Source organism: Amborella trichopoda, chromosome 5, assembly GCF_054954075.1.
Source record: "Amborella trichopoda isolate Santa Cruz 75 chromosome 5, AtrichopodaSantaCruz75HAP2 v2.0, whole genome shotgun sequence".
NCBI lineage: Eukaryota > Viridiplantae > Streptophyta > Magnoliopsida > Amborellales > Amborellaceae > Amborella > Amborella trichopoda.
In genome coordinates, this window is record NC_142340.1 from 39,415,167 (window position 1) to 39,470,479 (window position 55,313).

Sequence of the window (55,313 nt, forward strand, 5' to 3'; positions counted from 1 at the left end):
AAGAGGAAGAGAAAAAAGAACTGCAATAGGCTTGCCTGTTGTCAGTCACCCCCACTCAAATCTCTTTGTGCTTCCCCTCATTGCTCACTCTAGGTCTATTTGGGGACTAAGGTTTTAGTACACATTCAACAGAGAAGGGTTGAAAAGGTTACAATTTTTTGATGGGTTCTAAACATTGAAAAGGTAACAAATTTTGAATCTTCTTTCTCCTTCCCAAATGGGGACCAAGGTTTTAGTACACATTCAACAGAGAAGGGTTTGGGTATGTAAGGTTGCCAATGTGCCGGGTCGGAAGTCATACTGACTAAAAGTATTTTGGGTATATGGCCCAGCCCAAAAATGTGTTCATAGTTGCGCTGAATCCGACTCGAATGATAGCATTACGGCATGAGAAAGACTCAGCAGACCCGGATATGAATCGGGCCAGGTTGGACTCCAACTCGGCCTAGCCAAAATAAAGCTTATTTCTCATACTTTGGGAAAGGGACGTCCTAACTTTATGTAATATTCAAGGGGGCAACAGTTAGTAAAAGAAATAACTTATTTCCTTTTCCACATGCGTTGCCAAGAAAACTCTATCAGCATGATAGAGATCAATTGTAGTTTTGTACAAGAGGGGTTAAGAGAGTTGGGTAGGGTCCAGGTAGGCCTCGAGCCGGATTTGACCTATTTAGATCTGGACCTATGTCAAAAAAACATAATATTTTTTAAATAAATTGTGTATTTCTGGTCAAATGTGGTGCAAATTGATTATACATCTCTAAGTGCGACTTAGTTCAAGTGGAAAGAAACAAAAAAAACATGATTAGAAGTAATGAGAAAATATACGAAGACTTATGGATATAACTCTTAATAGAGTAGAATGATGATCAAGATTCTTATAGCCGATCCCATTTAATTGGAAAAAAGTTTTGATGATGATGAAATTATATTCATACAATATTTAGGTTTTTATGGAAAATAATGGGTTAGGACATGTTAGCTCAACTGTGGACTTGGCCAGACTATTAAGGACTGGACCTAGATCTGACCCACAGGTAGTTGGACCCGAACATAAAACCGAGTCGGACCTAGCTAGAATAAAAGCCGTAATTGTAACCTCTTTCAAAAAAGTTTGAAACTGTGGATGCTCATAAATCCACAGCACATCTCAGGTGAGAGAGGCCTAACAGACTCCATTGTCGAGGCACTCGTAATTTTGAGGGGCGTTCGTTATTGAAGTCAGGGGCAATTTTGAAATTTCACGAAAAAATTGAGCATGTTTATGGGAACGCGTAAACTTATAAATTTTGTTCCGAGACTCTAGGGGCAATTTAAAAAAAGGCGCAGTTTGTATAGAGCCTAGGATCTAAGCAATCAAAATAGAGCCTACCTTCAAATAGTATCGATAAATGTGGTTTCAACCTTAAAAATATATTTTCATCTTAATTTATAAAGTTTAAAACTTAAAAAATGATATAGGTTAACATATCTATGAAAATTTGAAAAATCTTAAAAATAAATAGTAAAAAAATGTATTACAAAATATATTATTTTTAAACTTGAAATCTTTTTCTCATGTTCATGCATCTCGATGTTGAGATGATTAGTTTAAGGATATTTTAATCGAAAACAATCTCATCTAGTGAAAATTTTGAGGCAGGCTTGGATGTGATTGTTTAGAACCTCGGTTGTATAGAAACTTTTCCCTTTTAAAAGAACCCAAAAGCCTAGTGTTCCATAATAATTGTCGGAAATGTCTTTTGAAAATGACAAATATACCCGTACAAATCAGTATATTCTCATGCCGCAGCCCAGGACGATGTTCCCTCTGCTCAAACCGTTGCCCTCATCAAGTCCGATTTTTTTTAATTTTTTTTTATTTTTTTCATTGACAGTTTTGAAACACTCTCTCTCTCTCTGTCAAGTTTGAATCCCTCTCACCAGATGTTTGAATATCTCTCTGCCTTCATTTGGTGCGCCTTTCTCTCTCTAAGATTCTAAATTTTGGGGTTTTCTCCCTCAAAAAACCCTAAATCTGTGGGTGCTACTGCTCTTACTTCCCGCCCAAGCTTTCCTTCTTTCTCTAACGGTAGCAGGGAATTTTTCCTTTTTTTCCTTCTTTTTCCCCTATAATTCCTCTCACTTGACAGCTCTACATTCTCTCTCTCTCTGTATCGGAAGCAGGAAGTTTTTCTTCTCCCCCCCACACTACTCTTTCTCTATATAACTCTCTCTCTCTCTCTCTAGACTGTAACTGAAGCAAGAAATTATTCTTTAAGCAATATATTCCTCTTGCTCTGTTATGGGGCCTAGAAAGTATTCTTTATGCCCTAATTTTCTCATCTCTCTCTCTCTTTGCCTGTTCTTACTTTCACACACAGTATACGGGAGCTAGAAAGTATTCTTCTTGCCCTAAATTTCCCATCTCTCTCTCTGTCTTTGCTTGTTCTTACTCTCTCACACAGTATGCAGAGCAAAGGCAAGCTTCTTGAAGGGGAGGGGGTCGAGGTATGTACACAACTTTCTTACTCATCATTTTCTTCAAATTTTGCATGGGTTACAGCAACCCAATGTCCAGTCTCTCGGCTTCTATTTTAATCTTTTCTATAATAGAAGGCTTATTATTGGGTTTTCTTAGATGTTTAACCCAGCCGTTTTTCGAATTTCATTGGCTTTCTGAGAATAACATGAATTTTAAGACCTCCTGTGCTTTTCTCCCACAAAACATTTGGACGTTTTCCACTTTTCTCTCCTTGCTGGTCTTTATACATGTATTGCGTTCATTTGGGGTTTTCTCTCTGGAAACACAAGAGTGGTTTAAGCGTGGAGGAAATTGGGGTCTTACTCTATTTGTCTTTAAAGAACATTTTGTGCGATTGTTTCTGGGTTTTACCCTTACGGCACCCTGTAAATGTATTTTTGCACTTTGGAATCTCTCTCTCGACTCGCGGATGTTGAAATGCAAATGAAATGTGGTCTTTCAATTTCCCTTCAAGAACCATTGTGTGCTGCTTATATTGAATCTCTTCTCACTTCACACTTTGCCGTATTTCTTACCCTAAAGTGGCAATGGTGTTGAAACATCAAGGTTGTGGGTTTATTTCAGGTGAGGCAATTGGAGGAAGGGCTTCGAGGTTCCTGGTATCCTGGGGCAATTCTCTCTGTTCTTGGGTCGAAGCGATTTGTTCGATACAACGAACTCCTTAGCAAAGATGGCTCAACAAAGCTTGTAGAATCCATCCCATTGAAACCAAGTCCCCGATCTCTAACCTTCAAGACTGGAGCTCTGATCCATTACAGGGGTCGAATTAGGCCTTTGTCACCTTATTCTTCCACTCCACCTCCTGAAAAGCTCAGTTTTGGCATCTGTGTTGATGCCATGTATCAAGATGCATGGTGGGAAGGTGTAGTTTTTGATCGATTAGATGGGCCAGGTAAAACATCTGTGTTTTTTCCAGATGAAGGGGATGAATTATTGTTTGATATCAAGGATTTGAGACTAGCCCATGATTGGGATGCGTCCACAGGAGAGTGGAGACCTCGTGGTCGATGGCTTTTGATTGAATCATTAGAGAGGTACGGTCAACAAGAGGTCTTGGTCTCAATAAAGAATATTTGGTACAGTTTGAGAATTAGTCATGAGTTTTTGAGAGTTATTTCGGAGTGGACTTCTGGGGACCTAGGGTGTTGGTCTAAGCTTGTTGATGAGGTGGTTAGAGAGATAATGCCTGGGGTTCAAGCTTGTTCCATTGTGGGTTTTGAGCATCCAGTCCAAGATAACTTGGCAAAAAGGAAGGGGAGGAGGCCCAAGAAGAGAAAAAAGCTTGGTTCTGATGGTTCCAAAGCTGGAGAGATTCAGTTTGGTTATAATGGTGGAGATACTGATTGGGGTTTTAACAATAGAGATTGTGATTCTAGTTTTAATGGTGCAGAGATGGAATCAGGCTTAGTTAGCTCTGTCACTTTGGAGAAAAGTGCTTCATTTGTGGTGCTTCCTGAACCCATTTCTCAAATTCTTTGTGGTGATGAAATTTTAAGTTCACAACCTAGTGCATCATTGGCTGAGATGGCAGCTTGGGAGGAGCAACCTGAGATTCAAAATAGGGATTTGTGTGAGAATTTATTGGGATCAAAAGCCCATAAGAGAGCAATCGATAAGAAAAATACTAGTTTTGGCGGGATTTGTCAGAAAAGGAGAAATGGTGGTACCTATAGGAGATGTCGTAAGAGTAAGTATGAATGGGGAGTGGTAGTCACCAGGAGTAGGTACTGCTCCCACGCAATAAAGGATTACTTTATTGAATATGAGAAGGAAAGTAAGGTGGGACGGGCCAAGTGTGATATCATACTGGCGAGAGAACAAGCGAGAATGCATCTTCAGGCCATGGGTTGGAGGACTGAACGAAGGCTATTCAAAACCAGGGCTGATCTTCGATATATTTCACCTCATGGAAAAGCATACTACTCTTTCTACACTGCTTGCTTGGCCTTTTCAAAGGAAGGAGAAGGAACACTGAGTGGCAATAACAATGATAGTGAGGGGAGTTTTGGGCCCTTGGACGGGCAACTGGGGAACTTTCATATGGGAAAGGGCAAATTGAAATCGAAACGAGGTTGCAGAAAGAGAAAAAATGGGATCTCTTCTATTGATACTCCTTTAGGGAAGGTTGGGTCTCATGGATTATTCAAAAATGTAAGAGCTGGACGGGGCCACGAAAGGAAAGAAGGTGATCGAGTTCCATTGGCTATCCAAGTTGTTGAAAATGCTGAGCCAGATCATTTGGCTAAAATGGGGGTTAGAAGAAGAAAGAAAAAACATGATAAGGATGGCTCCTCTACTTGGATGGGAGTGAAAAAGAGAAAAAAGGGACATAATGATGGTTGCCGGATGTCTGTACTTCCTTCCAAGAGAACCCCACAAGGTCTATCATTATGTTCTGGCAAGCAAAGTGTACGATCAGTTTTGTCTTGGATGATAGAGAATGAATCCATAGGGTTAAGGCAGAGGGTTTATTACTTGAATGAAAAGAATGGTCGCGTTATGGCCGAAGGGCAGATAAGTAGAGAAGGGATTAGGTGCAAATGTTGTAAGGTGGTGTATAGTCTCTCTGGTTTTGGGGCTCATGCGGGGAGCCGAAAACCTAGACCCTCGGCCCACATATTCTTACGAGATGGTAGGTCCCTTTTACAATGTCAAAATGAGATTTTAACCAACAAGAACATCAATGGATTGGGTTCACAATCAAAGGTTTGGAGGAAGGCCAGTTCTCGTCGCAATAGTGACACGATATGCACTATCTGCCATTATGGGGGAGATTTGATTCTGTGTGATCACTGCCCATCATCATTTCACTTGAATTGTGTAGATCTGAAGGTACAAGCACTTAAAACAGCACCACCAAGCACACCTTTTACATTATAGGAAAGTCTGCTAGTCTCAAATGTAGTGCGGAAATCTGTAGCCCATTTTGATAATTGTCATGTGTTGAAATGATTTGAAGTGATGGCTACAATGGAATATGGTTTTCATAGGTCATTTGATTATTTTATAACTTTGACTACACTTTGTTTATATTTTTTTGCTTGGTCATATGAATTCCCATATATTCCTCTCACAGAATGATAATTTTATTGGTGGGATATGTATTTTTTGTAGAAGACTAATGCAATAGGTTATACATGGGTATTGACTGGGAATGTGATTAATATGCAAACAATGACTAAGTTGTGAAGCTTAAGAACATATTCTGGTGTTGATAGTATTGGGAATTGATGGGCTGTCCATACATTTGCCTGATATCACCATATATTTAAGTAGCTTTGGAAAATATTTCTGATGGAAAAATAGTTTTTGGAGTTATGGAATGCTAGGGAGCTAATGACATTGCTATGTTAATTTTGATATTTGATTTGCAGTTTAGTTTGTGTTTGAAGATTTGTGTTTTTACTGCTACTATGTGATTATGTAGTGGCTAGTGCAAAGGAAAAACATTTTGCACGTGCTTGAAAAAAATGTTTCCTTCAGAAGAATGCATGTGGTAAGATCTCAAAATCTACTAATGTGGTAGCACCTTTTGAAGGTGTTGAGACACAATTTTTGTGGTTCTTTATACCTTCAATGAATGAATACTATCAAAAATGAAAAACGATCTATTGCACCAACTACCAAGAGCTGTATAGGCAATGTTTGAAAATTCAGCCGCCCAGCCGCCTAGGTGATCACCTAGGTGGCCAAATTGCTAAAATGGCTAGGCAAAACATAGGCGGGGAACGGAACCTAGGTGGCTTGCGTCTAGGCGCATGCCTAGGCATGCCAGGCGCCGCCTAGGCACTACAATCAAGGCAGCTGCCTCAATGCAAGCTGTTAAGGGCAGAAAAATGCCCTCAGCTAGGGTCAAAAGTAGTAATTCCTCGCCCCTAAAAGGGGGGAAAAGGGTTTTGGGGGGTATTCTAAACCCCCACAACCTAATTTGTAGGTTGTGGCTCTTAGAGAGATTAAAACTCCCAAAAAACCTCGCATATGTGATTTATTGAAAGATCGATAAATTTTTTATTTCTCCCCAAAACAATGGCAATAGTTCATGGGTGTTTTTGGAGCTTCTAGTAGTCAATTTTGAGGACTTTTGCGATCCAATAGATGAGGTTTGCTGCGACATCGATTTTTTATTTTGATTTTTTAAAGCATTATCATATTTGAATAAGGGTTTTGATTTGTTTTTGCTGTAACATAGTATGTTGTGAATCATGTTTTTTCTTTTACTTTTTTTCTTTTATGATATATTTACATGTTTGTAGTTGAAAGATTAACTTTTTTTGTGATTAATTGAACTTTTCTTCATTTGGATGATGAAATTGGGTCTATATCGAATACTTTTATGAATAGGTGATTCCTTTTTTGTAAGATGTATGTTTTGATATTCTATGAGTTTTGTTTTACTTTATTTTATAAATTAATAATTATGTTAGATCTTAATTCTTATGTGAAGTTATATCGCAATTCTTATATGTGAAGTTATATCTTAATTTGTTTTGTTGAGGGTACCTGGTCCTGGGCGGACTCCTGGCTGTCTAGCCAAAACTCCTAGGCACCGGCCTGTGCTTTTTTGAACATTGAGCATGGGATACTGCACAAGTCACAATGCTATGCCTCTATTCCTGTGATCGGCCTCTTATAATGAATGATTACTGTCGAAAACAAAATAGTCTATTGCACCAACTACCAAGAGATGTATAGTCAATGGTTAATATCATAGGTTTTAGGGATAAACAAGTGGTTCATAGCATGGTATACTGCTCAAGTGACAAATGCAATGGCTCTGTTCCTGAGCGGTAAAGGTGGAAATTTTATTATTATAGAGACAAGTGAAGTGCTAAAAGTGAACAGGAAATGATGATGAGACTTACCAATACACACACGCGCGCACACACACACACACACAAAAAAAAAGAAAGAAGAAAGAAAGAAAAAACAGATGATGCGGTACCTATCAAAATAAGCACATTATTAGGAAGAGACAACATGGGTTTCAAGATCCATCCCTCCCCTGGTTAGACCATTTGCCACCACATTCTCTTCCCTATTTACAATTGCTTCTTATATGAAACCACTGATCATGCAGAGCAAGCTAGCCAAGTTTCATAACAGTCTCCATTCAACTGATGTGCAATGTTTATTATCCTAACAGGTTTTTTTTTTTTTTTTTAATATGTTGACTTTGTATGTATAGAAGTAAGATGTACATATGTGCAAAAAATGGCTACCCGCAACTTGGGAGTGCTATACAAAAACTGCCTAGCTGGTGGTGCGCAAAAAATTATACAATCTTAGTGGACCAAGAAACACCACACCCTGCAAAAGAGGGCATGCTGCGAGGACCCAAGCCAAAATCTTAGTCAATGGCCATAGCTGCGCATTCTTTAGCCAGAGTGTCTGCTGAGTGGTTGACCGCGGGCCAAGTATGCACCCAATAGACCTGTGTAAACCTGCAAATATCGGAAATTTCGTCAAAGGCTGAAGCGAGACACCAGGGAGGGGTGGCCTCGCTTGAAGCCCAGGAGTTTACATTGGAGGAGTCACCCTCCACCACCAGGGAGGAACCCCAAGCAGGGTTGAAACATCTGAGACCTTCTAAGGTGGAATCAGCTTGACCAATTGGTTTGGCAAAGGAAAGGAGGATTGACCCTTTGTGTGTTCTGAAGTGTCCCCCGATGCCAGCCCGGCCTGGGTTGCTGAGAGAGCACCCATTGAAGTTGAATTTGATCAGGCCATGATCTGGGAGATGCCAAGGGGATATGTTGGGAGGGGGGGGCGCTGGGGCTTGCAGGTGAGGATGGACTGCCAATTGGTGAGGAAGTCTGTAGCAGAGAGGCACTTGATCTGCTGTGATTAGTGGTGCAGAAAATCACTGAGGACTTGACAGTATCAAACAAAACCGAGGGGGAGGAAAGAGTGGCTGCAGAAGATCCTACGGTTCTACTCATTCCACAAGGACTAGAGGGTGGTTTCTACCGGGGCTCTTTGTTGGAGGAGCTGTGGGACACTTTTGGGGGCCATATAAAGTTTTAGGACATTGTTATAGGGCATTAATGGAATTCAGTTTGTAACTATATAGTTATTAGAGTTTGTAAATTTGTAACTTGTGAAGACTAGTGGGTTAGACTCAGTCTGGCTTGTGATTGCTGATTCGAAATTTTGTTAAGTGTTCGAAAAAGCCAAAGGGCTGGAATCTGAGTGAGAATTATTCCGGGGTTGTAGAATCCATTGCAGCCAGAAGGCCATTAGAAAGACTGGAGCAAGAAGGTAAATCAGGAGATAATTGGAGTGAGAGGTCGATGATCTGGCTGAAACACCAAGAGTGAGAACATGTCCACAAGAGTGTAGTGTATATCTGGAATTGAGAATATTATCACATGTGATGTGGCCGATGCCATGAACCCTAAATATTGGTGGAATTGGAGGATTAAAAGTTGTGGAAATTTTATATGTGTTTTTCTCAAATACTTGCAGTCTTTAGGATTTTAATTATTACTACGCTGGTGAAATTTTGCAGTCTAATTTCTCTTTTGTTCTGGGATTTTCCGATTGCAATGTACTTCTATTTTCAACTTTAGTCACAAATAAGAAGCTATATAGAGATGGAAGCACGTGGTGTGTGTTACAACTTACAAGTTCCTTATTTTCAGGTTCTTAGTCCTTTAGAGTATTTCATACTGTAAACTGCTAGAAGTTCATTGAACAACTTGTCGTTAAAATAATACTTTTGGTGATCTAATTGCTTAAATTTGTATGACATTTATTTACATATTTATTTATTTATGTTGCTTACTCCATGTCCAAGTAAATCTGATTTGTGTTTTTCTTTTCCTTTTAAATAGCTAGTTGACATAAAATTTGTATTCAAAACATCTGATCTGAATGTTGTTATTCGGTAGGAAGTGCCTAAAGGAAAATGGTTCTGTCCATCTTGTCGTTGTAGCATATGTGGTGGGAGCGAGTATAATGATGATACCAGTCAATTTACGGAGATGACAGTTTTATTTTGTGATCAATGCCAACTTGAGTGTGAGTTTTCATATAGGTTCTTCGTTATTCCATTTGTTCTTCTTGCTATTTCTTCTTCCTTTTACAATTTGTTACTAAACATTTTATGCATAATGCATGGTCCAACTCTCTGTAGATCATGTTGGTTGTTTGGCAAAAAATGGTGAACCAAGGCTCAAACATTGTCCACAAGGAAATTGGTTTTGCAGTCGAAAATGTTCCAAGGTACTCCAACTTGTATGCTAAGTTTTTTTTTTTTTTTTTTGAGTGTACTCAGAAGTATTTTCTAAGTCGTGATGATTGCATTTTGAGGTAGCTTTTGATTTCTTCCCTTCTTTCAAATATGTAACAGCATCTGAAGGCTTTAGTTAGTCCATATTGTTGGAATGTATAATAGGAATTTATCAAAACGATGTATTTAATCCTATGATCACTATTTTATGCTTCTTTTGTCAAATTCCATTATTTCATCTCATAGCTATAATGTATGAGTATCTTGTCATTCCATTGATATCCATTTTCATCAAAGGAACTTGCAGATATATAATGTCTATTCGAATTGACTTTCTGTTCTCTTGGGATCAGAATAATTGGCACTCGCCAAGGTAGATCTGTATCACTCAAGCGTTTTAAAACTCAGCAAGTTGGCTTGGGATTCGACCGAGGGAACTTGCCTCAGGACCCTGGCTCTCCCATAGCAGTACCATGAGAGTCATCTGAGTACTGCAGTGTTTGATCTTTTGTTGCCTGTTCTGAATAGACTCAGATGAGTTGACTCACCTGACTCAGGCTCAGAACCCTAGCGAGTCCCAGCCTGAGTCAGTATTCTAAAACGCTGGTCTTAATTATTGATCTATGATGGTGCTCCTTGGCAGAAACTATATGATGGTTCGTATAAATCTCATTTCAAATTCAAATTTTCATTCCCCTTATTATATCTTGCTATGCTATAGGGGAATGTTTTAAATATGGCAGCTGGTTTTGTTTTCTAAAGGGATTCGTCAAAGATGCATTAGCTGTTAAACTTTTTATTTTCTTTTGGTCTTGTTTAGAAATGTTTGTTGAGGGAGAATGTGAATCATTGGATTGAGAAACCCGTGTGTACAAAGAGATCATTTTCTTTATCTTGGCTACAAGGAGGGTAAAGAACATTGCTAGATATTCGTCTTTGGCTAGGGCTTGATTAGACAATACCTATGTGGATTGGAAGTTGTAAATTCGTTGGTGGGATTCAATTCCTTTTGCTTTTGAGCTGAGATGGCTTGAAAATATGGCCTTAGAGAGCAAGAAGCTAACTAGTGGTGTTCTTTCTTCATCCAGCATTGAGCAATCGTCTCTTCTTCTGTTCTTCTTTCTGGCTACCTTCCCAGTGTTCATTCTGTTTTGGCTCCTTTTTTTCTCCTTCATGATTTCGTATGGAAATTTCATGGGTCCTTGCTAATGTGAGTCTTTAAGTGTACATCCCTATCCCTAGGGAAGATCAATTGGAAAAACTTATATTAGCCAAGAGTTCTCAGGGCTTTGGGTATTCTTGGCCATCTTAATGTCTGCATATTTTGATAAGTTATTTCTCTAAGCATTGCAGTGTTGTATTAGTTCACCATAATTCTTCTTTGACTTGATGATACCATTCCTCAAACAAAATAGATTTTCTTCTGTTCATTTTGTAAATTTATCTTCGTTGGTCTAATGAATCATCAAATACAGGCCTTTTTGCCTGCAATCATAACTGACACACAAGTTGGGCTTATACTTGTATGTGATAAATCTTTTTCTTTTTGATAACTGTTAACCTTTATATAGAAGAGAAAAGAGAGATGTACAGGCAGATATCCAGGGATCCGTAGGGACCCCTGGCAAAAATGGGTCAAGAGACCGTATACCTTGAATGTGATAAATCTTCTTTACTAGAAAATGGTCCTATCATGGATGACTCCTGTTTTAGAAAACTGTAGATATTATTGTTCCATCAAACAGCCCTTGAAGCTAGTGCATATTGGTGAATCATGCATTCAAACAGGGCCTATATATATATTTACATTTATGTAGTATGAATAGGTATGTATATGTGTGCGCGTGCGCATAGGAAAAAATTTATATCAAGTTGCAACCTTGTATTATTGAAGTAAGGCACACCTCAAAATTCCTCCTGAAGAGTGTGTTCTGACATTGGAGAACCCTCCAATTGATCATCTCAATCTTGAAAGGTGTAGATATGAAGAAAAAAAATGAATTTCAAGCCCTAAAAGTAGTGCATCTTGTAACAACTTATCCCTAAAAGTAGTGCATCTTGTAATAAGTTATCTAGACTTTCTATTTTCAAAATTTTATAGTTTTCTTAGATCTTTCTGTACTATTTTTGAAATTTTAAATTGACAGGAGTGGTTATATTGAATTCAAGGTATTAAATTCAAAAATTTTCTTCTTATTTTATTCAATATATACTTGAATTTCACTTACATTGGCCACTATACGCTACTGTAAAGCAAAATTAAAACCCTAAATACAACCTAGGATATTTACTTTTATTGCCAAAGCAAAAAAAAACCATCCAAGAGCAATAACTAATCTTCCACTATAGTTCTGAGTACAAAATATGTTCTTGAAAATTCACAGAAAAATATAAAATATGACTAAAAAATAATTAATTCAACTGGGAAGACTTACTAGATGATGTCTGGAGTCACTTGGAAGTTTTGAGATGGAGAAGCTTTTCTGGCAATACTTTTCAATATAGGGCTTCAGAGAGATAAAAAACTCAGCTAGGGTTTGTAGAAATGCTGTAGGAACAAATTAGGATTAAACTTGAGAATGAATTTCACTCTAGGCTGCACATACCTCTTATACCTTCAAAAACCAGCAAAACCCTAGTCCTAGGGTTTCATTTGCTACCACCTATTTCCTTTTCTTTTTGGGTGATTTCACAAGCAAGAGAAGGAGAGAGGGTGGTGTCCCAAGCAAGAGAAGAAGAGAGGGTGGCGCCCCAAGCAAAAGGAGAGATGGTGGCGTGCCAAAATATGGGGGAGAGAGAGACAAACTTATATTTTGGGGTGTAAGATATTTTGGCGAGAGAGATAGAGGTTTTGTCATGATTTGAGGGAGTTCAAATTGGATTAAATAGAAAGATATCTATCTCCCACTTGGAATTGGATTTCTTCTAGGAATGCTTTATCTTATTTGCCCAGCTTGCCCATTAGGCTATTAGAAAATTTGTGGGGTGAGAGAGATTAAATATGAGTCATCCATCTTACAAATCAGCCATCATGATTTTGGGTGAAAATTGGGAACCTTATCACCTTATAATTTGACTCAAGTACTTCTATTTAAAATTGAATTGTAACCATCCTTATTATAATCTAGATCTTCCAAAATTTAAAAGAAGTCACGGATAATCTTTTCTTTTAAAACTTTCACTTGAATAGAAAACCATATCTTTTTAGTGTTAAAACTTAAACGATTCCCTTACTAACTAAAACTTTTGACTAAAAGTGGTATATAAAATAAATAAGTGGGGTGTGCCACCCTAGGGACACCATGTGGGCACCACAAGCCCACATGTCCCACTCATGGTTGCCACACACCCGTGGGGGCTAGATCCTAGGTCCCCACATGTGCCCTTCGTAGTTATGAAACTTTGAGAAAAAGTTTTTTTAAAATTCTAGAATTTTTTCAAAAAATCACAAAAACATATCTAATACCAAAAATAAAATATTTAGAATCATAGTTTCAAAAAGCGCTAGGCAAGCACCTAGAACCTGGGCGACCCAGTAGATTTTTTTTTTGGTTTTCTCTCTCTAATTCTAATGGGTTTTAAGTTTCAAATAAACCTAAAACCCACAATTTTACCCCTTTGGTATTAAAAAAATGACCCAAAAATACCCTAAAGGAGTAGCATTTTTGTCCCTGGGTGGGGCGCGGGCCCTGGGCGGACGCTTAGGCGGGTTCAAGGGGGCACCCATGGATATCCGCTTAGGTGGCCGCCCAGGCGCTGGGCAGACCGCTTTTTGAAGCACTGTTTGGAAGTGGATCGGTACCAATGAGTCAAGACCAGTGACAATACGGGCACTCCACTTGACCTAAGAACCATGATCCATTGTTGTTTACTCATCCAATCCAACAAAGACTCATGACCCACAGTCTCAATGCAAGGGCTCATGATTTAGTTGTCAAAGTTGGTCAATAAATAGTAGAACTATGTTATTGGAATTTAGATTTTAGTTCCCCCTTTTACGAGCAAGTCTAACATTTGTCAGTACAATACAAAGGGGGCTCTCTCTATGCACATGTACATGTATCCCTTTACAAGGTTGTTTCCCAATAATGTGGTTATCATGTGTAAATGCCGTGTGGAAGTATGTTCAGGCTTTGACCCTTACTCTCACAGGCTTACAACAACACACAAGAGACCACATAGCTCTCCTGGCCTGCAAACATCATCCCTAAGCATGTCTCCGACCTCAAGTAGGGATGACCCACTGTAAACCCCTCTCGGTAGTGTCACATGCCCAAGGGTAAGGATTTTAGACATAACCGGGGTCACAAATCTCCTAACCCATGGTCAATCAACACACAGTCCCATTGAAGTATATATTCCACTATAAAGCATTATTTTACAAGCTCTCTAGGCTTTTAAAGGCCAAAAACCCAACCTAAACTTTGTAAATAGGGATGAAAACAAATTTTCAAGCAATTATAAGGTTTCTAACACCGAAACTGCATATTGAGGCAAATTTTTGAGGTGCGCCTTATTCTATAGTATAAGGAGGGTGCCTTATATGACTTCACCCATATATATATATATATATATATATATATATATATATATATTATATGATTTTGTTAGGCTACTCCACATGGAATATTCCCGTAGCCTACTCAACATTAATTAGACACTTACTACACTTGATTTTTAATACAATTTTTCTTAGCAAGGGCTTTTTTGCCATTAGTGAGGTATTTGTGTATATAAAAGATTAGTCCACTGAATTTTGCTTTGGCTTCTGTTGCTATTGTTTCTTCAATGGATCGATATGGGTTTCATCACTTAAATGACATTGGATTGCAATAACATTATTTTGGGTTATCGAATATTGGCATGGAAATATTTCAGTGGACACTGTCTGGTCGTTTCTCAAATTAAGACCATTGATGCATGTCAGAAATTATAAATAGGTATTAGTAGTTTCTACATTTGATGTGTGTAGGTCAGATTTTAGAGATTGATTCATTAACATATATTAGTCATTTGAGTGGTTCTTGTGTTATATGAAGCATCTAGATTGGATTCGCTTTTTGATGAAGGAAAGGTCTACTTTTTTTATAAATCTCAAACAAGTAAAAATATCAATTATCGAGAAAAGACATAGTTGTAAATCAAGCCAACAGAGAAGAACTTTCTTCGTTCATGAAATAAAATTCGTTCCAAATAATATAAGCATCCCAATATTTGACAGTCAACATTTTATAAACATATGAACCCCTAAAATTAACTCGAGATTCAAGTAAGCATTTAAGACTCTAGTATAGCCCTAAACAATTGTAAAATTTCAGAAATACCCTATGAATAGTTAGTCGTGAACAATAATTATGAATAGTTACCAGTGAATAGGGAATAAAAATATAAAAAAATCATAGAATCTTTGAAAAAATAAAAAACCCTAAAACTTGAAGTAAAATATACACCTTTTGAAATTAACAAAAATAACAAATTAAAATAATTTTGTCCTGCATCATTCTCTCCTAGTTGGAGAAAACTCGTCCTCGAATTTTGAAGTGAGTTAAGATGAATTCAACATCAAAACCACCTTCCTCAACCTTCTTCTTCTGTGTTGGCTCAACTTCTATCCGTGGTAAAAAGAATTCCTCAAGAAGCGGATTTTGAAATGTATATTGAGGAATTGATGCAAATTTATCAAATTCGGCTATTCTTGAACTCCTATTTAAAATCAGGGAGGAAACTTTAAACCTAATTTTCTGTCCTTTAGAGGCTTTCTCAACATTTATTTTATTACTCTCTAAAACTAGGGCCACATTATGACTCGGCCACATTCTGATTCCAATTCTTTAAATCTCTTGAATGCTCCACCTCTTCGATATCCTTGAGATGTTAAAAGGACATGGTTTTGATTGGGCCTCCTGTGCCTTCTCTCCATATTCTTCTCAAGCAAGATCTTCTTCCGAAAATCTTCCTCTTGATCCTTATCATAGATCGGTTCTCCAAATTCTCTTCAACTTTGTCCAATAGTTCAGAAATAGCATCACCTGCTTTTGTATCAAAAATAGGATAACTATCACAGACAGGAGCACTACCAAAGATAGGACCTTCTACTAATTAAAAGTATATCGAATCCAATTGAAGATTGGATCCTTTTTATTGTTCTTCAAAATTATAATCCTGTTGATGCCACACACATCAAACCCATCTATGTAGCTTGACACGTCATTAGTCCGTAACCACCTAAATTTAGACTCTAGTTCGCACCCAGTATCCATAAAGACCCTCACGTTGGGTCTAATCCTGTAGATTCCTCCTTATTTAGGCCATAGTGTTGCTGGCCTCACTTGCGCAGCAGTTGTGTGACCCTCACTGTCTAGTTGTTGATTTCATTATGCAATCAGATCAGGTCGGCTTTCCTGCGGCCTAGACCTCCACGGCTAGTGATCGTAATCTCTAACCGTCTTCGAGTCGAGCTCTGATACCACTTGACGAAGGAAAGGTGGGAAATTTATTCTACATTATCCCTGATCCTCAAACAAGTAAAAATTAACAATTATAGTTAAAAAGGCATGACTGTAAATCAAGCCAAGGGAAAAACTTTTTTCTTTCATAAAATAAAATTCTTTCCAAATAACATGAGCATCCCAAAATTTGACAGCTAACCTTTTATAAGCCTGTAGAACCCTAAACTAACTTGAGACCCAAGTAAATATTTAAGATTCTAAAATATCCCTAAGCAATACTAAAATTTCAGAATTACCCCATGAACTGTAGCATGTGAACAATACCCATGAACAACAACTATAAATAGTATCCTGTGAGTAGTGAATAAAAAATATTAAAAAAAATCTAGAATCCCTAAAAAACTTAAAAACCCTAAAAATAGATCCTTAAAGTAAAATTAAAATATATATCTGTTTAAACAAAACTTAAAAGCTAAAATAATGTTATCCTGCATCAGTTTTTTGGGGAAATAGATTAGAGTTGGCTTTGAATTGTATAGAGACCAACCATTTAGGTTCAAACCTGTGACACGAGTGGAAGGCACTTGTTGTAAGCTGGAGGTTGGGGTTTAACCCAGATTGCTTATACATAAAAAGAGGGGCAACAATCTAATGCAACGGTTGTATCATAGTATAATGCAACCACATTTCTAGAAAACCATGTTTGTGGTATTTGTATGACCCAAAAATTTACACACACTCTCTCTTCATCTCAATAATTAATCCCAAAAAAAAAAAGTTTGATTTGAACTATAGATGTGGTCAAAATGAGACCCCTCCAACAACGAATCTAGACCATTCATTTGGCGAATTTCAAGATCTTAGCCTTTACAAACTTAAAATCATTTCTTTCTTTTTTGCATTGTTCATCAATTGATAATAAAGCCATCTAAAAAAATTGGAAATGAAAAAATATTTTTAAGGCCTTGATCTAAGCATCTTATCAAAATGGATGACCTATGTTAATTGGGCTAAACAAATATTTTCGAAGTTACGTTTTCAATTTTTTTTTTGGGGTGATTGTTCATTAATGAAAAGAGTGTATATTTTAAAATTTGGATCAAACAAATTGCCCAAACACGGTTTTTGAAGGTTGTTGCATTATATTATTATACAACCGTTGCAAGAAATCACTGCCCTCAAAAGAGAGGTCCAACAGTTACTTGAATTAATTATTTTTCTACAAGAACTTCGCAGGTATGCTGTGCATTTAAGTGTTGAAGTTCCATTTCTTTTCACCCAGTTTGTAATTATGATTGGATTATGGTATCTTAAATAAAATGTTTCTGTTTTTCTTTTGTTACCATTAGGACTGTTTTTTAGAAATTTTGTCTGATTAATTACAATGCAATTATGGCAATTGATGTTTCAATAATTATTTACCAGATATACGCATGTCTCCATAGGCTTATGGGGAAGAAAAATCAAACTTATGTTGAAGGCTTATGTATCACTTTTTTGAGATCAACAAAAGATGACGGTGGTCACTTTACCGCATCAGATATTGAAACCATAGCTGAGTATCACAGCAAGCTATCTGTTGCTCTTGGTATACTGCATGAATGTTTTGAGCCAATTGTTGAACCCCGCACAAAGACGGATCTTGTCTCTGATGTTCTTTTTAATAAATGGTGAGAACTACTCTTCAATTCTCTCTTTCCTTAATCGTATCTTTTGGATTAAAAAGAATGCGTTTTTTGTGCTTTTGAGAGGACTAGAAAGTTTGTGCAACAGTTTTGGACTTCTTTGATTGCTGTAATTTAAGAGCAAATGTTTCCCTAGGAAGTGTAGTGCTCCAATAATCACTAATGACTGAATTTAATTATCCATGGTGGACATTGAAAAATTTATAAAAATTGCAACATCAGGTTTTCCTTTAGTACCTAGCAGTTCTCATGGCATTGATCCAAAGTTACGGACAATTGTGATGAGCTGTGTGAAATGCTTGAATTTCAGTTGTGCCATTGGACCATAGGAAGTGAGTTATAAACTTTGAATTTTACTCAAGAGCAGCTGTCAATATTTGATGAATGAACCTTTGGCCTGGACCGGTAGCTCTTGCTAAATAATGAACTAATAGATAAAAGAATATTCCTTTTCTGGCCCGGTGTTACACAGATTGCAGTATCATGCTATCTTCAACTATCATTCTTTTCATTTTCCTTGTGTCAAGTTGGTCTTGACAATCATCAACAATCAGAACTTAGGGATATAGGCCCACCAGTACTGTTTTAAGTATCTTTGGATGAGCTAAATAATCATATGCATGTGTGTACAAGCGTTTTTACCTTTTGCTTCACTGCATGCGACGAAGATGGGAGTGCCGTCAGATTGGCCAGGAAGATTGTACCAATCTGAAAATGCAGACTGCGAACTACTGGCATGCGTGATAGAAGTATTATTGCGACTTGACGTTTTTCTGTCTGTTAAAGCGACAAACTTCCTGTTCATGCTGGCCTTTGAAGGTATAGCATATGGTACTCCCATCATATTTTCTTTGTCTTCCTAGTCTCAAGTTGCTTAACTGTTTTACATGACTAAGAATACGATAAAGGAGGACAGAACTTGTTTTTGGAGACTTCCTCTTTGAAACAAAATTTGTTTCGGCATCAATGGGATCGATAGGAACCTCCACAGGATGAAATTAAAGAATTCGTGATTGTTCTCAAGCTTCTCAAAATTTCCCTAATTTTGCAGTCAGAAGCATGAAATGTAGAAAGCGTATAAACCTTTTCAATACTTATTGACATCTATTCCTTTTCTTTAAGAAATATTCTCAATATGATGGATTACATAATATGAATGCATCTGATTTCATACTTTGTTTTACATGTGATTGTTAGATGCTTGTCTTTCTATTCAAAGGTTCTTGTCAAGTTTTGGGTTGATATGTTACAGGTCTGAACTAAGCCGGCTGGACTTTCGGGGTTTTTATACTGTTGTTTTAGAGAGGGAGGATGAGATGATATCTGTTGCCACCATCCGGTAAATGAGTAGAGACTTGTGTAATTTCTTCATTTGTGTAAGAGAAAGCACAATATAAGGGAACGGACTATGGAAAACCAAATCCGATAGGGGTCATCACTTATCACTGTCCAATGAAGTGATGAAACAGTGGAGCCACTGGGGACCCATACCCAAAATTCTGATCATGTCCTTCTAGTGGGTCCCGTTGTCTCTCCATCAGCAGCTATCATTTTCATTGGATGGTGATGACCGCAATGTCCTACTCGTAGTCCATTGCAGTACAGTAAAATGTGTAGTAGGGACCTTTTTTTCATGTAATTTATCCAATTTGTGTCTCACCTTTGGGATCAATCATGTTCTTTCAGGGTACATGGAGTGAAGGTTGCAGAAATGCCTCTTGTTGCTACTCGTGTCCAGTATCGGCGCCAGGGAATGTGCCGCCTTCTTGTTAATGAAATTGAGAAGGTAGAGCTACATATGGAACTTCTGTACTCGCAATGTGGGCTATTATGCATTGTCAATAAGTTGGCTTCTGGTTTCTGGGTGACCAAAGACATGCTTTGGACTGTCTGCTTCCATGCCATTGGTGTTTTCACTAGAATGCATCTAGTATCATCATGAGCAAGATACTTCATATTGTTCATGGCAAGTATGATATGATCTGATGGACTTGTGGAAAACCATATGCTATTGGGTTCCAACCTTCTAATGAAATGAAGGCAGGATTTGGGCCCATCTTTGGAGTCATGTCCTTTTCTGATAGGTTCCAATGAGAAAAAGTTAATTATTTTAGTGGACCATGATGATTCCTTGGAGTATGAGAATTCCCATAGACCATCGGATTATGGTTTAGTACCCCTGTTGTTTGAGTCATAACACAGTGAACAAGACACAGGGCTTTGTCCATTTCTTTTGGTTTGATTGCTATACGGGTTTCTTTGTTTGCTCATATGTTTTCTAGATGCTTGCTTCAATGGGGGTCGACGCATTGATGTCTTTGTTTGCTCATATGTTTTCGTTTCTCTAGATGCTTGCTTCAATGGGGGTCGAAGCATTGATGTTGCCAGCTGTTCCTCGGCTAAGAGAAACATGGAAAACATCATTTGGGTTCTCAGAAATGTCCCATTCTGAGAGATTGAAACTTTTGGAGTTCACTTTTCTGGATTTTCAAGACACAACCATGTGCTGGAAGTCCCTGAGGAAACCTAGAGGTGCATTTCTTTCTGTTGTGTGTTCTGCACAATGAACTTCATGTTTATTTGTTTGTTTCGTCATTGTCTTTGTGTTTGTTATATACAATTTGCAGGAAGACCCAAACTAATCAAAGAGAGGTCCATAACAATATTCAACAACTCACAATTAGAAAGAGTCTCTGAAGCTTGGGAAAAACCCATTCCGAGTCTGCCTTGTTTTGATGCTCTCATATCTTCTTCTCAAAATCAAGAATCCATCTGCCAAAAGCTCCTCAAAAAACCAAGAGGTATGCTTGATGATATTTTAGTTTTCTCTTATATTTTAAATAATCTTCACTGAAAGGTGTTTTTGTTTCTATTTTTCGTGCATTACAGGAAGACCTAGAATTCTCAGAAGGGGAACTGGAATAATTAATAACTTGCTAGGACATGAATGTAATGGTGCTTCCATGCAGAATATTTATTCGAATGGTAGTATTGCATGTGCTTTACGTAATCAAGAGATTGGGAACTGGAAGCCCTTCAGAAAACCAAGAGGTAAATTGTGTGTGTGTGTATGCTCAGGTGTGTATGTGTGTGCACCCTATTCATAACAAAGTTCACATTTAGGGCTTTTTTTTTTGGACTATTCTAATGTTTGTTATGCATACTCTGATAGCAGGAAGACCCCGAAAATTCAGAAGGGGTACAGTAAAAGTCAATAACAACTTCAATTTAGATGAGTTTGTCGTCTCAAAGGTGGGTGATCCTGAGATTCACTTACAAAGTTTAACTTGTGGAGATACTCGTGTATCTCCCTCCCATTGTCAAGCCATTTCAAGAGGAGACAATAATCAACAAATCAATGCATCACAAGATTCACAACTTTCATTGGTTGATCATATGGTTCAGGATATGGATTCAGTAACAGTCGATACACAAGTTGATGAAAGTATAATGGGTCGTATTCCAAGTTTAACTGACTCTGATGCTCACACATCTTCATGTCGTCAAACTATTTCAAGAAGAGATAATGGTCAGCAAATCAGAGAGATAGCAATCAACAAATTGATGCGTACTCATGCATCTACTTCACATGGTCAAGTTATTTCAGAAAGAGAGAGCAATCAACAAATTGATGCATTACCATCTTCATCAAGTGGTCATATTCCTCAGGAGTCAGAATCTGTTGTCGGGGTTGCCCAAATTGAGGAAAGGGAAAGAGATCACATTCTAATTTTAAGACAAAATGGTTATGATTTACCTGATTCACATTTTGAAACAATTTCAGGAGGAGAAAGCAATCAAGAAGTTGGTGCATCCCAATCTTTATTGAGCGATCACATGCTTCAGGATTCAGAGTCAGTTAAACACGGGTCAATTATTGAGGAAAGAGAGACATTGGCGAAAATACCAGAACAGTAAGCTATCTGTTCCCCTTTATATTCCTAATTGAGCATGCACCATCTCTCACCTTCTCGCTGTCTCTCTCTAATATAATATTGAAGTAAGGCGCGCCTCAAAAATCCTCTAGAAGAGTGTTCCTATGTTGGAAAACCGTCTAATTGATAATCTGGACTTTGAGATGTATGGAAATGAAGAAAAGAATGAATTTCAAGTCCTAAAAGTAGTATATCTTATAATAAGTTACTTAGGTTCTGTTTTCAAGATTCTCAACTGTTTATAAATCTGCTTGAGCATAAGTATAAATAAATTTTTTTTTCAACCCATCATAATGTTTCCTCTACCTAAACAATATATCTATAGGCAAAATTTAGAGGTGTGCCCTACTTATACAGTATAAGTAGGGTGCCTTATATATATAATACATATTAGCCCAAGTGAAATATGTTCTTTTATTAGTTTTATCTTTGTTGGGTGGCAGAGTTGTTGCAAGTCATGATAAGGACTGCTGCACCTCAGTGACAGGTCCTCTGAATTATCAGGTACATGGGTCGATTCTAGTCATGATTGAGACTCCCAAATCATCATATGCTTTTGATTCTTTAACTAGGTGATCCATTTCTGACTGCAGATACAAAGTGACTGCAATACCGAGTTGAGGTTTTGGGGATTGCGTTACAAGCGTAAACCAAAGGCCCACATTACCCAGGATTGCATTCACGACCGTACTCAAATTACATTGCCTTCTAAGAAGTGTTACACAAGGAGAAAAAAGGTTTATCAGTTAGCATCCCTTGTTGATGGAGGTTTGCATTAGCCATATTTTGTCTTCGCAGCCATTCTGCTCACGTGGTGTAAATTTTTTGTGAATAATATACTGACTCTTAGATTTCAGCCAGCAGCTTGGAAAGAAAGGCTTTCACGTGTACTATATCAAAGAGGTGAGAAAGTTCCAATCTTTCTTTTTTTTTTTGGGTATTGACAATTCGGCATCCAGTTAAATATCAATGTATTTTTTGACATATTGCATTGTAATTTCAAAAGTCCGACTATTTCTTTGCTTCTCTCCTGTGAATGTTTTGTTAATATGGATTAAAGTTGAGGCACTTCTTGTACATGGTGGCCTTGGGGCCTTTACACTAAGCCAAAGGCTCTACACTTTAACCACTAAACCAATAGACAAAACCCCTGTAATTTAACAAAAGATGTCGGTAAAATGAGCTCTACTCTGTGGGCAAACCTTCCGAAATCATAAACAAAAGCATTTGTTCGGATAAAGAAGTGGTGATTTTACCATTTGGGATATGGATATCATGGGGGTTTGAATACATGTTGGGGTCCGTGATACCTGTCTTGATCCTTTTTTGAAATAACCAGGTCCTCAACCATCTAACGTAACAATGCGGGTTTGAATACCTGTTGGGGAGTGGCTTTTTTTTTTTTCTTTAACTCAGAAAAATTTTGGTGGATTTTGAGCCAAAGAATGTTGTGAACATCAGATAATTGAGGGCCTTGTATATAATCGAATGTGAACATGTATTATAAAGGGTAAGATGCTTTATATGTACACCCCGTACTTTGGTTGTATACTGTGATTTCCATTCCCACTAATAGGGCCTTGTCATCCCCATTGAATTACTCAAAAAAAGAGAAAATACTCAAGGAGATGGGGGTATTTGAAAGTGTCTTTAAAAGATGCCAATTGAGGCCGAAAACAATAGTAATGAGGAAAACGGGATCCTATAGGAATGAATAGTTGGGTATCTTAATCTTCGGCATATCAAATTGTTCTAGGAAAAGTTATACAGGATTAAAGAAGTTGAGGTAATGAAACTACTTGGTTTGGTATTGGAGGTTTTTGAAAGCTCAAGGTGCTAGACATTGCATAAATTAAAAGCTCACATGCACCTTTGGATTCAATTTTGTCCTAAGCCTAGATGAGCCAATAAGATTCAGCCATTAATGACTAGTAGCAATTGTGATCATATGTACTTGTCTCATAGTGTACAATCCGTCGGAAAATTCTAAGAAGTGTCCATTGACTTCATTCAAACAGTGATCGGTTGGTGGGGATTTTAGGACCGAATACTGATGGTTAATCGGAAGTGTTTGGTCTTTCGACATGTACCTTGTTTAATGGTATAGTTTGTCAAGCATTTCCTAAAAAATAAAATAAAACCCCACCACCCATGGTGACTAAAGTAACTATACTCATTTTCTCTGAACCCCATTCTCTAGCCCTCGTCTACTATTTATCCCCAGTTGAAATTAAAAAAAGGGTGCAGTTTGTATAGAGCTCAAGCTGTAAACAATCAAATTACAACCTACAAATAATGTCGAGAACATGATTTCAATATTGAAAATCTTTACGATAACCTTAAAAATATATTTTTATATTTACTTATAAAGTTTAAAGCTTCAAAATTAGTATAGAACAATAGATCTATGAAAACTTTGTAAATCTTGAAAATTGAAGGTCCTGAAATACATTATAAAATACACGATTTCCAAAACTAGAATCCTATTTTTTTTTTCATATCCATGCATCTTGATGTCGAGATGATTAATTTGAAACTACTTGAATATCAAAACAACCTCTTCCAATGAAATTTTTGGGGTAGGTTCAAATTTGATTGTTTAGAGCCTCAATGCTATATAAACTTTTCCCTTAAAAAATATAGCTTCTTGCACTTAATTCTTACTGCCATTTAGAATCAAATGTTCATGGATTTAACAGACGTTCTATGTGAAACGCGGAATGGACATTTTATTATTAATTGCATACTCAACTTTAACTTGAAAATGAATAGAAGTTCAATAAGGGCAAAGTTTGATATGGGTAAAAATACATCCGTGAAAGTGCTCACATAAGAAAAAAAAACTCCCTCGTGTGGGAGATTTTTTAAACCAATTGGTCCTAACACATTTTTTCACAGCAATTAGCTTCGCGCGAAAAAATACTTCCACAGACGTGCTATCATGCATACCAAATGTGCCCTAAGAGATCTGAATTATTCCTACTTAAAAGCAATGCTGAATGAGATTGATGCAAATTAATGCAATATTATACAATCTTTATTTACTCGGCCCAAATAAGCGTATTGCAGATAAATTCAGGCGCAAGTTTTTCACCAAGAGGACTATAGGCAAAACGACTTACCTCTCTCTCTCTCTCTCTCTATATATATATATATATATATATATTCTAACCAAAAAAAAACATTATATATATATATATATATATATATATATTCTAACCAAAAAAAAACAATAAAAGGACTAATATGTATCGAGAATGCAATGATCAACTTCAACACAACGGGCGCCTCTATAGGCTCTTTGATTAAAGAACCTGACAAGGTTGGGGGGGCTTGCTTCTTCTGCCAAGAACAGAGTCTTTTCCATCTATGACCCAAACAATCAATGCTGGAGTTATGTGCGCAACCCAACCTTCTCCAAATCATATTGTACAAATTTACAGAAACCTGTGACTAAACTTCAATTGCTATCATTGAGAATCACCAGAGGTGATTAAAGCAAGTCCCTTTGCTTGATGGCAACGACTTTGCACTGAATGATGATTACCTATTTTTTCAGATGCTAGAGTAAAGTATCTCTCTATCGAGACATGAAATCCTCTTCTATAAACTAGTATTCTCCACTCTGTTAAACGCACTCCAGCATGTGAATGGTGATTATTTTGGATCCGTCACCTACAGAATGGCATAGAGTGATACACAGCGGAAAATTTGAAATGCGCATTCCCAGTTGAGAATTGCTTTGAATATACCTGAGAGAAAAAACTGGTTTCAATGCTTGAAAGAATATGTAGCAGTGACGTACATAACAGGGGAATGAATCAAGTTATTGATTTCCCAGCCCATTCACGCTCGCGCCGCTTCATCTTTGCTTGCATCCTGTTGAATTTCTGTTTACCCTTCTCAAGAAGAGGATCTTCAACCACATACATGTCAGAGTCATCTTTCCGAGCCATTGCGTCCTGCTTAAGATAAATAGACATTCCCAAATGCATCACATTCACACCCATTCCTTATTAGAGCCTTGAGAAATTAATTATAATCCCATGAATAATTTTTGATGTTCTCAGACCACTGTGGGAAAAAGAAGCCAGATACCCAGAATGGGCAAGGGATCAAACACACAAAACATACACATATGCGTGCCCACAGGAGTGCACGCACAAACACACAAAGACCAAAAAGTTAAACTAGAAAACAGTCCAGCCTTGGTGCTCAGCCTCACTGTAGCCTAGCAGGACCGAACTTCTAAGTGCATCTTTTTGATGGATTGAGGACACAAAAGCACTTTAGAATACCTGCAAACCCATTTGTCACCAGAAAATGGATTTGGAACTTACAAAATAAGATCAAATCTGATCGATCTAGTGTCCACTGAAATGCATGGTTCAGATTAGGAGTTGAGATGACAATAAAAAAATAATATCTGACTTTAAATCATTTTTTTCCCAAAAAATATTCTTGGAAGATCCAGAGTATGGATATGCAGCATTTTGGGTTCTATCCGGAAAGAATGGATATATCCAGTGGAGTGTTTTGGGTCCCCCCAACTAGTGGACAAATGAGTCGCCGTTGTTAGTTGTAGTCCCAACGGGTACAACTGCAGTTGCATGAAAACATCTTCCAACAAAAAACCCCCCATAGTCTATTGATGCCGTTGTTTGTTGTATTCCCAAGGTACAAATGCAGCTGCATGAAAACATTTTCCAACGAAAAACCCCCCACAGTCTATTGATTTTCAATTTCTAATTGTGTCTCCTCTCACGTTCTCATGGTTTCAAGATCCTATTTTCCCAACTCATGCTGCAGGTTCAGATCCCATGTTTTAATCACTAGATGAAAGGAAAGAAAGCAAAAAATGATTGTCAGCCATGACCACAAACAATTCATCAAAGATAACAGGTGGCAAGAAATTTACCTTGTTAGAAGGGTCAGGCATGCATTTTAGCTTATGAGATCTCCAATCAGATAGATCTTCGTCCTCATTACCCTCATTCTCAGGTTTGTTTGTAGCAGTACCCAACTTTGCAGAAAAGAAGGAACTTCTGAACTTCTCCAGCTTTGCCAGTGTCTAAGCATAACAATCAATGATTAATTGATTTACAGATACAATGAAGGTAAAGCATTGTATATATCCCAATTTACTTTGGAAAACCTTAGCCCAATGAATGATGGACGGTCAAGAGTGGACACATCAGAACAGGAAGTTAAATGTACTTTTTCATTTTCCATGGGAAAGTTAACCATACTATAATGGACTATGACATTGATGCATGGTATTCCAAGGCCACGTCCGCCATTCATTCCCACCAACAGATGGTTGGAAATTAACTATACCCAGGGTTGCATTGCTGTGGACGCCACCATATTTAATCACCAACCAACAGTCAATGGGAATTGTCGTGGATGAGCCTTGGAGAACCATTTAGCATAGCCCAATTGACCATATATAGTATACTTTTTCCTTGTGCTTTTCGTACTTGTTCTCCATGGCCCTGAAGCCTGCGCTTTTTTTGCTTCTGCTTCTGCCTTTCCTGCTCAGCATGGCTCAGAAGCTGCAAATCAACATCTGCTTGAGCTTCGCGTTCCTTCCTGGCTTCTGATCCTATTCCTTTATGTTTCAAAGAGAGTTTACTCTTCCTATTTTGTTCCTTCAAATCATCATCACTATCATCCCTGGTTCAAGACACGGTAGAACTAGAATTTAAAGAAATTTACTTAAAAATTTCTTGCAGGCATCATTCAAAGTAGCTAAAGAAGGAGCAATAAGAGCATAGGTAGCTACAATAAGAAACCAAACAAAGCTGCACCTTCAAGAGGATCAAAATTTAAATACAGATAATCCACCAAAAAAACAAAGGCCAAAAGGAGTCTCATTATAAATGGATGGCATATACTAATGACCAGAAAAAGAAAAAGATCCAGGGCCTCCCTCCTGTGAGTCGTCAAATTTTAAGGACTGAGAAGGAATATGAATGTTATAGGAATGTTTATGATTCCAATGCATTGGGGAAGGAATATTACAAACAAGCAAATGTTACTCAAAAGGGCTGCCAGATTGGAAGACTGCTATTTATTCTCCAGCTAAAAATAAACTTCACTGAATACTCCAATGTTTCTCCCTCTGATATTATATTTAATAAATCTTGAATTCAATAATATACAATTCCATGTTTCTTTATCTAAATCATCCTTCTTTGTGAGGTTTACTCAGTAAGTTCTGCTGGAAAGCATAATCCATGTTATAAGTTGTAACATTAGCTCAGTGCTTTAAAAATTGGCTAATCAGGCTCGACTAACACGTGTCCGTCAGACTCAGCAGGGTTTTGGATTCATGAATAACATAAGTCTCAGGACAAGTTGAGCCATTTCACTGGATTTAATGTATGTTTTTATAAAGACCGGACCAAGTTGGCAGACTGATTTGGGCTTGGGTCCCAGACATGTCCGAGCCTGAGCCAGGACTTTCGATCACTGCATTAGCGAACCCCATTTCTTTCTTTGAGCAAAATGATCATTATTGAACTCACCAACTTGCTGTATTGATAGGAAATTGTACAACAAACCCCTAATAATTATCGGCATTTCTCTCCACTAAAATGACTCATTCACATGTATCAACTCCTTGCATTGTAATTTATGATTTTCGTTGCTTATGCCAGTCCAGGAAGAATAGTGGTGCACTGGTGACATAATTATATAGAAATCATATTATAGCAAATATGTTAGTTTATGTATCCATTGCCAAACAAATACTTGACCTGAGGGAAGCATAAAAGAAAGATCAACAGGAAGCAATTCATTGGAGGCGAGGAAAAATACTTCCCGAGCAGTTCAATGGTGCATTCCTTAACACTTCCAACCGAGAAAGCAACACCTTGATCTTGCTTTTTTTTTTTATTATGCAGACCACTGGTATCTTCAACCTAAAAATTATTATATGCCAATTGCCAAGACAGAATGAATGATCCAACTATTTAGTTAACTTCTAACTGGATCTGGAAATGTTGTGCTATGAAAACCCAGACTCCACCGTCTTGACCCAAGCCCGATTCCAAACTTCTTTTTTTTTTTTTGTCTTTTTTTTTTTTAATAGTTAACTATGTAGCTAATTTATATAACATTTTCCTATCATATACTCCAGACATCAAGAAATATACAGAGGAAACTAAATATATGGCAAGATAACAGACTCCTAAAACACAAACTCACAGAGGAAACTAAACATATGGCAAGGTAAAAGACTGCTAAAACATAAAACCATCATCAAGTAAGTTCCTAAAAGTTAAAAATAGAAATATATGCAGTTCTTGTGTGTGTGTCAGCACACATGCGTGCATCTGTAAATAATGCAGAGTGCGTCTATGAATTCTTTGATATAGATAATCCTACCTTGGAGAAGCAATTTCTTTCTCTTTAGAATTTTTTTTGTCTGCAACAACAAAGTAACACACCTCAGTTCGTCATTTGAATTCATCAGGAAGATCTATCTCATGCAACCACCAAAAACTCATGTTAATTACCCACCATATCTACAACGTGTCAATCATTACTATTATGTTACTGCTCTGCATTTCGATTTTATGGGTTCAAAAACATAAGAAAGCACTTTGTCACTTGGAAAACATGGCAAACATGTGTTGGGATGCGGCTAAACCACTTTAGGAAATTGCAAAAGGCAGGCTGAAATTAAAATAGAAAATATTGAATTAAACATGCGAAGTAGCAGGTCAAGAGGAACATTCATCGCTGTCATGCTATCCAGCTAAGAGCGCATATCGCTGGGCTTATTCCTTTAATAACATGACAGAAGATAGCAACATTTCAAGTTTAAATGCCAAAAAAGGGTTAAAATGAAAAAAAAAATTGATTTAATAAAAGTAAAAATTGAAAAATGTACCCATAAAAAGTTACACCCTTGCAAAAAGAACGAAAAAGAATGATATAAAGAGGAAAAAAATCCCTTCCATGTATGTCTAAAATGGCCAAAAAAAAAAAAAGGAAGCTATCTAACAAATTATTCCCTACAGACTTTAGGCAACAGAATCAATAATTTGGAGTTGCGGAGTAAGCGTACAAGCACACAAGAGGGTTCAGACCCACAAGCAATAGCACAAGCATGCAAAGAATGCACACATATAATGTGCATGTGTATGTGTATGCTTGCATGCACATCGTAGCTTAATATTGAACCCATTTTCTTTAAGGAGCATAGATTGTCCAAGTAAATATCCCCCAAAAAAAAAAAAAAAACAGAGCATCACAATTTGGAAGTCAATTTACCTCTACTGAAATTTTCAAGACCTCTTACTTCCCCCATCTCTTTCCTTTTATTAAGAATTTGTAGACGCATTCGAGCATCAAAGCTGGCCTCATCATCATCACTCAGGTCAGGAAGAGCAGCTGATCTATTTTCTGCTGAGACACCTGTATCATCTCTCTTTGAGCTCAAAGCTTCCCTCACTGAAGCTTGAACGTCCTTTTTTCTCTTGGCTTCTGATGAGCTCTGCAACCACCAAAAGAGTCTGAAGTACTTAATCGGATATATTATTGTTAATCATAATCTATAACATATTTATAACTATTGAACAACAGATGTGTTGATATTTTACAACAAGCTATTCCTATGTGCATTTCATTAATATCTTGATTGAAGGTTAGATGATGGGTTTCTTCATAGAGTCAGTTCAACTAAATATAAAGTTTAAATACTCATTTTAAGAGATTTCTATTCAAGAGATCCAAAAAAAGAAAAAAAAAACAGAAAGAAATGACTGCTGCTCATACCATCGAACTTTTAGTACTGTTCATGCAGTACTTAAGGTTTACAATTGTATATGAAGTCACAATTTCCAACTTATCATTTCTAGTACATGATATAGATACACACATTCAATATAGAATTAGTGGAGCCCATATAATTGAGAATCTCTTGCAAATCCACCCAGATAGTTTCTTATGTTCTTTTTTATAATATCCATATGATTTCTCACTTATAAAGGAAATTTCATGATTTCAAGCATCAATATGCAACGAGAAAGAAAAAAGAAAAAACGAAAAAGGCAAAAACAAAAACAATCACAATCAAGACATAATTTTGCAACAACAACATTCTAGAAGTATAAAACACCAAAAGGGATCGAGGTTTAACTGAAGGGAGAAAACTAGGACACACAAGAATATGTGGTATGTCATCATCAAATCATTAGGCCATTACCTCTTCAATAGATTGTGGCTTTTCTTTGAGGAGACGAGGGTCATCAAGTACGTCATGACTACTCTTGATCTTTTCCTTCACAACTGCCGACTCTTTCTCCTCCTCTTCTGCTTCTGCTCCAAAAGACAGCAAGTTCAGCTTCCTGCATATTACAAATTCAAGTAAATGAACACCTACCTAAATCCTATTTCGACGACATAGTAAAACATATATAAATGATGCAGAATGATTGACACCATTGCATCTTAGATTCCTAAGGGTAAAGTGTTTTCACTCACTTTATGGCTTTCTTCTTTTGATCCTTGCTTTCAACATCATTTGGAATGGCCTTGTGTTGGGGTTGTCTAGGAATAATATCATCAAAGGGATTCCATAGTACCTATACCACATGAAACTTTAGTGTGCAACTCTTGATGTCAAGAAAAACAAACAGGCTAAATATCAAAATAATACAAAGCACATATATAGTAATATAGAACAACAGCCATTCACTTGCATGGCTAAATGTGCATTTGCATTACATAAAGGGGAGAAACTATCACACCCACGTTTTTTGCAATTCCGACCAAAAAACATGGATACCAACACCCTCCAGTTATGGTTTCCCAACCATGTTTCAGATAGGAAGAAAAAGCAAGGGTGAGTATAGCATTTTCCTAAATAAACTACTACACACGTCCTCACCTGAAATATTAGAAGAACATAAAGCCTCCCTTCAAGCGGACGATAAGCATAGGTATGATTTCATTATAATGTAAAAAATTACAGGTAAAACGAAACTACGTCATCCGTATCACTTCATGAGAGGATATTGATAATATGCACAAAGTTAATAAAGAAGGAATTAAAAGCTCCCCAAATCCCAAGCAACTTAAAGGATTTTAAAACTTAGAGAAAACACCTCACCCCCCCTCCCCGCCCAAAGGACAGATACTATACCCTATTTAAGTTCCAATATATTGGCCCAAAATATTCATTCACCATTATCATAGCCTTTTCCCACATAATTGGGGTCTGCTACATGAATCTTGGTCTGCCATTCTGCTCTATTAAAGGTCATACCCTCAGTGATGCTACAAGTCCTCATATCTTTTCAGACTACTAACCACATCCTTTTGGGCTTACCCTTTGCCCTTTCCAGTCTTTCTACTTGAACTAACTCACACCTCTTAACAGGTGCTGCACTTGGTCGGCGCCACACATGGCTAGCCCACCTAAGTCTACTCTCTCTCATTTTATCGCCTATTAGTGCCACACCTAAATTATCCCAAATGGATTCAGTTCGGATTCGATCCCTTCTAGTCTAGCCACGCATCCATCTCAACATCCTCATTTTCCCTACACTCATTCAATGGATATATTATTTTTTGTCAAAACAACATTCCGCCCCATAGAGAAACGACGGTCTCACAGTTGTCCTACAGAACTTGCCCTTCAACTTCATTGGTATGCGGCGATCACATAAAATTCCAATTGTACTCCACTTCATCCTCCCAGCTCTAATTTTGTGTGTGGCATCTTCCTCAATCTCTTCATTTTCCTAAATTATGGACGCAAAATATTGTAAGTTCAAAATTCTAGATCATCATCATCATTTGAGCCTTATCCCAACTATTCGGGGTCGGCTACACGATCATGTTCCCTAGTTTTGCTCTATCAGGGGCCATATCTTAAACAAGATCAAAAGTCACCACATGTCTTCTAACTACTTCCATCTAAATCCTTTTGGGCCTTTCCTTTGCCCTTTGAGAGCCTTCCACTTGAACCAAATCGTCCTTCCTAACGGGTGTTGTTCTATGTCGATGCTACACATGGCTCATCCACCTGAGTCTACTTTCCCTCATTTTATCTCCTGTTGGAGCCATGCCTAAGTTCTTGCAAATGTATTCATTCCAAATTCTATTATTTCTTGTCTTACCACTCATCCATTACAACATCCTCATTTACGCTACACTCATTCTATGGATATGTTGTTCCTTGATCGCGCAACATTCCGTCTCATAAAGCATGGCTAGTCTAGACTTATAGACATCCTATGAAACAATAAAAAAGAGAAGCTCATGTGCATCAAAAACATCCATATGGCATAACAAATTCATGTAATGAACATTTACTCCTGATTATCAAATGCAAATCATGCAATGAAATCTAAACATTTCTTACCTCAATAGAGATGATCCTGGGAGGTGGATCTAATGGCCTATCATTCTCACCAGTCTCTACATCCTCTAACCTCAACAGATTATATATTGAGTCTCCAGTGACCTGGAAAATAGAGAAATGAGATTTTTATACAAATAATATATATTCAAAAACATGAATTCCATGTCATTCATCAAGAAACTTGCCATAAGAATGCAACTATAAAAATAAAAACCTTGCCGAAAATGGTGTTCTTGTTATTAAGCCAGTCGCAACGGTCCAAAGAAATGAAAAATTGGCTTCCGTTTGTGTGAGATGATCCAGCATTTGCACATGCAACCAAGCCCCTGTGGTTGAATCTTAGTCGGGAGTGAAACTCATCTGCAAACTTTCCCCCATAAATGCTTTCGCCACCTGCAAGCATGGAAACCTAAAGGTTCTTTCAAAGTTTTATACCCAGTATTTTAAGTGAATATAAGCATTTCATCACTGTCCAATAAAATGATGGACAGTGATGAAGAGAAAGTGGGACCCACCATTTAGGGATTGTCACTGGTGGATTTCCACACCCTCTCCATCACTGTCAATTATTGCATAGGATGGTGAGGATCCAGTGGACATTGGTTTGTCCAGAGTCCTTTGGATTGTAGTGTACTTTGACAATTTATAAACCTCATTCAAACAATCGCTTGGTCACACGACCATATCCACCGCATTCCAGACCAAGTTTATGGTCAACAGCGTAAAGGAAAGCCCTTTTCAAGAACAATAGCAATGCTATCACAGACAATAGCAAATAATTTCCTCAAAACAACAACTAGACAACTTTAAAAACAGTCAAATAACAATGGAAACCAACCATAATTAATACTGAACTAATAACACAGTCAATTCTACATGCCAAAAATTCTCCAACACAGCTCCTGGACCTAAGCAATGCTCTTTTCATTGTGATAACTGATAAGCATGCATGAAAATTTGCATCTTACTTAAACAAAGGTGTCATGGATTATGTGATAGGTTTACAAAGTCCAAGTCATTTCTATGTCATACACATAAAAGAACAAAAAACGAAAAGGTCACTCACCAGCTTCTTGTATTTGGTTTAAATATGGTTCAAACTAAATCTGAATGGTGAACAACACGTTTTGGTCCTTATTCAGTAATAATCTAAATTTTTTCTGATTCCCCAACTTTGATACACTTCTGTTTCAAAACACTGCACAGCACCCAACCATCCTTATTCACTAATAATCTAAACTTTTTCTGATTCCCCAACTTTGATACACTTCTGTTTCAAAACACTGCACAGCACCCAACCAATTCAATGTCACCAACTTCCTCAGCCAGTTGGCATATGCACTTCCGAGTTCCAAACTTCTACCAGTCACTCTTATGTATGCCTAAATCTAAAATTGAAAATTTATTAAATATCTTTAATTTTGTGGAATCATGGGAAAGTAGTTTTATTAGCCTTATATGTTGAGCAAAGCACTCTTAAACTTTTTGGCGCCGCAGAAAGAATCCCCTGAACAATAGGGAGTTGCAAAGCCATCATCAGCAAGTTAACATGTAGCCTATGCAAATCATCTTCATGCTTGCCTGGGGCAAAGCCTGCTGCCTCCACTAGCTCCATCACTGGAACCCTCTTCAGCTTGCAACAATAGACTCAACACACCGGCTTGCTTGCATGCATCTTCATAGCAGAGCAAGTAATGAGCATGCCACCACTGACTTTACTTGTTGCCAAGTTCAGTTTACTCGAAAAGCCTTCACAGAAAGTAAATCATATGGGAAGTAAAATTCCATAAATTTCGGCAAGCAATGATCATATATAAGCACATACCACCCTAATCCCATTAGGATATATTCACTATTATGAGATCAGAAACAATACACGCATAAAAATTGTCAGGTTTTGTGGCCTCCAAAGGCCCAGTGAGCATGTAAAAGCATATTTTTTAGTGGAATATGCACTTCAGTGGAAGTGTGCATGTTGAGTCTGTTGACTGACCATGGGTTGGGCGGTTTATGGCCGTGCTTATGTCCAAAACCCTTACTCATGGGCATGTGGCACCACCAAGAAGGATTTACAGTAGGTCATCCCATGTTGAGGCCGGAAAGATACTTAGGGATGATGTTTGTAGGCCAAGAGAAATGTGTAGTTTATTGTGTGCAATTATAAGCCTGTGAGAATAAGGGCCAAATCCTTAACAACCTTCTGCATAGCATGTACACATGACAACCGCATTACAGGGAAGCAACCGTATAAAGGAATATATGCACATGTATACATAGAGAGAGCCTCCTTTGCATTGAGGTGACAAGTGTTCGACATGCTCTTAAAGCAAGGGGACTGAAATCCTCATCCTAAGATCATGGTCTCACTATTTATTGTCCAACTTTGCCAAGCCAATCATAAACCCCTGCATTGACATTGTGGGTTATGGGTCCTTGTTAAATTAGATAAGAAAACAGTAGTGGATCGTGATTCTTGGGTCAAGTGGAGTGCCCTTATTGTTATTAATTTTGACCATTAGTACCAGTCCACTTCTAAAATATTTTATTTTGGTCTTATAAACATTTTGGCTAAAAAAGGGTAAGGGATAGGCCCAAAAGGACATGGTTGGAAGTAGTAAAAAAAGATATGGGGACTTATGACCTCACTAAGCATATATCCCTTTTTTTGAGACTGTTAACATCGTATTGATGGTACAAGAAGTACAAAGCAAGAAGTCGCCTAGAGAAGTGATCATAAAAGGTGAGAACTGAAAAAGAAAAAAGGAAACAAGGGGGGCGCGTCGCCCAAGATACAACAAGCAACAAAAGACACAAGAGTAGAAATACAAAGCGTTCCCCTCATGGGGAGAGATGACTGAAGAGAAAGTGAAAGCCAAAAACAAGGGCCACAACCTTGAATACAGTAGGCAATTAAAGGCAAAAAAGAAATGTGGAAGCGTGCCCCTCAGTAATCCAAGTGATGCGATCGAGTTGGAAAACGAGTAGAGGCAGTTCCCTGTTTTGCTAGGCCGTCAGTGACCTGGTTGGCCTCCCGCCATATATGAGTCCAAAAGATCGGCGTATCCCTGCAAAGATCGAAGATAGCATAAAAAATATGCCATAGCCTCCACAGTGGTTGAGCTTCTCTGTAGGTCCAAGATATGATGTTTTGCAAGTCTCCTTCCACCCGGAGAGGGAGACCCCAAGATCTATCAAAACCGTTGTAGACCTTCTAGGAGGGCCATGGCCTCCGCCTCAATGGAGTCAGCTACTCCTATGGAGATGGAGTAGGAGAGGAGAGTAGATCCATGATGGTCTCGAAACAGTCCCCCCATACCTGCCCGGCTAGGGTTTCCTACGGAAGAGCCGTCAAAGTTGAGTTTGACAGCACCAATCTTCGGTGGTCTACAGAGACCTGACCTTGTTGGCCTAACATGCCTGTGGTTGAGAATGTGGGTCCAATTTCACAGAAAATTGGATCTGAGTATTCCTTTGAAGAGTTTGTGATTAGAGGCCCAAAAAATGACTGAGCCTCTAATGGAGTCTATGCGTTTGGAGATAAGGGCTGACTCCCCCTGGAAGATGCGATTGTTACGTCTTTCCAAATGGTCCAGAACATGGCTCCCAGAGTTTCTTTCCAAAGAAGCGGCCCAGCTTTCGGCCAAGGGAGAGACGACGAAGAGGAGATGAGGCTAGGAACGTCCGCAGTGTAACCCAAGACCAACCAAAGAGGGATAGGTTGGATTGCCATAGGGTCGCAACTGTAGGGCAATGAAGGAAGAGTTGAACAATAGTTTCTTCAGCTTCCCTACAGAGGACACATCGATTGGGGATTGGTAGACCTCTCTTTTGTAGGAGGTCAACCGTGCCCTTTCCCACAGAGCGAGCCACATGAAGAACTGTATTCTGAGCGGGATGATGGTGGACCATGCCTTAGAGATCACTGAGGGGTAGGTGATGTGTCGAAGTTGAGAGAGGAGGAAGAACGATTGAGGGAAGCCATAAAAAACTTCCCCGACAAAGAGGCAGTCCAAACTATCCGGTCTTCACCCTCCTAAGCGCAGGGAAAAGAGCAATAAGGAGGGAAAGCCCTTAGAAGGCGGGCAAGTCAGAGTTGCGTAGAGAGCGACGAAAGTCTGGATTCCAAATCCTAGGTTCGCTATCAAGGGGAGCAAGGAATAGAATAGAGGCTGATGGGTCACGGACGAGGTAGAAGAGCGAAAGGAATCTAGTGGAGAGGGGAGAGGGATCAGCCAAGGGTCAAGCCAAAAGCGAACGCTTAACCTGTCCCTGGGGCCAAAGCGGATATGCTCTTTGAAGAGTGGGAGAGACTGAAGGATGGAGCGCCAGAAGCTGTGGCTCGATGGTATGATCGCGAAGGTATAGACCAAGGTGAAGAGGAGAGGCAATATTTGGAGCAATGTTTTAAAAAACGGTCTGCATGGCGCCTAGGCGGTTTAGACCAAAAATCCGCCCGCCCGACCCAGGCGACCCTACATGGGCGGATGCACTTGGGCGGCCACCCAAGGCGGATGCACTTGGGCGGCCACCCAAGGCGGATGCACTTAGGTGGCCGCCCAGGGCGGATGTACTTGGTCGGGTGCCCAGGGAAGATGTATCTGGGCCGGTGCCTGGACAGGCTAGGCGGGTGGGTAGGGCTGTATGGCATTTTTTGTTTTTTTAAAAACTAGGAGGCACCTGAGGTTCTGGGCGCCCACTTAAGCGCTGGGCGCTGGGCACCAGGCAGGCCGCGTAGGGGCCGCCTAGCGTGTTTGGCATCCTTGATTCGGAGAAGAGGATGTGGTGCCATAAGTGGTTCCCTTGTGTGGCCAAGAACAACAAGGTTAGCACGCTTAAGACTTCAAATTCCCAGTCCCTCGAGGGCTTTGGGGCAGCAAACTTTCTGCCAAGCGAGAAGGTGGAATTTTTTAGGGGACCCATCACCTGACCAGAGGAAGTTCCTCATTAGTTGTTCCAACTGGTTTCGAATTGAGGCTGGGATGTGAAACAGGTACATGAGGAAGACAGGTATTCCTGAGAGGACGGCTTTGATAAGTGTTAGTCTACCAGTAGGGGAGACGGATCTACCTTTCCAAGAGGCAAGATTTCTTTCTACTCTGTCAAGGACAGGGCCCCAATGGACTTTACAAGGCTTGTTAAAGCAGAGGGGCAGTCTCAGGTAGGCGGAGGGAAGGGCCTCCGTGCCACATCCCCAATCAGCCACAAAGCTTTATAGCACGGTAGGGTCAACAGCTGTACCCGTCATCTTTGATTTGCTAAAGTTGACTTGGAAACCCGTGGCAAAATGAAAACAGTGAATGAAGAGGAGTACGTTGTTGACTTGAGTAGAAGAGGCCTTATAGAAAAGCAAGGTGTCGTCAGTGTATTGAAGGTGGGTAATGGTATGGAGGACTATGTGGAAGCCCGAAGCGAAGCCCGCTTGATAAAGCCTATTTGTGGCCTTGCTAAAGACCTCAACAATGATGGCTAAGAGGAAGGGGGGGGTGAAAGGGGGCCCCCTTATCTTAGACCCCTGTGGGATCAGATCTGTTGATGAGGATGGAGAAGAAGGGATCGCGGTACAAGCCCGGATCCATTTCCTCCATCGAGCTCTAAAGCCCATCCATCTTTTAGTTTCTTCAAGAAGATCCCAGTTTACGTGACCGTACGTCTTTTCCCAGTCCAATTTGATGATGAGACCAGGGGATTTCTCCAGCGTGTGCGAGTGGATACACTCATGTGCAAATAAGGCTCCGTCAAGGATCTGACGATCCTTCACGAAGGCCGACTGGTTGGGCGAGATGATGGAGTTTGAGGACAAGTTTAGGCCTTGAGGCAAGGACTTTTGCAAGAATTTTGTAAGCACTATTAATGAGACTTATGGGTTGGAAGTCCTTAAGTTCAATGGCCTCCTTCTACTTTTGGAATGAGTGCAATCAACGTAATGTTTATGCTCTTGTTGATGATGCCCTTGTCGTAGAATTCTGCGAGAAGAACTAGGAAGTTGAGATGGAACACATTCCAATACCGTTGAAAATGGCAATTGGGAAGCCATCGGGTCCACGGGCCTGGTCTTGACCCAAGTCCCGAATGGCCTTCAGTATCTCTGATTCTTAAAAGGGCCTCTCAAGCCAGGAAACTAGTGCTGAGGAAATAGAAGCAAAGGCTAAATCACACAAGGCCGGCGCCAGCATGTGGGAAGCGGAGAAAAGATTGTGAAAATAGTCGAGGATGGTGGACGAGATGGCCACGAGATCATCATGAGTGACCCCTTGATGAGAAATCAAGACAATCGCGTTGTCCCTCCTCCGACAGTTTGATATTTTATGAAAAAAGGCAGTATGTTGGTCTCCACAGTTGTATGAAAAAAGGCAGTATGTTGGTCTCCACAGTTGAGCCACTTGATCCGAGATCGCTAAGTCCAGTAAAGTTCTTCTCTATGGAGGATAGTTTGTAGGTCTGATTTAAGCTGAGTTCTAGCTAGGTTTTCAGCAGGGATAAAGAGCAAGAATCTTCCAGTAGGTCAAGGTCAAGAATGGAAGCTAAGATTCCCAAGGAGGTTGAGTCTCCAGTCCTTGAGAGAGGACTTGAGGAAGGAAAGTTTTTTTGCAGTCTGAACCCAGCCCAACTTAGCTCTAAGGGGGAGTAGGAGATCCACTAATTGTCTAGAGTGGAGTGGAAGTCAGGGTTTTCCGCCCAATGGAGTTCGAACCAAAAGGGGGAGGGGCCACTGGAGATCGGGAAGGTATTGAGGAGAATAAGTTTGTCGTCGGAAGTGGTGCGAGGTAGATCCACAGAGGAGGAACCCGAGAAGGATGCGTCCCAGTCTTGGGAGCATAGGAACCGATCCAGCTTAGACCGGGAAGAGGTATCGGAAGACGTAAACGTCGCCCCATGCAGGGGAATATCAATAAGTTCATGGCGAGCGATGAAGTCGGTGAAGAGGAGCATCTCTAGGTTAACAGCCAAGGAGAAGCTACGCTCATGTGACCATCTTGTGCCGCTGAAGTCACCTCCAATGCACCAGCGTGAGGGGGGAGAGAGGCCGAGAGTTGAGTCCCTCTTAGAGGGCAGACTGATCCACTTGGGGGCCATACACCGTCAAGACTTCCAAGGTAAGTTGTCAGATACCTTGGAAAGAGAAACTGTCACAAAGTGTGAGACACAGCAAACGTCGATGAGGGAGGAGGCAGAGGAGGTCCCAAACAACCCAAATACCACCCGATGCACCCAGTGAAGGTAAGACAGTCTATTGACAGGGCCTTCTACCCCAAACCCTTCTCACCACTCAGAGGATGGCATAGGGTTGTTTGGTTTCAATGAGAACTAGTAGGGTAGGGAGGCGTTTGAAGCAGAAGTCTTTGACTGCTTGGCACTTCTGAGGGGTTCCCAAACCCTTGACGTTCCAAACCAGAATCTTCATAGACCTTGAAGGCGGGCAGGTTAGAGTTGCATAGAGAGCGACGGTAAGTCTAGATTCCAAATCCTAGGTTCGCTATCAAGGGGAACGAGGAATAGAATAGAGGCTGATGGGTCACGGACGAGGCGAAAGAGCGATGGGAATCTAGTGGAGAGGGGAGAGGGGATCAGCCAGGGGTCAAGCCAAAAACGAATGCTTGACCTGTCCCGGGGGCCGAAGCGGATATGCTCTGTGAAGAGTGGGAGAGACTGAAGGATGGAGCGCCAGAAGCTGCTCTGTGAAGAGTGGGAGAGACTGAAGGATGGAGCGCCAGAAGCTGTGGCTAAGTGGTATGGTCGCGAAGGTATAGACTAAGGTGAAGAGGAGGGCGCTATTTGGAGCAATGTTTTAAAAAACGGTTCGCCTGGCGCCTAGGCGGTCTGGACCAAAAATTAGCCCACCTAGACCTAGGCGGCCCTACATGGGCGGATGCACTTGGGCGGGTGGGGGCGCCCAAGGCGGATGTACTTGGTCGGGCGCTCAGGGCGGATGTACCTGGGCGGGCGCCTGGACAAGCTAAGCAGGCGAGTAAGGCTGTAAGGCATTTTTCGTTTTTTTTAAAACTATGAGGCACCTGAGGTTCTGGGCGCCCGCTTAGGCGCAGAGTGCCAAGCAGGCTGCCTAGGGGCCGCCTAGCGTTTTTTGCATCCTTGATTTGGAGAAGAGGATGTGGTGCCATAGGTGGTTACCTTGTGTGGCCAATCTCGAACATCATTGCCCAAGAACAGCAAGGTTAGCACGCTTAAGACTTCGAATTCCTAGTCCCTCGAGGGCTTTGGGGCGGCAAACTTTATGCCAAGCAAGAAGGTGGAATTTTTGAGGGGACCCATCACCTGACCAGAGGAAGTTCCTCATCAGTTGTTCCAACTGGTTTCGAACTGAGGCTGGAACGTGAAACAGGGACATGAGGTATATAGGTATACCTGAGAGGATGGCTTTGATAAGTGTTAGTCTACCAGCAAGGGAGACGAATCTACCTTTCCAAGAGGCAAGTTTTTTTTCTACTCTCTCGAATCTGCCTTTCCAAGAGGCAAGTCTTCTTTCTACTCTGTCAAGGACAGGGCCCCAATGGACGTTACAAGGCTTGTTAAAGCAGAGGGGCAGTCTCAGGTAGGCGGAGGGAAGGGCCTCCGTGCCACATCCCCAATCAGCCACAAAGCTTTATAGCACGGTAGGGTCAACATCTGTACCCGTCATCTTTGATTTGCTAAAGTTGACTTTGAAACCCGTGGCAAAATGAAAACTGTGAATGAAGAGGAGTACGTTGTTGACTTGAGTAGAAGAGGCCTTATAGAAAAGCAAGGTGTCGTCAGTGTATTGAAGGTGGGTAATGGTATGGAGGACTATATGGAAGCCCGAAGCAAAGCCGCTTGATAAAGTCTATTTGTGGCCTTGCTGAAGACCTCAGCAATGATGGCGAAGAGGAATGGGGGGGGAAAGGGGGGCCCCTTATCTTTGACCCCTGTGGGATCAGATCTGTTGATAAGGATGGAGAAGAAGGGATCACGGATACAAGCCCGGATCAATTTCCTCCATCGAGCTCTGAAGCCCATCCTTCTTTTAGTTTCTTCAAGAAGATCCCGGTCTGCGTGACCGTACGCCTTTTCCCAGTCCAATTTGATGATGAGACCAGGGGATTTCTCCAGCGTTTGCGAGTGGATACACTCTGTGCAATTAAGGCACCTTCAAGGATCTGACGATCCTTCACGAAGGCCAACTGGTTGGGCGAGATGATGGAGTTGAGGACAAATTTAGGCCTTGAGGCAAGGACTTTTGCAAGAATTTTGTAAGCACTATTAATGAGACTTATGGGTTGGAAATCCTTAAGTTTAGTGGCCCCTTCTACTTTTGGAATGGGTTGGAAGTCCTTAAGTTCAATGGCCCCTTCTACTTTTGGAATGAGTGCAATCAATTTAGTGTTCATGCTCTTGTTGATGATGCCCTTGTCGTAGAATTCTGCAAGAACTAGGAAGTCGAGACGGAACACATCCCAGTACCGTTGAAAATGGCAACTGGGAAGCCATTGAGTCCAGGGGCCCGGTCTTGACCCAAGTTTCGAATGGCCTTCAGTATCTCTAATTCTGAAAAGGGGCTCTCAAGCCAGGAAGCTAGTGCTAAGGAAATAGAAGCAAAGGCCAAATCACACAAGACTGGGGCCGGCCCGTGGAAAGTGGAGAAAAGGTTGTGAAAGTAGTCGAGGATGGCAGAAGAGATGGCCACGAGATCACCATGAGTGACCCCTTGATGAGAAACCAGGACAATCGAGTTGCCCCTCCTCCAACAGTTTGATATTTTATGGAAAAAGGCAGTATTTTGGTCTCCACAGTTGAGCCACTTGATCCGAGAGCGTCGAGTCCAGTAAAGTTCTTCTCTATGGAGGATAGTTTGTAGGTCTAATTTAAGCTGAGTTCTAGCTAGGTTTTCAGCTGGGGATAAAGAGCAAGAATCATCCAGGACTTCAAGGTCATGAATGGAAGCTAAGATTCCCAGGGAGGTTGAGTCTCCAGTCCTTGGGAGAGGACTTGAGGAAGGAAAGTTTTTTTTGCAGTCTGAACCCCGACCAACTTAGTGCCAAGGGGGAGTAGGAGATCCACCAATTGTCTAGAGTGGAATGGAAGTCAGGGTTTTCCGCCCAATGGAGTTCGAACCGAAAGGGGGAGGGGCCACTCGAGATCGGGAAGGTGAGGAGAATAAGTATGTCGTCGAAAGTGGTGCGAGGTAGATCCACAGAGGAGGAACCCGAGAAGGATGCGGCCCAATCTTGGGAGCACAGGAACCGATCCAGCTTAGACCGGGAAGAGGTATTGGAACACGTAAACGTCGCCCCATGCAGGGGAATATCAATAAGTTCATGGCGAGCGATGAAGTCGGTGAAGAGGAGCATCTCTAGGGTAACAACCAAGGAGAAGCTACGCTCATGTGACCATCTTGTGACACTAACGTCACCTCCAACGCGCCAGCGTGAGGGGAGAGAGAGGCCAAGAGTTGAGTTCCTCCCAGAGGGCAGACTGATCCACTTGGGGGCCATACACCGTCAAGACTTCTAGGGTAAGTTGTCAGATACCTTGGAAAGAGAAACTGTCACAAAGTGTGAGACACAGCAAACGTCAATGAGGGAGGAGGCAGAGGGGTCCCAAACAACCCAAATACTACCAGACGCACCCAGTGAAGGTAAGACAGTCTATTGACAGGGCCTTCTACCCCAAACCCTTCTCACCACTCAGAGGATGGCATAGGGTTGTTTGGTTTCCATGAAGAACTAGTAGGGTAGGTAGGTGTTTGAAGCAGAAGTCTTTGACTGCTTGGCACTTTTGAGGGGTTCCCAAACCCTTGACGTTCCAAATCAGAATCTTCATAGACCTGGAAGGGAGCACGATCTCCTAGTTCGGCGTCTAGGAGTTGGGTGAGCGGTGGGCAAGGTCACCTACTCCACCCCTTCCCCGGGCGTCATAGTTGATGCTGCAAGAGACGTTAACAAGTGCCCTTGAGGCCTTAGAACTTACTTTGAATCTGGTCTAGGCAGCCACGTCGTCTTCGGAACCGTCGAACTAGAAGCCAACCACCTTTAAAACGTCTTCAGCGTTACCATGGGCTTCCAGAGCCGAGAAGATGATGGACAAAGATGAGGGTACCAAGGCAGATGAAGAGGACGCCCAGGCTGTGGTGGCTGAGGAGAGATGAGTTTTTGATGGGAGTGGACCCCAGATAGGGCTAGGCCCAGCTAAGAGACAAGAGGGACATAAGGGTCAACCTCATGAGGAGGTGAAGAGGAGGGAGGCGGAAGGATAAGAGGGGAGAGAGGGGGTGCATCCTCAATAACCGAGGGTAATGATGCAAGAGCTGAAGAGGAGTTAGCTTATGCATCGATGAGATGGGCTTTGGCAACTCCAATAGAGAAATCAGGAGCTGGGGATTTGACGGCTACTGCTAACGGGACGGCAGGGGAGGAAGGTCAAGCAAGAGAGGGGGAGAAATCAGGAGCTGGGGATTTGACGGCTACTGCTAACGGGACGGCAGGGGAGGAAGGTCAAGCAAGAGAGGGGGAGGGGGAGGGGGAGGGGGAGGGGGCGGGGGCGGGGGGAGAGGGGGAGGGTGGGGGGGGAAGAAGGTTGAGTAGAAAGAGGGGGGGTCCCGAAGACTAGTGGCCAAGTGGATGAAGGGGAAGAGAAGAGGAGGATGGGCGGCTCGAGGGAAATGGAGAGGGAGAGGGGGGGAATCGAGGGATGGCAGAGTCTTCCAAGTGGCGGCAAAGAAGAAGAAGAAGAGACGGCAAAGGCCAAGTGGAAAGGGTAAAGTGAGGAAGGTAAGGGAGGAGGCAGTTGGTTGACATCAGTGGAAAGAAGTGGGATAGACGGCGATGGAGATCCTCGTACCTAAAGTGAAGAATTAAATACCGAAGGCAGGTTAGGGACCCCATCGGATGATAGGCCGAGGGGAGGGAGGCAACGGCTGGATGAGCTTGGGGGGGGGGGGGGTCTCGAGGGTGGTGGGGCAGGGGAGCGTGCGACACAACAATAGGACAGGTTGCAGCAGAAGGTGAATGGGTGGACTAGGGCAGGTCAGCACTTGGGCCTGGGCTTGATGTCAATGGTGCAAGCGTAGGCGACAATGGCGTTGCCTGTTGGGGAGGAACAGAGGCAGACCAGGGATGGAAGTGACCGAGGCGGTTGGAGGTTCCAAGGCGATGGAAAGGGGGAACACTTTTAAAGGTCGAGAGGAGTTTGCGTTTGACTTGAGACCAGCTGTCGAAAGACCCCGATGACGGGAGGGGCGAGGCCCGTAGAGCATGGGAGAGGCAGGGTTCCAAGAAAGGGAAATGCAGAAGAGGTGGCCCTCGAAGCAAGCCCAAAGCGAGGATAGAATCGACTCAGGCTCTAGATACTCAATCAGCAGAATGATAGACCCTAGGGGGAGGAATTCTCAAGATTGCTAGTTGATGGCAATAAATATACCACATTTGGAGCCGATAGCCCTGAAAGAGGTCGGGTGCCGAGGTTGAGGGGAGGTCGTCGATGTGAAGCCAGACCTTGTAGGAGGGAGCAACGTCCAGAGAGGGGTGCCAAGGGGTAGGGATAGGGAAGCACCTTTGAATCGGTCAAGGGCGCCTTGAAGTGCAACGGAGAAGGAGAAGAGAAAGAGAAGAGATACCTGCCATTAGATAGAGGGCGGCAGGTAAGATCCTGGTCAAGACCAGTGGTACGAGCCCATCTCTCGATTCCTCCCTGGTTGTTTCGGACGGGCTTGAAAAAGCCTACAAGCGTGGACGCGAGTTTGAGAGGAGAGGCGGAGGAAGGTATGGGAGGGAGAGGAAGGAAGGTGGAAGGAAGTAGGACAAAAGGAAGAGAGGATGGAGGAGGAGGGAGGGGGGCAGCGGAGGAAGGTGGACGCCTGGGGACAGAGAAGGCAGAGCTAGAAGGCTGGGGCTTGAAAATGTGGGTATGGGGAGAGGAGACAACTGGAGGAGCCATCGGAGCAAGGGTCCTAAGCATAAGTCCCATAATAGAGCAAACTGGTGGACCAAGGTTCTTGTAACCGACCCAAATTAGTTGGAAAAAAGCCTTTGACGATGATGATAATGATTAGAAATGTTTTTATGATTTTCCAAAATAGTTCAGAATTTTAAAAAAAATCTGCTATAAATTCATTGAAAAGGGTATTTTCAAAATTTTCAAAACTTGGAAGGGCACGGGCACATGTGGGAACCAGCCTTTCCTCTGTAGGGGGAATTTATGCGGTGGTTGGACAGAGACACATTTGGTTGTGAATTTCATTTCTCAAAGTTATAACTATATAATACCTTCATGCATTATCCAACAGCTAGGTACATATAAAGAGATAGGCTCGTGTAGAAGAGAGTGAACAACCTAGTTGCCATTCAACATAATCAGAAGTTGAAGGAGCACCATTTGGAGCGTAATAAAATTGACCCTATCATGGTGAAGATATGGGTGAAGCAAGTAGTTGGTTGAGGAAGGTGTTGGGGATAAACTAGCATTCACCAGAGAGTGAGCTTGACATGGAGCCAAGTTCATGAGGAGGCTGGAACCTCCTCGAGCCTTGTGCAGGCTACTAGATATCAATTTCATTGGAATGAGAAGGAAACGAGGCTGAAGAATATAACAAAGGAGGAGGAAAAGGAGGCAAACTCAGAGGAGACTAGGGAAGAAGAGGAATATGAGTAGGAGGGAGATGAGTTTGATGATGATGGTGCACCAAGTGGTGGTTGTAGAGATTGGCGTGTGGTTGCTAGTGATGATGAAGTCAATCTCAAATTTGAGCTCATAAAAGTTGTTTTCATGGTGTGAGTCTCATTGTTTTAAGTCTGAGTTTTGATTTTTTGTGAGTTTTGAGTTGACTTGTAATGCATATTTACATGTATTGGTCCTTGAGACTTACTATTGTGGCATAATGAATGAATTTGGGCAATTTTCAATCATTTGAAGCTTTAGCCCTTCAATTTCAATGTTCAAAGTTATCTATATTTGAGTTTGAATGGCATACCAAAATAACATGCACAGAAAATTGTGGAAGAATGGTTCTTTATAAAAATAAATGTTCTATACACTCAATCAAGGGGACCAGTAACCAACACTCCCCCCCATCCCCAATAACATCTTCAACACCCCCTCCCCAGCGGTCCCCCGGCTCCTCCCCCCTTCTCCCCTTTATGTGCAGGCCACCCAGGTATTTGGGTGGCGGCTGCCTAGGCGGCTGAATCCGCCTTCTTGAACACTGCTAGGTTTGAAAGAAATGTGAGGATTTCAATCACTAAGGACCATGGGAATGGAAGTTGTTAAGATATGCAAAGTCATCATCCATTGAATGCTTAGTTTATCTTTACGCTTAAAGTAAACATCCCCTCTCTACATGAAGTATGTTCGGGTTTCTTTATCAAAAGGAAGAAGAAGTCAATATGCCCCTCTCTTTTTTGTTGTAAATAAAAAGCAAATCCATTAATCAGTTAAAGTTGCAAGAACAAATATCAAACAAAGACAACCCATACTACAAGCAGTTGAGCTTAAGTATCCATCCTCTGCAAGTAGCAAAGCCTTGTCCACCCCAGTACTGGTCAGCAAATCGGCATATTCATTGATACCTCTCAATACATGTTGGAACAAAATATCCATCACCTTGAACATGTCAAAAACTTCTTGAAAGTTGAAACACTCCAAGTGCCAAAGAGAAGGAACTTCCTCCTCAACCCATCGGACGACATTGAGACAGTCAGCCTCTGTACTGATGGCATGACCCGACCATAATGGACACAAACGTAATCTGTAAGCAAACGTTTTGCTTCCCCAAGTGAGTCCAACAACCAAGAGGACCTGAGCACTTTTTGAGTTCTTCCGTTCAAGGTTTCAAAAAACGCTCAGCGACCCCTAAGCGGCTTGCCTGGCGCCCAGCGAACTGCTTAGGCAAGTGTCTAGGCGGGCGCCCAGAACCTCGAGCACCTCGTATTTTTTTAAAAAATGAGAAACGGCTTACAGCCATGGGATCCTGCCTAGCCCGCTTGGGCGCCCGCCCAGGTACATGGCCCTAGGAGGGCGCCTGCCTAAGCGCCCGCCTAGGCACCCACCCAAGTACATACAACCGTGTAAGGCCGCCTGGGTTTAGGCGGGGCTGAGTTTTTGTCCAAGCCACCAGGGCGAGCGCCTAGGTGCAAGGCGGACCGTTTTTTAAAACAGTGCTTCCGTTTACATCTACAAAGATATCTTCAACTCCCATGGGGCTTCATTGACTCCAGTGGTTGGCTGAACCAGACAGGACTTGCCCCAGAGCAACATGCCTCCACTCTCTCAACAGATTGACAAACCCGACACCCATGAACTATGGGCAAACAAAGGACAAAGGGAAAATGACATCTTCGATTTGCAAGGAAGGTCAAGCATTTTTATAAGGGAAATGTGCACGCATATTAGTCCATATCTCATGCTTCTAGTTTGCACTGTAACACGAAGTAGGTGACTGACTTGGTCACTGACAAAACTGAGTTGACTCACCAAACCAAACAGTGGATTTATAAATGAATAACTACGCGAATTTCAGAGAATTTTGTGTGAAAAATTTTAAAAAAACCAATGTATCAAGGATGGGCACTGAAACCAGCTTGATCACCTAAAGATATATGGGAACAAAGAATGCGCAAACGCATAGACACGAGTGCACACACACACATAGATGTACACACACATATAAATGAAAGAAAAAATTTGAGCACACCCTGAAAGAGTCGAGTTGATTCAGTTTTTCTGACTTGGTAATGGAGTTTTACTCATTTCTGGGTGCTTCTCTCCATTCCTTTGTGTCTTACACAAGTTACATCCTCGAAAGATGAGTCAGATGCCCAATAGGAAACTGATTTGCATTCATCTATAGATGTGGATTAGAAATACAAACCATAAAAAAGGGACATGTCCATTAAAGGATGAAAAGTAATAGATTCCCCAACGACATGCATAACAAAGGAAATACTTTTGGTCATCTTGGAGATGAGTACGAAATTTCTTTAAGCGCCTAAGTAGGAAAGAGTAGTTATTTCCTTATGTTTCAGCATAAAAATAAAAAATTTGTGAGTTTTCTACCGCATGTTGCTTTTAGAGGGCATAAACTGTACACTAGTCATGCGTATCAAACAGAACCACGGTAAGTTAAACAATTGTCCCATAAAAAATTGAACATTTCAGTTCATGTGACTGCACTAGAATGCAGCAAGCCTTACACTCTCCAAACATAGCTCATTAAGACAGCACAATCTCTTTAAAACAATGCAATCTCTCACAGGACCAAGTATCGATCAATTTCCTAACAAAACAAGTCCTCTGTTTTGCGTTTGTTTCATGTTAAATTTAACAAAAAATATACGGCACAAGCATACTGTATACAAATAAACAAGAACTACACTAAATGGAATGATATTTTTTTTATATTTTAAAATCTACAAGGAGAGATGTCTTGTCATGGAGGCTAAAAAGACAACATATGAGAGTTTTGGCTTGAAACGTATGTGCTGATCAACAATTCAGATATGATTAGAGGTCTTAGATCTAAGCCTTACTGGGAGGGAACTGCACTCCATCGTGTGGTGCAGTTACGCCTGTGTATGTTTTGTCATTTATCAAAAAAAAAATGGTGCTAGTGATCAATAAAGAAACATAACATGAATGAGTACGCTTCAATCATGGGAATGGGTAAAATGTTGCTGTATCGATGCTTCTCAAGAACAGAAGCAAATGCAGTAGGCAGTAGAAAGGAATTAAACAAAGCACAGGACAATTACAGTAATTTGGCAAGGCCGATATTTTTAAATCTGTATAAAGGAAAAAGAAAAAGACAGAGCACATCAACTTATTCCACAAAACCAGAAATTTAAACTCACATACACAAGAAATAGATAACAGTGCAATTTTCAACATAAATTATGTGTAATCAGTTTTAACAGGGACAAATAAAATAAAAGACATCCTCGCTCCCGCACAATAGGGTCTGATAAGTAAAATGTCCACTAAGTATTTCCAAAACCCTAATAAGAATTAAATCGAGTTCTATTCATTTGGGGCATAGGAAATTGATGAAAATCAAAATACCCACCGCTCATACAATGAAAATATGATAAGTAACAGCTTCAACAATATTTCACAAAATCCAAGAAACGAGTAACAAGTTTCATATGGGGCGTAGAAATCAATAAAATCAATACAAAGATACAAACTTTTCATGGAACAATGAGAGAGAGAGAGAGACAGAGACAGAGACAGAGACAGAGAGACAGAGAAAGAGATGACCCACCTGTGCCAGAACCAGCTGGGTCGCCACCCTGAACCATAAAGGATTTAATGATTCGATGGAAGATAGTGTTCTCGTAATAGCCTTCTAAGGAGAGCTGAACAAAATTCCTCACGGCTTTGGGAGCTTCTTTAGGCCAAAGCTCTATGTCAAGGGGTCCCATGGTCGTGTTCATCACCACCTTCCCCCTCGTTGGTGGCTCCAAAATGTACACAGAAGACATGGTTCCTAATTGTACCAGGCCCTAAGGCTTTCTACAATCTCTGCAACTGCTCCATCTCTCTCCTCTCTCTCTCTCTCTCTCTCTCTCTTTGAAAGCAAGGTTCTACTCTCTCTCTCAGAGAGAAAGGTTACAGTCTCTCTCTGACCCCCAAAAAGTTTGAATCCAGCCGCAAGGTTTTCCTGACTCTAAAAAACAGACACACACCAAAAAAAGGGGAAAGTTTATATAAGGTTTTCCAGACTCTAAAAAACAGAGACACTAAAAAAAGGGAAAAGTTTATATAAGGTTGCAACCTTAAAATGTAAAACCACAAATGCACCTAAAAATCTATCAAAAATGTTGTTTTAATGTCAAATAAAACCCACTAATCGATCATCTCGACATCGAGATCCATGAAAAAATCTATCGAAAATGACATCAAGATGCATGAAAAATCTATCGAAAATGTTGTTTTAATGTTGAAAAAAACCCTCAAACCAATCATCACATGAATATGGAAAAAAAAGAAGTATTAAAATCCCGAAAATACTGCATTTTGCAACACATTATCTAGACAGTCTATTTTCAAGATTTTTATATATTTCTTGATCTACTTATTTTAACCTTTTTTAAATTTAAAACCTTCTAATTTGGTAGAAACACACCCTTAAAAAAATATTATACTCACCCGGGAGACTAGTGTTCATGTACGCCCTTGTGTAAATAGCATTAGTATAAGGAAAAGAATTATATAGAGCCGAGGATCTAAACAACTCAAATCAGAGCCCACCTCAAAACTTTCACTAGAAAAGGTTGTTTTGATATTCAATTATCCTCAAATTGATAATCTTGATATCAAGATGTATGCATATGAGAAAAAAAAAATTCAAGTTTTGAAAATAGTGCATCTTAAAATGCATTTTTTGAACGTGAAATTCCAATATTGTCAAGTTTCTCAAGTTTTCATAGATATGCTTGATCTGCACTATTTTTTAAGCTTTAAATTTTATAATTAAAGATGAAAATATATTTTAAAGCTATCACAAATATTTTCAGTATTGAAACCACATTTCTCAATACCATTTGAAGGTGCCTTTTACTTTGATTGTTTAGATCCATTGGTTCTATACAAATCACACCCTTAGAATAATTATATATTTTGGATGGTTCTCAAAATTAGAAAAAAATCTCCTAGGTAAGTATTTGGACAAATGAAACAAATATACACTATGCTCCCACATGAGCGTGGTATATAGGCTTGGAAAAGTATATAAAATATAATCTTGTCGGCCCAAAAATGGGCGGAGGACTTCTATGAAAATTGGATGTTTGAGAGTAGCGGAGGAGGGAGGGAGGTAGGTAATGAATATATGAAAATTTATGAAAAAGGGGAGATAATTTTCCACTAGATTTCAAATTGGGCGGTTGTAAGTGTGTCATGAACAAAGTTCAAAATTTAAAAAGAAATTCTCGAATTTTGTTTCACACCCTAAGTTATCCAATTTGAAAAGGGATAAATATAATATTTGTGACCTCCTTGTAATAAATATAAATTCTTATAATATTTAATCTCGTTCTTAGGTCACAAGAACCAATATTACCATATTCGCTTTGGAACTTTTTTTAGTTTGGTAAGAAAAATTAAGCAATTCAGTGTTTCGGTTAATTTAGGAGAAGACTTCGGACTTCTTTTTTTAAAAAAATAATATAAATGAAATGTATATTTATATATACATATATATTATAAAATAAAAAATCAAAATCAAAAAATATAAAATATAAAGAAAAAAAGCCACTCAAATTTATTTTATCACGTGCCGATATAACCATCCTTTCAAATGATTAAAAGGTGGGTTGGAAATAAATCTATATTTTAATAAAGGGTGCAGTTGGCATACGGACGCCTCCGTAGGTGTAGAGGTAAGGTGCCCTTTCAAATTTTATCATAGTATATAATTGTGATGTAAAATGTTCTTCGAATTATCTCAAAATCTATTTTTCTATCTAATTATAAATTTTAAGTTTCAAGAACAGTTAAAATCAAATAGATCTATAAACCTATGAAAATCTTGAAAATGGATGGTATAGATAATATGTTGTAAAGTGCACTATTTATGAGACTTAAAATTTTTTTATTTTTCATAGTCATACATCTCGATGTCAAGTTGATCAATCAAAAGATCTTTCAACATTAAAACTACCTTTTCTGATGGATTTTTGAGAGTCATCTATAGTTCTACATTATAAGATAGCATCCTTGTTTAAACCTTTTCCTTTAATAAAAGTAAAGAACAGTAAAGGCAACAAAGGTGGGCAGGTTGGTACTTGTTGACCATGGTGACGAGGGATAGGGCCACAAGGGGGGTGATGTCTTGCATAACACTTCAATTTGGGGCTCAGCGCTCTAACTCTATGATCGAAGAGTTGGTTTTGGATGACGAAAATATCGTGTCAAAATGCTTTTGATATTCGCTTCATTTCGGTGGTTTAGGAAAATCCGAAAGCTTCGGGTGCTTCGTTCGAAGTGAAGTGAATTTAACAACACTGACAAGAACCCTCTTGCTCGACTAGTTCCTCCTTGTGGCAAAATTATGGGATATTTATGGGGTCAAAAGAGCTGCTCGACTAGTTCCTCCTTGTGGCAAAATTATGGGATATTTATGGGGTCAAAAGAGCTGCTCGACTAGTTCCTCCTTGTGGCAAAATTATGGGATATTTATGGGGTCAAAAGAGCAAAGTATGGTTAGGCCACATTTTTTACATCAAAAGTGTAAGTTAGGTACATAAATTGACTCAAAATTTCATGAACTCACCATCATTTCCGCTGCCATATTCGATGAACTAACTGATTTTCATACTTATTTTGATACTTTGGCATGGTTTTCAGCTAGATTTCTTTTTTGGATTGGTGGAAAATTGAGTTAGGCTTTTCATGGTTCAAACCCCATTCAAAGCCTCTTTGTATTTGTATTGTTTTGGATTGAACATTGCTCAATGGTCAATTTGCAGCAAGTTCTATTTTTTCCCCAATTTCTTCTTCGATTTGCTCTTAATTCTTGTAGTGATTTTGTTTAAAAATTTATATGGGTTTATAGAGCATTGAAACATGATTTTACACCCCAAATTTTTTACAAAGATTATACATGAAATTTTAGCTCAAAATACCTTATGATTTACGAGAAATGATCCATGGACGGTCCTGGTGTCAATGGGCTATGTTGAAACCACTGATTTTGATTATTGCCTCTTCGAAAATGCGGTTGAAAGATTTCTAAATGATCTGAAATTTGTGGGCAGGATTAGCATACCTTATATTAAAATCGCACCATGTCCCATCTCAATCTAAGATTATTTACTATGGGTTGCTTTGTTAATTGGACCCCTTGCTTTGCATAGGCCATTTGAATAGTTCCATTTCAGCTTGAATGATAACTGATTTTAAAATCTTGAAAATAGGGTCCAAATTATCTAATTTAGGACACCTTAGATTAAAATTCCACCAAATTTCACCTTATTTTGACCCTTTGGAGTAGGATTGGCTCCTATTTTGTTGTTGATTTCAAAGTTCAGTTTTGCCCAAGGTTCCAAAGCCCTATTTTTCTTAAATGTCTTTCTTTGTATGTCTTGAGGACCCTTCAAATTTCATCCCATTATAAGACTGCTTAAGGGGTCTATAGTGGGCATTTTTATATGACTCAATCCAGCTTATATCAGATGTTGGCTACTTGTTTGGTTAATGATCTGACTTTTGTAGATATTAGACCACCAATGTTCCAGTTCTTCTTGCAATCCTTAGCTTTTAGGGCTTGTTTGACTATGGAAGGTCTGTGATACTCATCAATAGGTTTTGAGTGCCTTTTTTTGTATGTTCACTTTGACTCGAGTTCTCTGTTTTATGATATATTCTAACTGGTTGATGCCATTTGAGGTATTTTACAAAGGATACGGTTTCTAGAAATGCGGCCCCTTAATAATTTATTTTTTAGATAGAATTTGATCTTAATTTTTAGGGAGTATATAACCTTTAACATGCAGATTATTAATTTGTTAAAATAAATAAAATTTAAAAACTGGAACTGATATTTTTTGGAGAAAATATTTTTCTTTAGAGGATTATTTTTTAGGAAAAATTACAAAATACACCTTAAAATGGACTATCTACGCAACTTACTCCCACCCTAATTTTTTCTCACACTTTTTCCCCCAAAGAACCTTTCTTCGCAAAAAAACCCCCCAACCGAAAAGTAACATAAAATAAGACTAAAATACCCTCGTTTCTTTTCACACGGCCTTCTCTCTCCTGTTTCTTTTCACACGGCCTTCGGCTCCCGCAATGGAGGACTGTGCTCCGGCAGTCCTAATGTGCGCTCCGGCAGTCACAATGTGCACTCCGGCAGTGCTTTGTCAGACGCGCATCGCTCCAGCATACTGAGAACTGCGCTTCGGCTATGATATTGCACACTTCAGCAGTCCGCTTCGGCAATCTGAGAATGCGCTCCGACACTGAAAATACGCACTTCGGCAGTTTGCTCCGGCAATGTAGCACCGCGCTTTGACAGTGCTTCTTGACATTTCGCTCCAGCAGTAGTATACTACGCTCCGGCACTATTCTATTTGGGATCGCGAATTGATTTGGTTTGTATGGGAAGGGCATTTCCATCCAAAAATTAAGAACTTTTTACCATG

At 40.0% G+C, this 55,313-nt stretch overlaps 2 protein-coding genes across 25 annotated transcripts; one reads left to right on the plus strand and one right to left on the minus strand.

Moving 5' to 3' along the window:
- The first annotated feature begins 1,719 nt into the window (after positions 1-1,719).
- LOC18433026 (uncharacterized) lies at positions 1,720-22,850 on the plus strand. Of its 19 annotated transcripts, none has more exons than XM_020666482.2 (14): positions 1,720-1,835; positions 2,364-2,490; positions 3,089-5,356; positions 9,415-9,544; positions 9,660-9,748; positions 17,630-17,874; positions 19,142-19,228; positions 19,576-19,675; positions 20,238-20,421; positions 20,517-20,690; positions 20,779-20,940; positions 21,062-21,803; positions 22,268-22,328; positions 22,418-22,850. In XM_020666482.2, exons 2-14 carry the CDS (start codon positions 2,449-2,451, stop codon positions 22,601-22,603), a joined length of 4,470 nt encoding a protein of 1,489 aa, XP_020522141.2. In that variant the 5' UTR covers positions 1,720-1,835; positions 2,364-2,448; the 3' UTR covers positions 22,604-22,850. The 19 variants fall into 19 exon arrangements, 9 of the variants coding, with proteins under 9 accessions (XP_020522141.2, XP_088723980.1, XP_088723979.1 ...); XR_016056236.1 differs by lacking the exon at positions 1,720-1,835 and adding an exon at positions 18,558-18,708 and having other exon boundaries at positions 2,301-2,490; positions 21,065-21,803; XR_016056237.1 differs by lacking the exon at positions 1,720-1,835 and adding an exon at positions 18,558-18,708 and having other exon boundaries at positions 2,301-2,490; positions 21,674-21,803.
- A 2,245-nt stretch (positions 22,851-25,095) lies between these two features.
- LOC18433027 (Cyclophilin-like peptidyl-prolyl cis-trans isomerase family protein) lies at positions 25,096-50,842 on the minus strand. 6 transcript variants are annotated; one of them, XR_966636.3, is made up of 11 exons: positions 50,429-50,842; positions 33,419-33,597; positions 33,205-33,306; positions 31,320-31,420; positions 31,042-31,183; positions 30,108-30,330; positions 29,217-29,256; positions 27,305-27,500; positions 26,743-26,895; positions 25,577-25,786; positions 25,096-25,499 (listed from the first exon to the last, which is right to left on the minus strand). XR_966636.3 is itself a non-coding variant. In XM_011624607.3 (11 exons), exons 1-10 carry the CDS (start codon positions 50,646-50,648, stop codon positions 25,646-25,648), a joined length of 1,497 nt encoding a protein of 498 aa, XP_011622909.1. In that variant the 5' UTR covers positions 50,649-50,842; the 3' UTR covers positions 25,096-25,499; positions 25,630-25,645. The 6 variants fall into 6 exon arrangements, 2 of the variants coding, with proteins under 2 accessions (XP_011622909.1, XP_006843186.1); XR_016056247.1 differs by having other exon boundaries at positions 25,630-25,786; positions 27,283-27,500; XR_016056246.1 differs by having other exon boundaries at positions 27,283-27,500.
- Positions 50,843-55,313: the final 4,471 nt, after the last annotated feature.

What these genes read in the sequence shown, in the direction of transcription:
- LOC18433027 (XM_011624607.3), bottom strand. Translation starts at nt 50,648, where the DNA reads ATGTCTTCTGTGTACATTTTGGAGCCACCAACGAGGGGGAAGGTGGTG. An exon ending in TTCAGGGCCATGGAGAACAA is followed by an intron (nt 26,896 to 27,304) that starts GTACGAAAAGCA and finishes TGTTATGCTTAG; the next exon opens with ACACTGGCAAAGCTGGAGAA. An exon ending in TGCCTGACCCTTCTAACAAG is followed by an intron (nt 25,787 to 26,742) that starts GTAAATTTCTTG and finishes TATCTTAAGCAG; the next exon opens with GACGCAATGGCTCGGAAAGA.
- LOC18433026 (XM_020666482.2), top strand. Translation starts at nt 2,449, where the DNA reads ATGCAGAGCAAAGGCAAGCTTCTTGAAGGGGAGGGGGTCGAG. An exon ending in GCAGTCGAAAATGTTCCAAG is followed by an intron (nt 9,749 to 17,629) that starts GTACTCCAACTT and finishes ATTATTTACCAG; the next exon opens with ATATACGCATGTCTCCATAG. An exon ending in GCCCTTCAGAAAACCAAGAG is followed by an intron (nt 20,941 to 21,061) that starts GTAAATTGTGTG and finishes ATACTCTGATAG; the next exon opens with CAGGAAGACCCCGAAAATTC.